At 38.4% G+C, this 72,089-nt stretch overlaps 2 long non-coding RNA genes across 2 annotated transcripts; one reads left to right on the forward strand and one right to left on the reverse strand.

Moving 5' to 3' along the window:
* Positions 1–9,552: 9,552 nt before the first annotated feature.
* LOC149128194 (uncharacterized) lies at positions 9,553–26,845 on the reverse strand. Its single transcript, XR_016230582.1, has 2 exons — positions 25,771–26,845; positions 9,553–12,635 (listed from the first exon to the last, which is right to left on the reverse strand). It is a non-coding gene; the product is annotated as an uncharacterized LOC149128194 (long non-coding RNA).
* Positions 26,846–26,904: 59 nt separating this feature from the next.
* LOC149128195 (uncharacterized) lies at positions 26,905–40,078 on the forward strand. Its single transcript, XR_016230581.1, has 3 exons — positions 26,905–27,514; positions 33,960–34,037; positions 38,380–40,078. It is a non-coding gene; the product is annotated as an uncharacterized LOC149128195 (long non-coding RNA).
* The last annotated feature ends 32,011 nt before the right edge of the window (positions 40,079–72,089 follow it).

The following is a 72,089-nucleotide window of genomic DNA, read 5'->3' on the forward strand; positions in this document are numbered from 1 at the left end:
CCAACAGAAGGAAGACCTTTCTCTCTGTCTCTCTCTCTCACACTGTCTAACTCTACCTGTCCAAAAACAAACAAACAAACAAAAAGGTTCACACTCATTGTCCTAGTCTGTGTTATGTCATGGGCTTATCCCATCTTTTATTGATTTTTTTTCTTTAAGAGTTCACTCTGCATGTTGTAAAGTTTTATGAATGGAGAGAATTCATGATGTCATATATTCACTCTTACATTATCACACAGAATGATTTCTCATCTCTAAAATTCCCTTGCATTTCACCAGTCTTCCTTTACTCCTTCTCCCAGGTATTTATACTTTTCCTGTGACTTAAAACAAGCTCAGATCTGCTCACCGCTAGGAAGCCAATAAGAGACACGAGTTGAGGTTTATTCAAGAAGTCATCTACCTGGGATGTAGCCAGTATAAATGTCACAAAGTCCCTCTCAATTTTTCATGTTGGAAGGAGAGCTTTCAAGGGTGCAGAAATGAAAGGTAAAGGCGAGGAATAGTCAGTAGCAAGGGGACAAGAAATAGGGCGAGCTGAGTGTTAGCCTAGCCCTGTAACCAGGAGCTGGCCATAGCCACCATGAAAATATTCAATTTGTAATAAATCTAATTCTCTCAACATGCAGAGCAGAGACAGATTACCTTCAAACGTCATAGATTCTGTCAAGGCCAGCTTCTGGAATTCTCAAATAAATGTTAATATGGTTGTAGGTTATAATTAGTGTAAGTATTTTTATATTTGTCAACAGCATCAGCAAATAAAACAACTACTTTTACATTCTAATCGCTGTCATTTTTCTACAAGTTTCCCTGTTCCACGTAATTATAATTGAAATTATGCAATATGCAATCTTTTTAAAACAACTTATTTCACTTAAATGAAATGGATTTCCTCCACATGTTTTCACTGCGAGTGAGCGCATTTATTTTTAAAGGTAAATAATATTCCATTGTCTGAACAAAGGGATCTATCAAACTATTTATCTATTCATCCTGGAGAACATTTCACTGGCTCCTAGTTTGGGAGACTAATGAGTAAAGCTGTGTGTGCAGGCTTTTAAGCAAAGATATGTATTCAAAAATTGTAGGGTAGATACCTGAGTGTGCACTTGCTGCATCAAATGGTAAGACTATGCCTATCTTGGTGAGAAACTACCAAACTACCTCCCAAGAGGGCTGCAAATTCTAGTTTTCCTTCCCTCCAGCAGTGACTGTGAATGCCTCTTCCTCTGCATCCTTGGGAGGAGGAGGGGGAGAGGGAGAAGGCGGAGGAGGGGGAGGAGGGGGAGGAGGGGGAGGAGGATTTGGTTACGTTTTTGGATATTAGCTATTATAATAAGTTTGCAACATCAGTTCTCTATTTTCCTTATGAAGATATGTGTCCAGACCTTTTCCGCACTGGGAGATTTGTCTTCTTGTGTTGAGGTTTAAGTGTTTGTATATTTTAGATATTTAAGTCCCTTGTTTGCTTCTTGTTTTATGAATAATTTTACCCAGCCCATGGATACATTATCAATGTTTTCTCTTGAAATACAGGTTTTTTTGGTTGTTATTTAGTAATAAAGTCCAACTTATTAGTCACAGATTGTACGTTTGGTGTTAAGCCTGAACGTGCTTTGCCAGTTGGATATGTTGACATTTCCTTCCAGTTCTATTAGTGGACAGATCTCAAGGATGGTAATCTCTTCTTATCCTTGGCCCCTCTATCATTATTTTATGAACATTTTTAACCTTGTTAATCTTCTCTGTTCTGAAGCCAGCTTTGTTGAAATGAGCATAGCTACTCCTCCATCTTTCTTTAGTTTCATATTAGCATGGTGAAAAATCCTTTTCCATCATTTGTATTTATTTTCAATGTATGTTTCTTTTAATGACACATAGTAGGCTCTTGTCTCTTTTTTGATTGCTATTTATTCCGACAATTTTTGTATTTTAATTGGTACATTTAGGTCATTCATATTAAGGGAATCATTGATAGAATTGGATGGATAGGTACTGTTTTTTTTTTTAGCATTTATCAGTTTATTGCATTTGTCCTTTCTTTTTCTGATATCTCTAGCTTTATCAGGGATTTCCTATGATTGTTTCCTCCTCTATCTTAGTGTATGAATTTTACCTCTTTAAAAATAGTAGTTTTCCAGTGCTGGTGCTGTGGCACAGTACTGTGGCACAGTAATCCTCCACCTGCAGTGCAGATATCCCATATGGGTGCTTGTTCTAGTCCCATCTGTTCCTCTTCTAATCCAGCTATCTGCTTGGGCCCCTGCACCCATGTGGAAGATCTGGAAGAAGCTACTGGCTTCTTCAGTTTGTAGAGTGAACCAGCAGATAGAAGATCTCTCTGTCTCTTCCTTTCACTGTGTGTAACTCCACCTCTCAAATAAAAATAATCTTTAAAAAATAAGAGTCTTCCTTATAATATACAATGGGGGAGTCATCGAAATAATATAATGAAAAAGCCACAGTACAAAAATCTATTTCCAAATTTTTTCACCATAAGAAAGAAAAAAATTTTCTGTGTTTATTTTTATTTTATTTGAAAAGCAGGGAGACCAGAGAGAAAGAGAGAGAGAGGGAGAGAGAGAGAGAGAATGAATGAATATTTCATCCACTGGTTCACTCCCCAAATGCCTGCAACAGCCAGGTCTGGGCCAGGCTGAAGCCAGGAGACTGAAACTCAATACAGATATTGCACATAGATGGCAGGGACCCAGGCACTTGAGCCATCACCTGCTTCCTCCCAGGGTGTGTATCAGCAGTGCAGATAGGATGTGGGTGTCCCAAGTGGTGTCTTAAACATGGCACAATGTCCACAAAATAAATGTTTTAATTCCCCTTTTCCACTAACTTTGTGAATTACTTTTGTACATTGTTTTAACTAATCTGAATTCACTTCCATATAAAGCTATATACTTTCATATATGGCGCAAGTATCTTCAAACAGACATTTTCATTTTTTTGTCATGACTCATTTCACATTGCTCATACTTGTTTTATTTATCATATTAGTACTGTTACTATATTAGGTCAATTAAAAGCAATCAAAATAAATAATTTTAGCTTTCCTTCACCCTATCTCTGAAACTCTTGTTTTCAATGTAATTGAAGTTTCTAACTTACCTCATTTTCTGTCTCTCTAAATAAGAAAAACATTTCAGGGCAGAGCTCCTGCTAACACATTCCCTCAGGCCTTGTTTGCCTGAAAAAAGGTTTATTTCTTTCACTGTAGAAGGATGGTTCCACAGACATACAATGTTGATTTTTTTTCTTTGGTTTTTTTTTTTTTTCCTGTCACAGTTTTAGCATCTCCATCCATTTTCTTCTTGCTTGAATGGATTCTGATGAGAAGTCCAATGCATTTCTCATTTTTGTTTTTCTGAAGGTAATGTGTTTCCCCTCTGGCGTCCTACAAGATTTTTTTTGTTACCTGTGATACTTTGCAGTTTGAATATAATATTCTGAGGTATAGATTCCCTGACTTTTCTGATACTTGCTATGCTCCTAGAAACATGCATATCTACCATTAATTATGAAAAATTTGCAACCATTATAATTTCAAATATTTCTTCTACTCCTGCTCTTTTTTATCATTTTGAATATGCTTGGATAATGAGGCTTTTTTTAATTTTTTCCCACTCTGTTGTCTCTTTATAGAAAATTTTGTTCACCTATTTTCACCTTCTTTGATTCTTCCCCCTGCCATGCATTGTCTACTCGTGAGCCATCAAAGGCGTTCTTTGTATTTGGTTCAGTGTTTTTGATTTTTACATTTTGCCCTAACTTATTGTTGCAGTTTCTTCTCTTTGGTTACATCCCCCATCTGTTGTTCTTACATGTTATCTACTTTTCTCATTAGAATCTTTCACATATTTGCAATCATTATTTATAAATTCTCAGTTAAATAATTCTGACATCTGTGTCACATCAGCGTCTGTTTTGGATTCTAGCTATGGCTCTACTGAATTTTTCCTTCCCTCTAAGCATGCTCTCCATTTTTTGCTGAGGAGAAGCTTCAATAAATCAGGAAACAGGAATTGAAATTAAAAAAAATCTTAATTTCTGCCCTAATATCTTCATCTGTAGAATATAATTAATAATTGGACTCATTATTATAGTTCCCGTGAGTACCAATTTAGCTGATATCAAATTTCAATAAATCTAAGAACCACTAATTGTAAGACAAATCATTAGTTTTGCACCATTAATAATGAGAAATAAATGTGTTTCCACATTTTATGAGCATAAAAATTCAATTTCAGGATTCGTGTCATTTCAGTGTTGTTCCTATGTGAAAAACACTGTCTTAAAATAGATGAAAAATAACAAGATAATTCCAGAATAATTTATTATTATTGAAGACAATGTTTTCACTTAGGTTTTACCTACACTTAAGAAACTTTCACAAAAGAAGGTTAAATAATTTGCTGAAAGCTAGAGAGTTCATCAGTTATATGGATATAATGCGGAGTCTTGCTTGCTGTAGTGGCATACTTTCTAGTTTACCATATTTCAGAATATGAATTATTTATAGTGCAACTCAAGAAGAAGTTGAAAACACTCTTCTTAATTGACATAGGATGTGCTCATTCTAATGGCAAAACTCCTTACTTTGTAGAATTTAGGTGTATTTTGTTTTCAAGTTATGATCTAGTTAATATGTGGAGATTAAAGCTTGTTTTAATGCAAGCTTTTTAAAGAGACTCCATAAAATGTATCCAGCTTGTCAACTTCAACACACAAAATGTATTTACACTCAGTTGAAATAAAATGGAAAGTGTAAGATTTGAAAGTAACAGACACACCAAATGATATATGTCTACTTACACAGTGGTGCTTTCCTCTGGAGGAAACACAGAAGCAGGGAGGTTATTACACTTATTGACGTGAAATGTCGCATTGACAAACATTAGTATGCATCTTGAAATGATTGTTGCCTTTGCCCCTTGACTGGTCTCCTTTGGTCTAGCTTTTAAGTTACATTTTACCTACCTTGCTTGAGTCAATTAATTTTACTAGGCATGCCAGTTTCTCCTCAAATTTAGATATATTCTTGCAGTCCTAAAAGTATTCAAATAAAATTTTCTCTGGTTTTTCATGACAATTCGATTTTATGAGTGCATAAGTTTATAAGAAATGCTGTCTCACTGATATAATGAGAAACCCAGCATGTCCTCATGTTGGGCCAGGCTCTCCTGAGCCCATTGACAGTCATTCCAGCTTTGCCTTGGTGTGTTAGCTTACTGAGTGTAATGATTATTTGGTGAGAAAAGTTATTCAAATGGATTCTGCCAAAGTTAAAGAATTGTTGAAGATTCTTATGTATTCTTTTTTTTTTTTTTTTTTTTTGACAGGCAGAGTGGACAGTGAGAGAGAGAGACAGAGAGAAAGGTCTTCCTTTTGCCGTTGGTTCACCCTCCAATGGCCGCCGCGACCGGCGCGCTGCGGCCGGCGCACCGCGCTGATCCGATGGCAGGAGCCAGGAGCCAGGTGCTTTTCCTGGTCTCCCATGGGGTGCAGGGCCCAAGCACCTGGGCCATCCTCCACTGCACTCCTGGGCCACAGCAGAGAGCTGGCCTGGAAGAGGGGCAACCGGGACAGAATCCAGCGCCCCAACCGGGACTAGAACCCGGTGTGCCGGCGCTGCTAGGTGGAGGATTAGCCTAGTGAGCCGCGGCGCCGGCGATTCTTATGTATTCTAATTCTTGTTCCCATCTCCAGTTGCTGAGACCAGCCTGTTATCACTTTGATCAGCCCATGTAAGAACAGATAGATGCCTGAGGATTTCACAGTTAAATGGAAAGAAAAAGAAGCAGAAGTAAAGACTTGTAGCTCCATACTAGGCCCCTCTTACTCCTTTTTAGTAAACCATCCTGTTTAGGACTCTAAAGGTTAAGGATTAAATTTTCAAATGATAACACTGATGACCTCAGAAGAAAAATCATTTGTTCAAGCTCACATAGTTTATTAGCAAATAGTAGAGGGGTTCCTCTACATACTCGGGTGGATTGGTTCCAGGATCTCCATGGATGCCAAAATCAGTCCATTATATACAATGACAAAGTATTTGCATATAAGCAACGTGCATCCACCTGTATACTATAAATTATTTCTAGATTAGTGATAATACCTAATACCATGTAAAAACTATATAAAGTGTTGTTACACCATATTGCTGTGGAATAATGACAAGAAGAAAAATGTCTGTGCACATTCATTACAAACGTAGCCTTTGTAAGTGTAACTACACAGAATACATCAGCAACAACACAACATTTTCTGGATTTTTGCAAAAACCATTTTTTGATTATCGCTTGAATTCATGCATGTAAAAACAACAGAAATCAGACCAAGGACATGGAAGGCTGATTGGATTGCACTTCCAAATCTAAATTTCTCTTTGTTATGTTTAAGATAGTGATTTTATTTCACTCAGCATGATGTGTTCCAGATTCCTCCATTTTGTTGCAAATGACTGGATTTCGTTGTTTCTTACTGCGGTATAGTATTCTAAAGAGTACATATCCCATAATTTCTTTATCCAGTCTACCGTTGATGGGCATTTAGGTTGGTTCCAGGTCTTAGCTATTGTGAATTGAGCTGCAATAAACATTAGGCTGCAGACCGCTTTTTTGTTTGCCAATTTAAATTCCTTTGGGTAAATTCCAAGGAATGGGATTGCTGGGCCGAACAGTAGGGTTATATTCAGGTTTCTGAGGAAACTCCAGACTGACTTCCATAGTGGCTTGACCAGTTTGCATTCCCACCAACAGTGGGTTAGTGTCCCTTTTTCCCCACATCCTCTCTAGCATCTGTTGTTGGTAGATTTCTACATGTGAGCCATTCTAAACGGGGTGAGGTGAAACCTCATTGTGGTTTTGATTTACATTTCCCTGATTGCTAATGACCTTGAACATTTTTTCATGTGCCTGTTGGCCATTCGGATTTCCTCTTTTGAAAAATGTCTATTGAGGTCCTTGGCCCATCTCTTAAGTGGGTAGTTTGTTTTGTTTTTGTGGAGTTTCTTGATCTATTTGTAGATTCTGGTTATTAACCCTTTATCTGTTGCATAGTTTGCAAATATTTTTTCCCATTCTGTCGGTTGTCTCTTCACTCTCCTGACTGTTTCTTTTGCAGTACAGAAACTTCTCAATTGGATGCAATCCCAATAGTTGATTTTGGCTTTGACTGCCTGTGCCTCCAGGGTCTTTTCCAGAAATTGTTTGCCTGTGCCAATATCTTGAAGGGTTTCTCCAATGTTCTCTAGTAACTTGATGGTGTCAGGTCGTAGATTTAGGTCTTTAATCCATTTTGAGTGGATTTTTGTGTAAGGCGTAAGGTAGGGGTCTTGCTTCATGCTTCTGCACGTGGAAATCCAGTTTTCCCAGCACCATTTATTGAATAGACTGTCCTTGCTCCAGGAATTGGTTTTAGATCCTTGATCAAATATAAGTTGGCTGTAGATGTTTGGGTTGATTTCTGGTGTTTCAATTCTGTTCCATTGGTCTATCCATCTGCTTCTGTACCAGTACCATGCTGTTTTGATTACAACTGCCCTGTAGTATGTCCTGAAATCTGGTATTGTGATGCCTCCGGCTTTGTTTTTGTTGTACAAGATTGCTTTAGCTATTCGAGGTCTCTTGTGCCTCCATATAAATTTCAGCACCATTTTTCCAGATCTGAGAAGAAGGTCTTCGGTATCTTAATTGGTATTGCATTGAATTTATAAATTGCTTTTGGGAGAATGGACATTTTGATGATATTGATTCTTCCAATCCATGAGCATGGAAGATTTTTCCATTTCTTGGTATCCTCTTCTATTTCTTTCTTTAAGGTTTTGTAATTTTCATCTTAGAGATCTTTAACGTCCTTGGTTAAGTTTATTCCAAGGTATTTGATTGTTTTCGTAGCTATTGTGAATGGGATTGATCTTAGAAGTTCTTCCTCAGCCATGGCATTGTCTGTGTATACAAAGGCTGTTGATTTTTGTGCATTGATTTTATATCCTGCTACTTTGCCAGACTCTTCTATGAGTTCCAATAGTCTCTTAGTAGAGTACTTTGGGTCCCCTAAATAAAGAACCATGTCATCTGCAAAGCCAGTCCCAAAGGGACAAATACCATATGTTCTCCCTGATCGGTGACAACTGACTGAACACCTAACAGGAAACCTGTTGAAGTGAAATGGACACTATGGGAAATGGTGACTTGATCAGCATAGCCCTGACTGTTAATGAACAACTTAATACATTATCCCTCTTAGTAGTTTTTTTGTCTGTTCTACTTAATATGACTGGTTTAATTCTGTAATTAATACACAGTTATACTTAAGTGTTGAAAATTAACTGAAATGTGATCCCTGTTAAACATAAGAGTGGGAATAAGAGAGGGAAGAGATGTACAATTTGGGACATGCTCAAGCTGACTTGCCCCAAATGGTAGAGTTAGAAACATACCAGGGGATTCCAAGTCAATCCCATCAAGGTGGCATGTACCAATGCCATCTCACTATTCCAAGTGATCAATTTCAGTTCACAATTGATCATAATGAAAGGACTAAGAGTCAAAGGGAGCACATAAACAAGTCTAGTACCTGCTAACACTAACCGATAGAATAAATAAAGGGGAGAGTGATCCAACATGGGAAGTGAGATACTCAGCAGACTCATAGAATGGCAGATGTCCTAAATAGCACTCTGGCCTTAGAATCAGCCCTAAAGGCATTCCGATCTGGCTGAAAAGCCCATGAGAGTATTTCAGGCATGGAAAGCCAAGACACTCTGGCAAAAGATCTCTGTGAGTGAGATCCCAGTGGAAAGAACAGGTCTTCAAAGAAGGAGGTACCTTTCTCTGAAGGGAGGAGAGAACCTCCACTTTGACTATGACCTTGTCTAAAGATAAGAGTCGGAGAACTCAGAGGGCTTCCATAGCCTTGGAAACTCATGACTGGAGCATAGGGAGATTACTGATGCCATAGACAGGAGTGTCAATTGGTAAAGTCAACAACAGGAGTCACTGTGCACTTACTCCTCATGTAGGATCTCTTTCCTTAATGTGCTGTGCATTGAGATTTAATGCTATAACGAGTACTCAAACAATATATTTCACTTTGTGTTTCTATGGGGGTGCAAACTGTTGAAATCTTTACTTAATGCATACTAAACTGATCCTCTGTAAAAAAAAAAAAAAAAAAAAAAAAAAAAAAAAGAAAGAAATTATCAACTCCCAACTTGACTCTCACTGGGATTAAACATGACAATAGGTCTGATCTGATTTCATCATCATTTAAAAAAAATCATCTATTATTTTTCACTTTATGTTTCTGTGTGGGAGCAAACTGTTGAAATCCTTACTTAATGTATACTAAGCTGATCTTCTGTATATTAAGATAATCGAAAATGAATCTTGATGTGAATGGAAGGGGAGAGGGAGTGGGAAAGGGGAGGGTTGTGGGTGGGAGGGACGGTATGGGGGGGAAGCCATTGTGATCCATAAATCGTACTTTGGAAATTTATATTCATTAAATAAAAGTTAAAAAAAAAAGATAGTGATTTTACTTAGGAAAAATTTTACTGCTGTCATCTGGAATTTTAGAATGGTCAGCATAATGTGATAATTAATATATATTTCTATTTATATATTTATACACACACACATATATATATATATATATTTAGATATTTCTTGCAGATATCCGTAGGATCATAAATACATAATAAGGTTGAGTTCAACTTGGAACTAAAGATTGCCAGAAAATTGAGATGAACACATAAGCAATATATCATCTGATTTATAATATAGCCACCAGAATAGACCACAGGTCAGAAAAGTTCTGAAAGCCTCAATCATTTGTTGCTCTAATTCAGGAGTTGAATTTCTAAGTACTCCAAATTATTCATTGGCTTGTGTACAATTTCTATAAGAGGCCCCAAAAAAGTTCATAAAAGATTTGTATTATGAAAACATTGCACATGGATTCCAAAGCTTTTTGAACACCAAAACAAACTTATCTATTAGTTTCATCATTCCGTAAACTTTTTGAAGTACCCTTGTATCCCCATCAACTTGCAGACGTGATCATGAATATATCAGCTAGCGAGTGTCTATGTGGCCACTTACGTTTAACATTATGCAGCCGTACAGTATCAACTTCCATCAGAATTGTCAGTTCCCCCTGTTTGAGCATAAGTTAATAAAAGACACTGCCTTAGGGCAGGATAATCACAACAGTACAGACGTGAGTGAACTTGTACAAAATATAAACACAACCTTTGCTTATGCCTATGTAGCTCAAAGGATTCAGGGTTATTACCAATTCATTTTACAATGCAGTAAACATTGAGAAGGGGCAGGAGTGAACTTTGTTCATTCACGGCAGGTATATTTTTAAAAATTATTATTTGTTTCCAATTCTTTTCAATACTTTCTTATAAATCAATGTCTATTTAGATGAAAGTAGTATCTCAGATCATAAAACACTAAAGCTATTTGAGGCACTTAAATTAATTATGTGATACTGAATATATAAGTGAATCTACCAAATAGCAAAATGAGTTAGTATAATTGTCTTTTCTTTCTTTTTAAAAAGCTGGTAATTATAAGTATTGCTTCTAAATGGAGCAAATAAGTAGAATTAGGTTTTTACTTATGGAAATTTGATAAATTTATGATAAATATAGGAAAGAGTTTTAATGCCATGACTTAGATTTAAAAATCTGTAGTCAAGTAATATATAAAGAAAACTGTAATTAATTTTAAGAAATCAAATGAGTGAAACAAAACAAGACATAATTGTCATCACCTAAATGGATAACTTACAAATAATTTGATTCAAGCTACATCTTTAAACAGTATTGTCAGGACTATAAGTCATTTTGGAATGCGATAAAAATGCCATGTTTGTAGTTTAAAGGACTTTAGAGAGACTATTTGAAGCTTGGTGCTTCCTGGACTCACTGACACACTTGCAGGTTACTCTGAAGCTTCTTGGGAAAAGATAAAAGTAAGATGGCACTTTGGAAGGGATCTTCAGTCCTGAACACTCCTTGTGAATCAGACAAGGAGAGGTACAGCCACATCCTTGCAGCAGAACCCAGGCCCTCTTGTCAAATTTCAAGGGAAGTTTTATTTCTAGATTTATTCTTTCTGCTTTTACTGGACTCACTATACATAAAGTGCATCCACAAAGTTGTCTCTAACAATGCATTGTGGGAATTTAATACAACACGAAGCCTGGAGGGTAGTAAAAAAGAAATTCTAACAGACGTCTTATGTATGGAAAAATGTTGCTAGATGAAACTTTTTTAAGAAAAATATTGATCTCTTTTTGTAGTGGAAGTATAATATCCTCTATATTTTGTTTGTTTACTCTATTTGGGCTGTAATGTTTTATCATCAAAATCCTGAAGATTTTGATGGCATAACCAGAGGATTCACTGAGTAGTATATCTCACTTAAAAATGTTTGTTTCTTTTAATTTTGATGTTAATCACATAACTGTCCTTTAATTTTCCTGTTGTTGCTTCTCTCCCCCTGTTTGACTTACAATACTCCAGAAGAAATCATCTTGTTGATAACATGAGATTAGCTATTTTAAAAGAGTGGTAGTTAAATTTACCAGCCACTGGCTAAACACAATAAAATAACAGAATTGGACAGAACCATAGATTTCTTAGTTAAATGCCTGCTTCTTCCCCTAATATCACTAAAGGAATTAAAAGGAACATTGCAAAGTACTAAAAATTAGAGAAGGTATGTAGGATGTTTTAAATCATAACATATTTGTATAGATATAACCATATATTCATAGAAATTTATAGAATTTCCCCTTGAAAATTAGAATGTATGAAACAAGTTGATTTGATCTTTTCTGATAGATTTAAATGGATTCTACTGAGTATCATAAGCATTTATATTTATCACTATAGATACCAAAAAGGTTGAAGTTGAATGAAAGGCCAATACAGTAATATGTACAATTTATGTTTTATTCTAAATAAGAATACTGTGTGTGATTGATCCTTTTCAATTTCATTTAATTTTAATGGAATATCACCTCTGTGTAAATTGTAGACAAAGTGTTTGTGTAAATGTGAAATTACCTTCATAGAGTTTATGGGAATAGAAATGACGCAATTATAAGCAAGATTTAAAAAAATAATTATTGATATCAGGAAAACATGGTTAAAAATAACTGGAGGAGACATGGCTTGGATAAAAAAGCTTGAAGCCATTTGTCTTTGCTTCCACTCCCATGCGCAACTGACAATAGTGCAAAAGGCAAATAACGGAGATGGTCCACAAGCAGGAGAGTTGTGTGGGAGCCCAGGCTTTGAGTGACAGCACCGAATCAACAAGTCTTGTGTTCTATCTCCCTACAGAGCAAGATTCTCCCTTACCTGAGGTTTCCCCACCCTGACATAGCATCTGATCCCTTTCAGATTGGCTCCTATTTCTCCAGAGCGAAGAGTAATCCCTGAAGATCCCACCAGGGTGTTTTCTCTCCTTGTCCACCTGGTCTGAGATTCTTGCTTTGGGCTGGGCTGGAGCAGAGTCAGCAGGCAAGATCCAGTTGCAGCAGGCCACCCAGGAGGTTGTGGAAGCCGCTTTGTCTTCAGCAGACTGAGATTATCCTTTCTGGGTCATAGAGAACATTCCATCAGCCAAATAGACTTGAAGAGGTCTTGAAGTGCACCCCTCCCTCTTGCAGAGGAACCCCCTCCGCTCACTCAAGGAGCTCCATCAAAGACCAGTAGGAGCTCCAGCCATTTCAGGTTAATCAAGGATACTAACATTGAAAATAACTCTAAAATTAACCATTAATTGTAATCAGAGCCCGTGGAACTAAAGCTTGGCTCTCCTATTAAATCAGGCACTGCGGGTGCCAGCTAAAATCAAAGATTTAAATCAAGTATTGTGTGATGATAAGTGGATCAGCCTGCATCCAGGTACAAGGTAATATAAAAACTTCAGGAGTTGTTTCTTGCCATAATCAAATGCAAGATGAAAAGTTCCCACAGTGTACAGATTTACTCTCATTGACTCTAGACAAATGATGTTTTTAGGCCACTTTTGAAAAGCACTGTGTTATATTATGCTTTAAAGCCAAATTGTTGCCATTCTGTTTTCACTCATACCCTGAGAATACTTTAATCCTTATGTCGACGTTCTTACAGGGAGCCAGAGCAGAGGACCCAAGTCCCAAGTTAAATAGGCTTAATCTCTCTACCTGCAGCCCTTCTCAAAGACTTAATATCTGGGGTTGGTGTTGTGGTGCAGTAGGTTAATCATCCACCTGTGGCAGCAGCATCCCATGTGGGCACCAGTTCTAGTCCCGGCTGCTCCATTTCCAGTCCAGCTCTCTGCTATGACCTGAGAAAGCAGTAGAAAATGGCCTAAGTCCTTGGGCCCCTGTACCCACGTGGGAGACCAGGAAGAAGCACCTGCTTCTGGCTTCAGATCGCTGCAGCTCTGGCCGGCGTGGCTATTTGGAGAGTGAACCAACAGAAGGAAGACCTCTCTCTCTCTCTCTCCCTCTCCCTATCCCTCTCCCTTTCCCTTTCACTGTCTGTAACACTAACTATCAAATGAAATAAATAAAATATTTTTAAAAAAAGACTGAGTATCAATTTTGTGGCAAGTTTGGTGGGGTCGACTGGTCAGGGCCCTTATCATCACAGTTATCCTAAAGATTCACTTTTCTTCCTGCTGTTTGTGAAGTCAGCCTCTTCTCTTCAGCTCCTTAAAATCCTCACTGGGTAGGATGGTAGTTCTGGAGCCCCGAAAGTCTACTAGCATTGACTCCTATTAAAAGATTAAATTTTCGCTTGACTCTCGCACCTTGTTCTCATTATTTTGATTCAGCACCTGGGACAGGACTGAACTTTCAACCATAAGTGAAACATCTAGACAAATTTCAGAATGTGTTCAAATAATATTTACAGTATACACGAAACAAAAAATTGAAATAAGCAATTGACAATAATAGCTGCAGAATTCAACACTGCATTTACAATAACTGATGAAACTATTAGAAAATTTGCAAGACACTAGAATATCTGAACAACCCCTTTATTTCATTTACTTATTTTTTTTTTTTTTTGACAGGCAGAGTGGATAGTGAGAGAGACAGAAAGGTCTTCCTTTTGCCATTGGTTCACCCTCCAATGGCCGCCGTGGCTGGCGCACTGCAGCCAGCGCACCGTGCTGAACCGAAGGCAGGAGCCAGGTGCTTCTCCTGGTCTCCCATGGGGTGCAGGGCCCAAGCACTTGGGCCATCCTCCACTGCACTCCCGGGCCATAGCACAGGGTTGGCCTGGAAGAGGGGCAATGGGGACAGAATCTGGCGCCCAGACTGGGACTAGAACCCGGTGTTCCGGCGCCACAGGCGGAGGATTAGCCTATTGAGCCGTGGAGCCAGCCTGAGCATCCCCTTTAACTAAAGGGACTAACTCACACACAGAGAACACCCAATTTGTGATAGTAGAATACACATTTGCCTATCAAGGAGCACTCACCAAAATAGGCTATATACACACAAAATTTCAAAAAAATAAATATGAAGTGTGTTGCCTAATCTTAATGATATCAAAGAAGAAAACAAGAACAAAAAAGCAAGAGGAATGTCTGAACATGTAATAAATACTACACGTCCAAATAATCCAAGATTCAGGCTGAAGATTTTGCCTAGTTAGTAAGACATGTGTTAGGATGACAACAACACATCGTGAAGTTCCTGGGTTAAGTTCCTGGCTCCTACTCTTCTTTCCATATTTGAACTGGGGCAGAACTCTGGAGGCCGAGGTGTTGGCTCGAATAGCTGAGTTTCTTGCATTTGTATGGAGGATTTAAGATGAATTTGCAGCTCCTAATTTTCTATCTCTCCACCTGGTCATTAATGGAACTTGTAGTGTGAGCTGATGTATGGGAACTCTTCTCTCTCAGTCTCTTTGTCTTATCTCTGCCTTTCAAATAAATTAACAAATTAAATAATTCAGGCATCAAGCAAGTATCTCAGTATATTTAAAGATACATATATCAAAGTGGATGATCACAAAAGTATAACATATCAAAATATGTGTGATACAGCTAAAGGCACGATTGGAGAGAACATGATAACAATGCATGCTCTGGGCTGGCGTTGTGGAGTGGCAACATGAACAACCCATATAGGCATTGCTTCATGTCCCAGCTGTTCCCCATCCAATCCAACTCATTGCTAAGTGCCTGGCAAAATAGGGTAAGATGTCCCAAGTTCTTGGGCCCCTACCACTCACATGGGAGACCTGGCAGAAACTCCTGGCTCCAGTCTTTAGCCCTGGTCATTTTGGTCATTTGGAGAGTGAACTAGTGGATGGAAAATCAATATCTCTCTATCTCTCCACACCCCTCTGTCTCTCCCTCAATCTTTATAACTCTTCCTTCCAAATAAACAAATACGTATTTTAAAAAACACATGCTTATGTTAGGAATTATCAAAAATACCTAATTAGTAACATAAGCTTCTAGTTAATGAAGCTAGACACAAAAGAGCAAAATATGATCAATGCGAGAGTAAATAATAAAATGAATAATAAATATCTGAATAGAAATTGATTAAACTGAAAGCAGAAAAAGCCAAAGAAAATTGTTAAAGTCTGTTTCACTGAAAAGCATCAACAAAGTTGATAAGCTTGTAGCGAGACTAAACCAAAACAACCAAAGAGGATATATACATATATATATATATATATATATATACACACACATATATATATCCATATATATCCATATATCCATATCCATATTAGGAATGAAGGTCTGGATATCATTCTAGATACTGTGGTCACCAAAAATATATAGGGCGATATGAATTAATTCATGGCAACAAATTAAACATCTTTAAATAAATGGACCAATCCTTTGAAAATATAATTCCATGAAAAATTTACCATGAAGGGTCAGAATTTGTAGCACATCATGTTCAGCCGCTGCCTGTGGTTCTAGAATCTCATTTTAAAACAGTAGCTCAAGACCGGTTGCTCAACTTCTGATCCAGCTCCCTGCTAATCTCACTAGGAAAGCCTAAAAATGGCCTAAGCATTTGGACCCCTGCCACAAACGTGTGAGCTGGATAGATTTCCTGGCTCCTGGCTTCAGGCTTAGGCCTGGCCCTGACTTGAAAATCTGGCCATTTAGGGAGTGAACCAGCAGATGGAAGCTCTCTTTCTCTTTGTTCCTCCCTCTCTCTTTGTCACTCTATTTTTCAAATAAATAAAATATATCTTTATTTTAAAAACTCACCAAGATAAAATAGGTTATCTACATAGTGATATAGTAATCACAGCAATTGAACTTTTCATTAAAATTTCCTGAAAAATAGATTTCCATGTCTGTATAATTTCACTAGACTTCAGGACATTAACACTACCCAACATTTCCAGAAGAATTGGCATCAATTCTATGTAGATTCTACCAGAAAACAGAAAAGGAGTGACTACTTCACAACTCTTTCTATGAAATATTTAACTAATACCCAAGCCAGAGTGTACCAAAAAAATGAAACCTGCAGGTAGGTATCCTATATAAATATTAAAATAAATATCTTAGCAAAATATGAAATGGAACTCTGTAGTATGTGCATAAGCAGAATAAAACATATGACCAAATGTATTTATTACAGGCTAACATTATAAAATCAAGCATTTAAGTAAACTGTATGAATTGGGTAAGGAATACAGTTCACATGATCATATCAGTTGAGCCACACAATAATTGATAAAAATAAGAACTCACTTATGGTAAATACTCAGAAAGTTAGGCTCACAGGGGGATTTACTCAAATTGATTGAGCATCTCAGCTGACACCAAATGATGAAATATAATTTTGAACTCCTTCCTCAAATTGAGAACAAGATAAGGATGGCCACCCTTACTACCGTTTTTCAACAAAGGCCCAGAAATCCCAACCAGGCCGTAATGAAGGCAAAGGAAATAAAAAACACCCAAGTGGTAAAGGAAAAAGTAAATGTTGCCTGTTTGTTGGTACCATGCTTATCTATTTAGAAAACCCCTAGGCAATCCAAAGGGGAGGAGGTTGGAAACAAACAACATATAAGTGATCCCAGGAAGGTGACAGGGTGCAAGGCAAGCACTCAACAGTCAATTTGTCTGTCTTTATATTAGAGTGAACCAGTGGACTTTGAATTTAAAGCACAATACTAAAACTAAATATTTATTTATAAATCCAACAACGTTGAACAGGACTCTTATGCTAGAAACAATAAAGTGCTAATGAATGAAATGAAAAAGAATGCATAAGTTAGTTGAGAGACATTGTGTTTATGGATTGGAAAACTCAAGATAGCATTGATCTCAGTGTTCTCTAAATCAATATGCATGCTTAATATAATTCCAGTCTAAAATGCATATGAAAAATCTATGGAACTAGATTAATTTCAAAGGAAGAATATAATGACTTGGATTAGTGCACCTCTTCTCAAGATTTAGAATCTGTGTACATTAATCTAGAGACTCTGTGATTTTTGGAGTTGGAGTAGACATGTAAACCAGTGATAGAGATTAGACAACACAGAGTAAGATGCACGCAAACACATTTATCTGATTTGTTTGACAAAGATGGAAAAACAGCTAAATTGAAGAATAGCATAACAAAATAAAATGCTATGGAAATTAGAAATAATGAACAAAAGAGAATTTAAGCTAAATTTCATATATTATACAAAAACTAAACCAAATAGATCACAGCCTTAAATTTAAAATCATAAACCTTATTAAATATAATAGGAAACATCTTCATGCTCTGAAGTGAGACAACAATTTTTTAGACTTGACATAAAAATGTAATGTATTAAAAGAAAAAGAAAAATTTTTGGTTAGTGAAAATTCATAATGGATATATTGAAAAGCTGCACATTGGAGAAATTTTTTAATTACATATTTAGTAAAGGACTAGAATCCAGAACACTTCCTGACCTCAACATATGTTTGAACATGGGCCAAAATGCGCGACATCATGATCCACCAAGAAAATCCAAATTCAAGCAACAGAATACATTACTACACTATTTTTAGAGCAAATAATTTTTTTTAAAATCCAAGGTAGGAGCAATACCAAACTTTACTATATGTGTGGAGAAACTGGATCTCCTGTATATTTCTTTTTTTTTTAATGATTTATTTATTTATTTGCAAGACAGAGTTACAGAGTGGCAGAGGCAGAGAGAGAGAGGTCTTCCATCTGATGGTTCACTCCCCAAATATTCATAACCATTGAAGCAGGGCCAATCAGAAACCAGGAGCCAGGAGCTTCTTCAAATCTCCCACACGGGTTTAGGGGCCCAAGGATGTTGGACCATCTTTTACTGCTTTCCCAGACCATAGAAGAGAGCTGGATCAGAAGTGGAGCAACTGGGACTCAAACTAGTGACTATATGGGATGCTGGCACTGCAGACTACGGCTTTACCTGCTACACCACAGTATCTCCCATATATTTCTTGTAGGAATATAAAATGGGCACTGTGGAAAATACTTTGGAGCTTTCTGATAAAAATACCTATGCAGCCATCATTTAACCTAGCATTTGCATTCTTCTGATGTTTTCCCAAAAAGGGGGAAAAGTTTTTGTACCAAAGCCTAAACAAAAAATATTAGTAGTGATAATTCACAATGTTCTAATCCTACAATCAAACCAGATGTCTTTCAACAGATGGATAGTTAAATAAATGGCAGTGCATGTCAAGGTACTTCACAAGGTCTGTAGAAAAATGGATTTAAAACATGCTTAATCTGTTACGAAAAATCTGAAATCTATGCAAAGATTTTCATAATGGACAAATTTCTTTTCAATTTTTTGAAGAGTCCTCATACACTCTATGGAACACTACTCAACAACAACTACAAAAAGAACTAATTGATAAACCTCCAGAGAACTGACTAAGTGAAAAACAACTAGCCCAAAGGGTAGGATGCATGCAACCTTTAAAATGCTCTTTTATAAATACAATTAAAAGATAATATTTTCCATGATTCCTTTGAAGTCCCCTCTTACTTGCATGCTTCATTTATGATGAAAGTTCAGAAATGCAGGATAAATTTGTGGGAAGCATTAATGATGGTAAATGAAGAACTGGTGATATGTGAACATGTTTATCATAGATCAACAAGAAGTTTCTGTAGTATCGGTACTGTTTGTTATTTATACTATAATAGAGAACAGTGAAATATTTAATTTAATGCCCATATGCACACACATATATATTATGAGAAAAATTTTTTAAATTTGAATTATCTCAATGGTTTTTTAACAATGTCAAGATCATGGTGATAATGCACTATTGTTTTGCAAATTGCCACCTTTCTATAATTAGAGAAAATTAGACAATATAAATAATCTTCCTATATTTCTTCTTAAACTGCATACAAATTTATAATTAATGAAAAGTATGATATTCAGAATTAAGAAAGGCCTATTATACCAAATAATCCCAGAAAATATGGGATAATAGGCATAAAATTAAATCATTTGGAAATACAGAGGAAAGATGATTTCTGAAAAATTAAAACTTAAGAAGAGTCTGGTGTTTACATAAGGGAAGAGAAGTAAAAATACCTGCACAGAGTATGAATTCAGGTGTAGGACATGGCTATCATATCTGCATCATCATGTATTTGCAAAGCCAATAGTAGAAAAACATTTGTCTGTGACCTAATATGAGAGACCCAAGGATCAGGTATACAGTAGATCAATTAGGCAGATGTTCTGGCAAGTGAGTGGTCTGAAATATAATAAAGTAATGCCATGTTTCCTGGTGATTATATCAAACTGATTGCAATATGCTGAGATGCAACATCCCAGCTATCTGGGAACAGCAATATGTTTCACTGCCCCACAGCAATATTGCAAATTTAATGAACATTTGGGGAGAAGAAGATCAGCTCAACTCACTCAATTGATAGTCTTTTGAACAGCAGGCTACTTGGACTACTGCTTACCGCCTGTGGAATTTCTTTGTATGGCTACCTATTAAATCTTATGTGTAACCATCATGGAGCCAAATACAGATGGACTCTGTTTAGAAATGCGCTTCAAGAAATGACTTTGAACAATAAAAGTGTAATGCTTTGTAAAGGAAAGAATGGAGCGATTTTTTCTTATTATGTTTATCTTTCAAATGGAAAATTTAGAAAATAATCTACTTTTTTCTACTGATTTCATGTTTAAATGAATATAGAAGTACATTTCTTAGATGTTAGTATCAATATCTAATATAAAAGCGATTTTACAAAGTATTTCATGGATGTTTTTAGACATATGATGGACACTGTTAGTTGTCTGTTTAGCATCAGTCCCATCTTTCCTGTTCCAAACAAAATTCCAAAGTTCCTTGGATATCCGTCAGTCTAACTTTGTGCATCTTACTCAGGTGATACTGAGCCATGTAATAGTTTGAGAGTATTAGAATTCCATCCACCTTTCCTACAAGGTTTGGACACGTGATCTAAAGATGACCTGAATAGCTAACTTTTTATACTATAGCTATCTGTTTCATGATGTTTTATAATCTAGTGGAAAAGTACTTCATACATATAAATGTGGCCATTTGTATGAAATGTGAATGGCAGGTCAAATGAGATGTAGGTGCTAGGTAATTATTCTATTTTACTAAATGGCAACTGTGAGCCTTTTGGAAACATCAGCTTCCTTGGGCTGTTGGAAACAACAGCTTGACTGGAGACGGTTAAGAACAATATTCAGAGGAAAAGCATGCAGACAATTTGAAACAATCTGGATGTCCATCAGCAGATTATTGGATAAGCATGATAGATTGTGTACATGGTAAGAAACATTCACATGTAGAAAGGAAGAATTCATGCTACTATATGGATGAACTATGGATATGTTTTGCTAAGAGAAAGGACTCTGACATAAAAGGATAACTACTGTCTGATTCTGACTATGTGAACTAGTTATAACCAGCAAAATATTTGAGAATAGTGGGCATTGGGAAGAAGAGTTATTGCTAACAGGGAGCAGTCTCTGTTAGAGGCAATGAGAAAGTTTTGAAATAGATGGAGAGGATGTTTGCACGACATTGTGAACTCAACATGCCACTGAGCATGCCACTGAGCTGTGTCCTCACAATGCTTAAAAAGAAAAAGGTTATGATATATATACATATATATACACATAACAAAAACAATTAAAACACACAGATAATGAGTATAGGCAAATTGTCTAAAAATATTTTTCTATAAATAAGTAGAGACTTAAGTGCTAGTGGATTAGTAAGTACATGGAAAAGTAGAAACTATAAAAATTATTTATTATAATTAATGATACTTATGGGAAGAGATAAACCATATTTGATGACATTTTATAACTATGACAGAAGAGAAATTTTAAAGATCAACTGAAAGAATAATGGGGAGAGAAGATGTATTTAAAACAAGTTTACTTGTTAAAATCAAGATCAGGAAGACATTTTTAGACAGGATGCAGTTGGCTCCTGGGAAGTAATGAGGAGGTGGGCCCAACTGTATTCCACAAATCAGTGCAAAGGGCAAGAGGCGTGCATGGCCTGTTACTCACTCTGTGAACTCTACTGACAAGTGTTCTGTGTATAGTGAATACATTATCAGCTTGCAGTTATTAATCTAAAAATGCTAGGAAAGGTTATTCTAATTAAAATCCCTACCAGAGGCGAGATAGAAGTCTCCAATGAAGCATTTTCTCAAATCAGCAGTTTAATTCAGATTAATGAATCTACAAAGTGGCCACAAATAAAACTGAAGATACAAAACTCCTACTGCATACTTGAGATTCAAAAACCAAAGTTTCAAAAACGTGATAGGCCAACAAATGTGCTCTTGCAGTTTTAACAAATTTACAAAACTGCAGAACATTTAAAAATAATATAAACTCAGAATAGTAATATTTTATGAGCCACCAATTAATTTTAATATTTGGAATATTTATGCTTTTTCACATGAAATAAAAAATAGTTTAACATAGTCTTTTTAATTTTGCCTACCCCACGTTGCTCTCACTAAAATTAGAGCTGTGTACTTAATTGCAATACAGCAGATTAATGACTAAAGTGGAAATAAGCTCAGGAGAGAGACACTTCAGAAACTGAGATTTCCTGGGTTGGGTTATATTTGTTGAGCATCACAAAAGATGAATAAAACAATTCAAGTGTAACAAGCATCAAAGAAGAATAGATGTAGCTGTATTCATGTGTTTTCTGCTGCTAATAACACTGTACCACAGACCAGATAAGTTTTAAAGAAAAGAGATTTATTTTGGTTCACAGTTCTCTAGGTTCAAGGTGCGTCATGTGATGGCTTTTTGCTGGCAGTGTCCTCAGGGGTCAGAGTGATATGGATGGAGATGAGAGGCACAGCTGTTTATCAACTGTGCTCTCCTGCCTGCTGCTACCATTGCCACTCACCTCTCCTCTCTCTTCTTACACAGCCACTAGTTTTCAACCATGCAGCTCCACTCCAATGACTTCATCTAATCATAATCACCTCCCAAAGGCTTCGTCTCTAAACAGTTGGAAATTTCTACTCTGTTAATATTTTCCAATGGGAACTAAAGCATGAGTTTTAGCAGGGTGAAATCAAATTTAAACCAAAGCAGTAGCCAAATCTTAATATCGGAAAATGAAAATTAGAAGGATATCAATGAGTAGTAAGTGTTGTGTCATTCAAATTACAACAGGAAAAAAGATCCAACCCAGATGGTGTCACTATCCCTCCCATTTACTCCTTTTAAATTATGTTACTGTATCCTACTTCCTAATGTGATGGGATGTGGACAAGCTCAAATGAGGACATGGACATTAGCAAAACTATTCACCTTTCTTGAAGGTGCCATTGGGTGTTCCACCAGTCATTGATGAAAGAACCATTCACCAGGCACCTGCTGTGTACAAGGCCTGTTCTATGATCTGTTCTATGGATGTTTTTGCAGCTACAATCACATTTTCTTTCTCACAAATTTCATTTTCCTAAAACTAAGACATAACTGTTTTTTAAGCAGGAACTATGAATTAGTCCAGGCAAACAGGCATTTTTATATTTTGATGATAATGCTATTAGTGATTCTCAGAGATTACTGAATGCTGACTGATTTTCAGTCCAGGAGCACTTAAACACTGTGCATGTACACTTTTCTTTAATCCTCCCAAGTCTCTGTTACATATTACTATTTTCTTTCCTCATTTTCCAAATCAACAGAAGTACAAAGTAGCAAAACTTAGATTTGAATTCAGGCAGCTTGCAATACTTGCAGTTTTTCTTTAGCCTCTTAAACTTACTTTATTTTAATGAATTTTCCCTAATTCTGAAATTGATATTCAGCATGGTCAAGAAAAATTTTCTTTTATACTGAGCTATGGGGCTTCAGATCAATGAAGTAAGGAAAATAATGTACCAATGCATCATAAAGATTGTTCTATTGAGGATGAAATGAATAGTGGTAAGTAGATTGCGATAACATTTTCAAGGGTAGGTTAAATAGAATGAGAGATTGAAAATAACTTTATTTACTTAAAAATATGTTTAGAAATAATTAACTACAAATATATACACTTAAATAAACAACATAACATAAATATGAGACAGCATATCTATGAAAATAATGTTCATTTCAATAAATAATATGACTGATATTTAAAATACCATATTCTTTAAATAATTAATTAATTAATTTATTTATTCATTTTAATTTTATTTGAAAGGCACAGAGGCAGAGAAATGAACGAAGACAGAGATCTGAAATTCAACATCCCAAATAAGCCCATAATATTCCAGTCTGTGCTAGGGTGAAACCAGGAGCACAAAACTGAACCTGGATCCCCCATGTGGGTGGTGAGGACCCACATACTACAGTCAAGTACCTGCTGCCTTTCTGGTAAGATGATTTATGTAATTTCAGACAGCTGGCATATGCTGGGTAGAATTGGAACCCAGATCCTGTGAATTTTAACACAGTTTCCTTTAACTTGGTGATTCTCTCTACCCAAAGCCTCCCCTATATACATGACTAATGTTCATAAAACATAGACAATCTGGTTTATTTTTAGTGTTATTTATTTATTTATTTATTTTCATTCCTTTGAAAGTCAGAGAGGAGAGATAGAGGTAAAGAGAGTTGTTGTGGATACCACGGAAGTGAATCAGTGACAGGAAGATATGTTTCTGTCTCTCTGTCTCTGCCTCTGCCTCTTTTATCTCTCCCTCTACCTTTGTCTTGCTCTGTGTTACTCTGTCTGTGAATAATAAATAAATCTTTAAAAATAAATTAATAAGAGGGACGTCATAATTTTAATAAGTAATTGAAATTTTTACATTCTTTGAAAATTGACATATTTCCAAATCCATTCAAAGAATTATGTGGATGAAAGATATTTTAGTGTTACTTTTCTTTTACCTTTATTTATTTGACAGATCTAAAGAGGGAAAGAGAGAGAGAGAGAGATGGAGAGAGAGAGATTATTCAGGATTTCATTCCTTAAATTCCTGCAAAAGCCAGATTGGGCCAGGCTGAAGCCAGGAGCTGATAATTCATGTATACCATTTAGGTGGCAGAATCCTAACTATTTAAGCCATGGCTTGCTGCCTTATAGGGTGTGCATTAGCAGGAAACTAGAAGGGAGAGCTGAGACAAGAATCAAACCCAGGCACTCCATTATGGGATGTGGGCATCCCTAAAGGCATTTTAACTTCTAGGCTAAACGACTGCTCTCAGATTTAATTTTCAACTGAGTATTTGAGATGATCATGCAGCTAACATTGCCACTAAGAAAGGCACATTTTTTAGATCCAGATTGACATTTTTTAAAAGAATTCCATTTTGATCAATAAACATAGATGTACTTGTCCTTTTCAACTATAAATGATTGCCATTATGTATTGGGGATCAATGTGGGGAGCAATCCGGACTAGACTGAGTTACTCGAATTAAGACTTATTCTATGCATCTGCTCTCCCACAATATGGCGCTGGGAGAGAAGTAAACAGCTTCCGCACAGCTGCCTCCAGTTCAACCAATTAACTGTAGGACTTGCTCCTGATTGGAGAGCAGCGTACTCGGCGTGTGGGCAGCCGAGTTGGGATTGGCGGAGGAGGACTATAAAGGAGGAGAGAGACGGCATGCACCAGGAACATCTATGGGGAACATCTAAGGGAACCCGTGCAGCCCCCGAGAAAGCCGGCCGGCGGTGTGCCGCTCCCCTGCGGAAGTGGGGAATGCGGCCAGGGGGAACTGCCCTTCCATGGAGGTGGAAGGGATAGTAGCCAACCCGGGAAGAACCAGCAGAAAACCCGGGGAGGGCCGAGCAGACGAAAGAACAGCGCAGGGTCCTGTGTCGTTCCTCCACGAAGAGGGGGAGCGACATAATGGTGCCGTGACTCGGATAGGAAACTTAGGACGGATATGAAACTTAGGAGGGAAGAAATGACTCGGATTAGGAAACCTAGGTCGGATAGCAAACTTAAGAGGGAAGAAACGGGAAGAACTGGGAAAATACCGGAGAGAGAGACTAGCAAACAGCCTAGGGAAAAGCCGGACGAAAAGGGTGCCGGAAGAAGCTATTGAAAGCCTAGGCATAGATTCAGATACGGACTACAGGGGGAAGCTGGGAGAAATCTCTAAGGTCGAAAGCAAAAGTGAAAGCTAGAACAAACAGACTCGGACGCGGACTGTGGGGAGAGGCCAGGAGAAATGAGAAGAATATTGTTGGAAGAAAACTTAAGGAAACATACCGGTTAGAGAAAAACGTTAGGGAGGATGAAGCCGCGAGTGCAGGCCGAGGCGGAGATATAAGCCACCTTGGAATTCTTCAAGTCACCCCGGGGAGCAAGAGGCGAAGATCTGGAACCAGAGGCAGAGACGTGGGCCGCCAGGTTGAAATTCGCCAGGTTAGTCCGGGGAACTTGGACTGAATGCCGGTGGTGGCGGAAACATTCGCGGAAGCCGCCGCGTGCAGAGAGAGCACGGGGCGTGGCTGGTGCGAGGCCGTGGTGCGGGCGCGAAGTGCGTGGAGACCGCGGAGCGTGCGCGCAGAGCCGGGAACCCGCCGGCGGGGCGAGGCGCCGGGAAGCCGCGCAGAGCCGTGAAGCTGCCGAGGGGCGAGGCGCCGGGAAGCCGTGCAAAGCCGGGAAGCCGCGCAGATCGGAGAAGCGCGGGCTGAAGCGGCTCAGAGCCGGGAAGCCGCCGAGAAGCAGTCTCGGGGCGGGCGCCGGAAAGCCGCAGGGATAAGAGAAACAGAAGTTTAGAAGTAAAAGAGAAATAGGAATGCTGAAGATAGAAGTAAAATGGGAGAAATAGGAATGCCCGGAGATAGAGAAATAGAGAAATAAAAAGGCCTCCCTACAACACTAATAAGTCTCCCCCACAATAAGGCAATGAGAAGGCTTGGATTCGGTTTGCCTGATAGGTCTTGTAAGTCCCCTGCAGGCAGAGCAGAGCATGCGCTGCAGGGCACCGAACACAGGCACGCATCAGCGCCTAAAAACCTCCTCACAACATGGCGAAGAGAGGACCCGGATTCGGTTTTCCTGATTGATAGGACTTGTAAGAGCCTGTGGCAACTCTAGCAAGTAGAGCAGAGTGTGTGCCGCGGGACACCGAAGACAGGCGCGTATCAACGCCAAAAATAAAAAGAAAGGGGGATCTGTGGGGAGCAATCCGGACTAGACTGAGTTACTCGAATTAAGACTTATTCTATGCATCTGCTCTCCCACAATATGGCGCTGGGAGAGAAGTAAACAGCTTCCGCACAGCTGCCTCCAGTTCAACCAATTAACTGTAGGACTTGCTCCTGATTGGAGAGCAGCGTACTCGGCGTGTGGGCAGCCGAGTTGGGATTGGTGGAGGAGGACTATAAAGGAGGAGAGAGACGGCATGCACCAGGAACATCTATGGGGAACATCTAAGGGAACCCGTGCAGCCCCCGAGAAAGCCGGCCAGCGGTGTGCCGCTCCCCTGCGGAAGTGGGGAATGCGGCCAGGGGGAACTGCCCTTCCACGGAGGTGGAAGGGATAGTAGCCAACCCGGGAAGAACCAGCAGAAAACCCGGGGAGGGCCGAGCAGACGAAAGAACAGCGCAGGGTCCTGTGTCGTTCCTCCACGAAGAGGGGGAGCGACAGATCAATACTTGCTCTTGTCATGATTATGCTTCTTGAAATGCCACTGACAATGAAACTTTTTTTCCCCTTGCCTGCATATAAAGGAGAAAGTGGGCTTGGCAATGCAGTGAATCACATTCTCCAAGTATTCCTGAACATCAAATGTGAGACCCCAATTTCTGTAATCAAGATGTCTGAAAGCTGATGTGCCCAAGGTCTTCTCTTTAATCAGCTGTTGTGCTCTGCACTCTGTACTCAAATTATCCTTGCAGTAGGAGTAATCAAAGCAGAATAAAACCCAGTTTATTCTCCCTGGCCCGGTTTATCTCTCCATAGCCTTTGGAAGACTGGCACATCAATCAAGACTCCAAATAAAAAGGTAATTATTTCTTGATTTCTCTGGAGCAGATGCAATGAGAGCAAGGTTGCCTCTACTGGGAGTCCCTACTGTGCTGCCAAACAGCAGTGGTTATCTTATAAGACAGAACCAATTATTTGCAAGATGTTCTTGTCTTTTTAGGTAGGGCTAAGTTCTGGTCATTAAGATTCACCTGGCATTTGAATACTGTAATAATGCAAGATATTCTTACTTGCATTAACTGATTTAAGCTCACATAAAATTTAGCATTACGTGAGTTGATGCATATGCCTTTGAATGTCAACACAGTAACGTCTGTATCATCTTCAGATTACAGTGAGGAAATGTGGTCAGTGACTGAATGATATTTTTGAGGTCATCAACCTGTTCAGCAGCCCTGTAGCATTTCTCATGTGTGTTCCTACATCCTGTATTCTTTCCATTATCTTTTGATTATGAGACTGGGATAGTTAGTTCTCCATGTGCACTTTTGACACGTAAGACTTGCATTGCTGTATACACCAGAACAACTCATGTTGCCACTTTAAATGCTGATGCCACCAGTTCCTTGTCCTAACATCAACATATTTGGATTGCTCTTCACAGTTTGGAAGTGAGAGTAACCTGAATTTTACACAAAATAGGTATTGAGAGATACTTGTGCAGAGAATTAAAGGATGCTTGTCTTGTTCTTTCAATAAATTTTAATTCTGAATCTCCTATAACCAGCTGCTATGAAATATTATGGGAAATCTAGCCATTAACTTATCCAGCATTCTTTTCCTTTTTCATGTTACATGGGTGGGGGAAATATGCGTTATATACTTGGCTTAACTATTGAATTAATGGTTTGATTAAAATTGCAAAATGGTGTCTGTTATTGCAAAATTTAAAGGATAAAACAGAAAGGAAGGAGATGAGGGCAGGAGGAGGGTGAGGGACGGAGGGAAGGAAGTATGTTATCTTCTTAGAATTGTATCTATGAAATATATGAAATCTATTATCTTCACTCAACAAAAATTTAAGAATAAAAATTTTTAAAAATAACAACAGAAAATTATGTTTATTAAACATAATTTATGTTTAATAAACATAATTTCCTGTTTGAAATAAAATTGGCTGGTATTGTTATTTTTAATGTCAATAAATTAATAAACAAAAATGAGCATTGACAGTGTCCAGGCCAGTTTATCAACCGTGGCACTGCTGACATGTTATACATCATAATTCTTTGCTGCACTGCTCTATGTGTTATAGACATTTAGGAGCTCCCTGGCTTTGATCCACTGGATGTCAGTAGCACCCTACCCTGTTTATCAATAGACATTACTCTGGATATTATCAAATGTCCTTGGTAGTGCAAATGAGCCCTAGGTTGACAGCCATGTGTGTAATGTCCTGTTATTGGGTCCAGATCCAAACTGACAATGTGCACCACTCACTCCTTTAAACTCAGAGCAGATAAGATTTTGGTGTGAGTGTTGCCATGGCTTTCACTTTAAGCTTCATTGGACCCTTTTCAGGACTGTGGGATTTATTACCTGCTGTGCGGGGGATGTGGCCCACACAGAGTTTTCAGCTCTTCCCTACCCCAGGAATTCCCCAGGAGAAGAGAATCCCCTTGCCCAATGCCATTTTCCATTTTCAGGGGAAGCAAGGATCCACATAGGTAATAAATGTGCAGTTTCTTTCCTTGATTAAAGACATATCTGAAGGGCCCTCCAGATCCAGACTTCTCCATCAGTTGAAGAAGTCTTTGTTAAGGTGAAGAACTTCTCCTCTGTCCAATTTTATTTCCTTTCCTCCCTATTCACAAATGACACATCCAAAATAATCTCCAATTGAACTTTTGCATGCTCATTATTGAACCTGGCCCTTCAACCTGGGAAACCTGACCAAGATGGTTGGTATCTAAGCTGCTCTGAGGCCGGCGCCGCAGCTCACTAGACTAATCCTCCGCCTAGCGGCGCTGGCACACCAGGTTCTAGTCCCGGTTGGGGCGCCAGATTCTGTACTGGTTGCCCCTCTTCCAGGCCAGCTCTCTGCTGTGGCCCGGGAGTGCAGTGGAGGATGGCCCAGGTGCTTGGGCCCTGCAGCCCGTGGGAGACCAGGAAAAGCACCTGGCTCCTGGCTCCTGGCTCCTGCCATTGGATCAGCGCGGTGCGCCGGCCGCAGCGCGCCGGCCGCGGCGGCCATTGGAGGGTGAACCAACGGCAAAGGAAGACCTTTCTCTCTCTCTCTCTCTCTCTCTCACTGTCCACTCTGCCTGTCAAAAAATAAAAATAAAAAATAAGCTGCTCTGAGAAAGCAGATATGAAAATGGAATTAGTGATCCTACTTGGAAGTGAGGCCACCATCCCTGGTGACAACTGGAGTATAGACAGTCCTTGGGACAAGGTGACAGTGTAATTCCCAAAACTCTCATAGTGTTGTGGAACATGCAGTAAGGTAGTAAACAGAAATATACTTGGTGTTTCATGGGTCACACATCTGAGAAATATTGAGGACATGGTAGTTATAAGGAGAGTGCAATTGCGTAGATTTGCTGGCTGCTATATGCTTTGGATAAAAAGATAACACTATGACTGATAATCTGGAATTACAAACTAAGCATGAATGCAAGTGGATCCATTGGTAGCTTGTAAAGGCAGTCTCATTTGCCACAATTGGAGAAAAAATATTGCTGAGGTATCAGACCACAATTCCAATCATAAGAACAGCTGGACTACCAAGAAATTTAAATATTCAATCCAAGCAATTCTGCTAGGAAAACATTGGAACCCAAACTGTGAAGGAATTAGACTTCATCTCATGCAATGAGAATATCTGGGTTAATGCATATAAAAACATAGTAAACTCAAATTTCTGTAGACTCTCAGAGTGGTTGCAGGCATGTCCTACAAATTCCTGCTGTGGGCTAACACTTCCATGCACCTGTGCATCAAGCAGACATAGAGAACTTTCTGCCACACTACAAAAGACTCCAGGCTTAGGATCTTTCTCCTCACCTCATCTTGACCATAATTGACCTTATGGTCAATACCCAGAGTTAAACCACAGCATAAGCCATCTGGCGTCTGTTGGCCTGATAGAAGATTAAAGAAATCATATGTCAAAGTAAGGAAATGCTGTAGCCAATGCTGATGAGAGGTGTTGAGTAAGCACACGACTGGATTATGAGTTGCTCATCTAGGACTACGAGTAAGGAGGAGCATAGGAAGTTACATGGGAAGTACCAATCAGTGCTGGAGTGTTGCCTCAGGGTACAGGCCTCAAGGATATAATGCAAACATAAAACAAGAGCATCACACAGAAGCACAAAAAACGTATATCACACCTCATGCAAGGTAAAAATGTTAGGTTTACAAATTATACAAGACATGATTAAAAGCACGTAAGCTAGAGTGCATAGATCATGCTGTATCAACCATACTTTGTGAGTGGTCGCTATCTAATGACTAGTAAATACCAAGATAAAAAGGCCTCCACTTCTCTGCGGCTTGGGATAGGTCTGAAGTACTTTCCAGATCATGGTCGGAGTTTGCAAAAGCACTAGTTGAGACTAGATATTGCTATGCCTAAATCCTATTTCTTCCCTTCCACAGTGTTGTTCCTAAATGAGCACTCCACAATAAATCATTTCCATGCTAATCTTTTTCTATGGAACAACTTCGTGGGGAACTTAATATACAGCAAATACCTTATCTTTAATGTTCTATAAAAGCTAACTAAAGTATTTTATGAAATTCATCTTTTTGTTTCTGAGACTTCTTATCCTAATATATTATATACATTGAATATTTATTGAATGAATCTAGCTTTGCTTAATATAATTTATTTTTTTATTTTTTTAATTTTTTGAAAGGCAGACAGTAAGAGAGAGAGAGAGAGAGAGAGGAATAGACAGTGAGAAAGAGACAGAGGTAAAGGTCTGCCTTCTGTTGATTCACTTCACTAATGGCCACTAAGGCAGGCGCACTGCGCTGATCTGAAGCCAGAAGCTGGGTACTTCCTTCTGGTCTCCCATGCGGGTGCAAGGACCCAAGCACTTGGGCCATCTTCCGTTGCCCTCCCAGGCACAGCAGAGAGCTGGACTGGAAGAGGAGCAACCGGGGCTAGTACCCGGCACCCCAACCGGGACTAGAACTCAGGGTGCCGGTGCCGCAGGTGGAGGATTAGCCAAGCGATCATGGCGCCGGCCAATATAATTTCAATTTAAGTAAAATTAAATACAGAAACTTGTTGAAGACAATGTGGCTTCAAAACAGGCTGTTTCCACTATATTATTTTATATTAATACAATATAAAGACATCACATTGGTTTTGCATGCATTATTTTTCAGAACAAAACATTGCAGTGTTTGTTAATTTATTAAAACAATTCCAGGAGGCATTAAAATTGAGACTGCAAAAAAAAAAAAAAATGACAGGGCATTGCTGCTGTCCTAAGGATGTTCATAATGTAGCTTAAGGAAGAACACTAAAATAAGCATAAAATGGAAGCATAATACACAGTAATTAAGGTTAATAATGGGGCATTAGCAAAGTGTTAAGAAACAAATTAGGAACAATTAATTCTGTTTCTATAGTGCTCTAATGTGAAATTTTCAAAGATAAAGTGGTGGTTAAGCTAGATGTTAAAGGGTGTACAATTTTTAGATAAAAGGGGGATTGGAGAAAAAAACACAAAGAAATGTACTGGAAATTGGCATGTTTAAATAATTGTGATGAATTGACTTCGATAAACTGCCTGAGATTAGAAGAGCAGAATTAGATGTGAGGGAGAGGAGGACCATCTAATGATGCAGCACTTGCTTATATTGGTTGTAACTTGAATTACATTTTCACACATGATTTTATTAAATTATTCAGCTAATAATCTGGAGGATATACAAGAGTTTCAAAAAACTTGATCATGAAAACTAATTAAAAGTCAACCTTGGCAGGCGCCGCGGCTCACTAGGCTAATCCTCTGCCTTGCGGCGCCGGCACCCTGGGTTCTAGTCCCAATCAGGGCGCCGGATTCTGTCCCGGTTGCCCCTCTTCCAGGCCAGCTCTCTGCTGTGGCCAGGGAGTGCAGTGGAGGATGGCCCAAGTGCTTGGGCCCTGCACCCGCATGGGAGACCAGGAGACAAACCTGGTTCCTGGCTTTGGATCAGCGCAGTATGCCGGCCGCAGCGCCCATTGGAGGGTGAGCAAACGGCAAAGGAAGACCTTTCTCTCTCTGTCTCTCTCTCTCTCACTGTCCACTCTGCAGAAAAAAAAAAAAAAGTCAGCCTTGATAGTTGAAGAGACAGGTAGTATATATCAGGATTTCTAAAGTGGGAAAATATCTGTAGTTGTTACTTTGTGTGGACTGTGGATTATTTAAACATTGTAAGAATTTGCAGATATTGGGAAACAAAATAGAAAATGGCAAAAACAGAGCTATGAAAAATTCAGTCTGATAGGCTTTAAATTTCAGTAGTCCAATGATATGGAGGGCTAATGTCTACAGTAAATGTCTAGAACTAAAATTAAGGTACACACACACACCATTCCTTTTACATAATAAATAAATGTTTTGGTTGACTGAAAACATACTGGGAAGTATGAAAATAAAAGACAATGAAACTGGCATTGTGGAATAAAAACCACACACCATATAGATACAAAGGAAGTTGGAGGTAGGTGAGACCAATGGAACTAAGTGAATATTTCTGTCACTTTTCTGGGAAGGGTAAAAATACTGAAAATTAAAGAAATCAATAATTGTAAATAAACATGAATGTGATTTATATTAGGAGGAATACTTTGGGGCTGGCGCCATGGTTCACTTGGTGAATCCTCTGCCTGGGGCACCGGAATCCCATATGGGTGCCGGTTCTAGTCCCGGGTGGTCCTCTTCCAATCCAGCTCTCTGCTTTGGCCCCGGGAAGGCAATGGATGATGGCCCGAGTGCTTGGGCCCTGCACCCACATGGGAGACCAGGAGGAAGCACCTGGCTCCTGGTTTCAGATAGGTGCAGTGTGCCGGCCATAGCGGCCATTAGTGGAGTGAATCAACGGAGGGAAGACCTTTCTGTCTGTCTCTCTCACTGTCCATAACTTTACCTGTCAAATAATATTTTTAAAAAAGGAGGAATACTTAAAAATAAATTGGTAAATGCAAAGCTTTAGAATTAGTGAAGACAAATTGATCTAGCTAGTGGAAAGTGAAAAGGAAATAAGATATAAGGCTCTAAGTGGAAAGAATGAAAAAAAAAGTATGATAGAATTAAGTACTTATATTGCTCTACTTGCAATAGCAAGAAATGACTTAAACAATTACTACTCTCAAACTTGTGAGAAATAATAATGTTAATTGGTCTGGTGCAAGTTGACTTCTATTTTCTCTGTCAATTAAATCATGAGAAATATGTGTATTCATTGTAGAGATTCATTAAAACCAGTAAAATAATATTTCTTTCATTATTTCTCATTGGCAGAGTGCTTATGTGAGTATCCATTTTTTCCTGAATGCATTCTGTTGCGGAATACAACTGAGCAGATGCAGACACCAAGAGGTAAATCCATTCCTCAGATGGATAGTATTTCTAGCTAAAGCAATGAATGGGTGACACTAAAATATTAATGAGATGGTTTATTTTTTTGATGAGTATGTGATTTTTATCAAAAGTTAGACCCATTTCAAGAACTGAGGTCTTAGTTAATTTTATTGGAATAACATGAGAAGAGGAGTATATATGAAAAACCATGCCCTTAAAAGACAAACTATTAGAAAATGAGTGGTGGTTATAGTCCCTGCTATCAGAATGATCAAAGTATATCTGTAATCTTCTTGCTTTTCTAGATTCTAACTTTTCTAGATTCCATGCCATACTCCATATTCCATTACAACATCCTCCACCCCCTTTTCTAGAATTCATTATCTTCCTTTTTAATTTTTTTTCTTGGCTTAGTTTTATTTAAATTGACTTTTGACTAACATATAAAAATTATACCTATTCCTTGAATACCTTACGAAAATTCAATCCATGGATACAAAATGTAATGAAATTAGAGTAAATACTGTATGTATCACCTTAAACATTTATCTTTTCGTTGTAATGAAGACATTAAGAAAACCTCTCTTCTAATTATTTTGAAAAATATAACTAGCCATAGTCACCCCATTTTTAACAGAACTCTAGGAATTATTCCTATGTAACTGTAATTGTGTAGCCACGGGCAAATCCTTTCCAATCACCTCTGCTCTAGCCCTTCCAAGCTTCTGGAATCCATTCTTCTACCCTTTGCTTCAATGAGATAAACATTGCAGTCATTCTGTGCCTTTTTATTTTTTAACTAATATATGTCCTCCAGTCTCTGCCATATCACTACAATTGATAAGATTTCATCTTTTAATGATAAATAGTATCCTATTGTATAAACTTACCATATTTTCTTTATTCATTCATGAATAAAGATTGATTTTTTATCTCAACTATTGTGTACAGTATTGTAATAAATGTTCAAGTGCAGCTATGAATTAATTTCACTTTATATCCTCATGTGTCCAGTAGCAGAATTGCTAGATCATATGATAGTTTGTTTTAAATATTTTAAAAATTTTATTTATTTATTTATTTATTTGAAAGGCAGAGAAACAGGGAGAGAAGAAAAAACAGGGATGGAGAGATCTTCCATGCACTGGTTCACTCCCCAAATGGCTACACAGTCAGATCTGGGCAAGACTAAAACCAGGATCCAGGACTCCAACTAAATCTCTCATACTGGTGGGAGGCATGCACATACCTGTGCCATCTTCTGCTCCATTCCCAGGTTTATTAGCATAAATCTAGACTGTAAAGAAAGCAGCCAGGCCTTTAACCAGCACTCCAACAGGGATGCCAGATTTACAATCGGTGGCCTAACCTGCTAAGCTATAGACCCCTGTTTTAATTTTCTATATTAACCATACACATTTACATTTCTACAAACAGTCTTTTAGTTCTTCTTTATTCTCACCTTCACCAGAATTTGTTATTTTTTAAATTATTTTAATAACAACAACTCTAATTAGACTGAAAGGATATCTCATTGAAGTTTTAATTTACATTTCCCTGACAATTAGTGATGTTGAGTATTTTTTCAGATACCTGCTGATCATCAGTTCATCTTATTTACAGAAATTTCTATTCAGATCTACATGGAGACACAAAAAAAAGCTCAAATTGACAAAGCAGTCTAGAGCCAAAAGTGTAAGTCTCTTTATGACTGCATGACTTCAAGTATACTTACGAAGTTATAGTAACCAGGTTAATACAATACTGGCATAAAAGCAGACCTATAGAACAATTGAACAGAATAAAGAACACAGAAATAAGTACATATATTTACAGTTGACTAATTTCAGAAATAGCCATCAAGAACACACACTCAGCAAAGGATAGGATATTCAAGAAATAGTGTTGAGAAAACTGAAGACTCCAAATTATGAAACAACTAGAAGAAAACATAGGAGAAATACTCCTTGACACCAGCCTGGGAAAGGACTTTTTTGATAAGATCTCATAATCTCTGACAATGAAAGCAAAAACCCCAGATTGATGGGGTTATATCAATCTGCAAAGCTTCTGGACAGTAAAAGAAACAGAGAGAAAAGACAACCTACACAATGTTGCAGGATATACAACTGATAGGAACAAATATCCAGAACATATAAGGAACTCAGCAATTCAATAGCAAAAAATAATAATGATAAAAAACTAATAAAATGACCATGACCATGACATCGGTTTCAAACTTTTATCCCTGGTCAGCAATCTCTTCTCTACCCCTCTCTACCAAAGCATATTCTGCCAGGGAAATTCAACAGTTTTCCAAGTCCTATTCTCACACTTTCCTTCTTCCACATTCAACCAATCCGTCAACAAACTTAAGCACTTATGATCCTATCCATCTTTGGAATCCATTCATTTTCTCCATTATTGAAAAGTTGTCCTCTTTATATTACTACAAATGCACACTAATCGATCAACATGAACTTATATTGATTCCCTTTGATGATGTAAATGAGAAGGAAGAATGAAGAGTAGCAGTACACTGAGGATACAAAATTATAAAGTACAAAAGGGTAGAAATAACGTAGATACACTAGGGAAATAAAAGAAGCAGGACAATCTGGGACACATGGATAAAATCACCTTGTACTGGGGGTGCAAAATAAATATAGAGTTTTTGCATTTATACCAATAATTTTCACGGCACAAAATAAATCCGTGGCTTTCAAATGTAAATAATAAAAATTTTACAATTAATCTGTAATGACAAAGTAATTAGGAATAAACTGAATTGCAATGTGTTTGGATATAAGCTTCTAATATGCAGATTATAAACGAAGGGCTGCTGTTTTGTTCCTTTGGTTGTTATAGTATCCCCTTACCTGCAATTTCACAAACTTCATTCTCCATCAATTATAGCAATAGGAAGTGCTCTGCTGGTGACTTGAGTGCCCTGACCTTTTGTCTATGTCTAGCAAATGCTCTTGCTCTGCCCTGACTCCAGCACAGCAAGCCAACCCCGTTTAGTAGCCCACTGTGGTGTATTTGATGGCTCTGAGATGTCTGATCCTATGGTAAAAGTCACAGCCTTGAGAGTTCTTTCACCCTACCTCTGGTGTTTGATATCCCAGGTAACATTAAACAAGTTTTTCAATTATCTGTATCTGAAGCTTACTGTATTCACATATCTGGAAAAATACGTATTACTCCCAAATGTAAATTAAATGATTTTTTGAACTAGCAAGTGAATATTTTGTAAGTCACACAATGCTAAAAAAAATTATAAGGGTTACTTGTTTATTCTTAAACATTATTTCAACTATAGAGTCCAGAAAATGCTGAGTCATAGTTTCTTACCTCAAGAAAACATATAGAGATAGGATTTTGTGGACATCTTATCACACCATTTATATCATCTATTCAGCACACAACCTTGTTAAATGCCTGCTTCTAATTATTAAAATCACAATGTGTGTATATATATATATATATTAATATTGAACTACAGTTGGCAGCACTGTATACCCAAATACAGTTTATAAATTTTTTAAAATTATTTATTTATATGAAAGGCAGAGTTACAGAGAGGCAGAGGCAGAGAAATAGAAATAGAAAGAGAGAGAGAGAGAGAGAGAGAGAGAGAGAGAATCTTTCACCCACTGGTTTACTCCCCAAAAGCCCACAACAGCCGGAGTTGAGCTGGGATCCAGGAGCTTCCTCCTAATCTTCCACGTGGGTGCAGGGGCCCAAGTACTTGAGCCATCTGCTGCTGCTTTCCCAGGCTCATTAGCAGAGAGATGAATAGGAAGCAGAGTAGCCACGTCTTGCACTGGCACCCATATGGGATGCCAGCACTGTAGGCAGTGGCCTTACTTGCCACGTCTCAGTGGAGGCCCCAGTTTAAACATTTTCAGCAAAAGTCAAATAATAGCTTCCAGTGTACTGAAACATTATATAGCATTATAGCACTCTGCCTGGTGCCTCTTTAAAAGTGAAATCTCCAAAAAAAAAAAAAAATCACAAGAATGTTAAAAATTTGAGACCAAAGAAACTACAACATGGGCGCTTGTTTAAATGAGAAACTCAAACAAGAAAGGGCTGCCACCTTGCTTGACTTTGGCTGGGAACTTGCATGCAAGATGACTCAAATGTTCAGTGTTCTACACATTTCTACAAACAAGCATGAAAGTGTAATGTGCACTGACCATTAACTCCGTGGTGAATATGCTTTAGCTAGGAAACAATTTGCAAATATGAAATCTACAAATAAAATAGGTTGGACTTTAAATATGCTAAAGACAGGTAAATTCTCACATGTGGGAACAAGCACAGGCTGATTTATTCTTATTTCTCTTGGTTTCAGATTCCTTTTTGGAAGCCAATATCAGTGTTATTTCCTTAGTGTACGAGTCAAGATACTCAAGAAAAATAGCAACTCAGGAATCCCTAGAGCATATGCAAACACATGGAGATTGAACAACATGCTCCTGAATGAACAATGGGTCATAAAATAATCAAAAGATAAATCAAAAACTTTCTGGAAGTAAATGAGGATAACAACGCAACATATCAAAACTTATGGGATACAGCAAAAGCAGTGTTGAGAAGAAATGCATAGTTCCTGGACACATGCAATCTACCAGAATTGAACCATGAAGACATAGAAAACCTAAATAGACCCATAACTGAAACAGAAATTGATACCGTAATAAAGGCCCTCCCAACAAAGAAAAGTCCAGGACCAGATGGATTCACTGCTGAATTCTACCAGATATTTAAAGAAGAACTAATTCCAATTCTTCTCAAACTATTCAGAACAACTGAAAAAGATGGAATCCTCCCAAATTCTTTCTATGAAGCCAGCATCACCTTAATCACTAAGCCAGAGAAAGATGCAGCACTGAAAGAAAATTACAGACCAATATCCCTGATGAACATAGATGCAAAAATCCTCAATAAAATTCTCACCAATAGAATACAAAAAACACATCAGAAAAAATCATCCACCCAGACCAAGTGGGATTTATCCCTGGAATGCAGGGATGGTTCAATGTTCACAAATCAATCAATGTGATACACCACATTAACAAACTGCAGAAGAAAAACCATATGATTATCTCAATAGATGCAGAGAAAGCATTCGATAAAATTCAATACCCTTTCATGATGAAAACTCTAAGCAAATTGTGTATAGAAGGAACATTCCTCAATATAATCAAAGCAATTGATGAAAAACCCATGGCCAGCATCCTATTGATCCTACTGAATGGGGAAAAGTTGGAAGCATTTCCACTGAGATCTGGCACCAGACAGGGATGCCCACTCTCACCACTGCTATTCAACATAATTCTGGAAGTGTTAACCAGAGCCATCAGGCAAGAAAAAGAAATTAAAGATATACAAATTGGAAAGGAAGAAGTCAAACTATTTGTAGACGATATGATTCTTTATTTAGAGGATCCAAAGAACTCTACTAAGAGACTATTGGAACTCATAGAAGAGTTTGGCAAAGTAGCAGGATATAAAATCAATGCACAAAAATCAATAGCTTTTGTATACACAGGCAATGCCACAGCTGAGAAAGAACTGCTAAGATCAATCCCACTCACAATAGCTACAAAAAGAATCAAATACCTTGGAATAAACTTAACCAAGGATGTTAAAAAACTCTACGATGGCAATTGCAAAATCTTAAAGAAGGAAATAGAAGAGGATACCAAAAAATCTTCCATGCTCATGGATTGGAAGAATCAACATCATCAAAATGTCTATTCTCCCAAAAGCAATTTACAGATTCAATGTGATACCAAGAGATACCAAAGACATTCTTCTCAGATCTAGAAAAAATGATGCTGGAATTGGTATGGAGGCACAAGAGACCTCGAATAGCTAAAGCAATCTTGTACAACAAAAACAAAGCCGGAGGCATCACAATACCAGATTTCAGGACATACTACAGGGCAGTTGTAATCAATCAGCATGGTACTGGTACAGAAGCAGATGGATAGACCAATGGAACAGAATAGAAACACCAGAAATCAATCCAAACATCTGCAGCCAACTTATATTTGATTAAGGATCTAAAACCAATTCCTGGAGCAAGGACAGTCTATTCAATAAATGGTGCTGAGAAAACTGGATTTCCACGTGCAGAAGCATGAAGCAAGACCCCTACCTTACACCTTACACAAAAATCCACTCAACGTGTGTCGCTCCCCCTCTTCGTGTAGGAACGACACAGGACCCTGTGCTGTTCTTTTGTCTGCTCGGCCCTCCCCGGGTCTGCTGCCGGTTCTTCCCGGGTTGGCTACCGTCCCTTCCACCTCCGTGGAAGGGTGGTTCCCCCTGCCACATTCCCCACTTCCGCGGGGGAGCGGCACACCGCCGACCGGCTCTCTCGGGGGCTGCACAGGTGTTCCCTCAGATGTTCCTGGTGCATGTTGTCTCTCTCCTCCTTTATAGTCCTCTTCCGCCAATCCCAACTCTGCTACCCACGCGCCGAGTACGCTGCTCTTCTCCAATCAGGAGCAGGTCCTGCTGCATATTGGTTGAACTGGAGGCAGCTGTGTAGAAGCTGTTTCTCCCTTCTCAGCACCATATTGTGGGAGAGCAGATGCATAGAATAAGTCTTAATTCCAGTAACTTAGTCTAGTCAGAGTTGCTCCCCACAAACGTGGATTAAAGACCTAAATCTACGACCCGACACCATCAAATTATTAGAGAACATTGGAGAAACCCTGAAAGATATAGATACTGGCAAAGACTTCCTAGAAAAGACCCTGGACGTGCAGGCAGTCAAAGCCAAAATTAACTATTGGGATTGCATCAAATTGAGAAGTTTCTGTACTGCAAAAGAAACAGTCAGGAGAGTGAAGAGGCAACCGACAGAATGGGAAAAAATATTTGCAAACTATGCTACAGATAAAGGATTAATAACCAGAATCTACAAATAGATCAAGAAACTCCACAAAAACAAAACAAACTACCCACTTAAGAGATAGGCCAAGGACCTAAATAGACACTTTTCAAAAGAGGAAATCCAAAGGGCCAATAGACACATGAAAAATGTTCAAGATCACTAGCAATCAGGGAAATGCAAATCAAAACCACAATGACGTTCCACCTCACCCCGGTAAGAATGGCTTACATTCAGAAATCTACCGACAACAGATGCTGGTGAGGATGTGGGGAAAAAGGGACACTAACCCACTGTTGGTGGGAATGCAAACTGGTTAAGCCACTGTGAAAGTCAGTCTGGAGATTCCTCAGAAACCTGAAGATAACCCTACTATTCAACCCAGCCATCCCACTCCTTGGAATTTACCCAAAGAAAATTAAATTGGGAAACAAAAAAAAAATGTTCTGCACCTTAATGTTTATTGCAGTTCAATTCACAATAGCTAAGACCTGGAACCAACTTAAACGCCCATCAACTGTAGACTGGATAAAGAAATTATGGGATATGTGCTCTATAGAATACTATACAGCAGTCAAAAACAATGAAATCCGGTCATTTGCAACAAAATGGAGGAATCTGGAAAACGTTATGCTCAGTGAAATAAGCCAGTCCCAAATGGACAAATATCATATGTTCTCCCTGATCGGTGACAACTAACCGAGCACCAAAAAGGAAACCTGTTAAAATGAAATGAACACTATGAGAAACCGTGACTTGATCAGCCCTTGCCCTGACTGTTGATGTACAACTTAATATGTTATCCCTCTTAGCATTTTTGTTTGTTCTACTTAATACTATTGATTGAATTCTGCAATTAATACACATTCTTAAGTGTTGAAACTTAACTGAACAGTGATCCCTGTTAAATTTAAGAGTGGGAATAAGAGAGGGAAGAGATGTACAATTTGGGACATGCTCAATCTGACTTGCCCCAAACGGTAGACTTAGAAACATACCAGGGGATTCCAATTCAATCCCATCAAGGTGGCATGTACCAATGCCATTTCACTAGTCCCAGTGATCAATTTCTGTTCAGAGTTGATCATAATGATCGGACTAAGAGCCAAAGGGATCGCATAAACAAGACTAGTGTCTGCAAATACTAACCGATAGAATAATAAAGGGAGAGAATGATCCAACATGGGATGGGAGATACACAGCAGACTCAGAATGGTGGATGTCCTAATCAGCACTCTGGCATCAGAATCAGCCCTTAAGGCATGCGGATCCAGCTGAAAAGCCCATGAGAGTATTTCAGGCATGGAAAGCCAAGACACTCTGGGGAAAAAAAAAAAAAAAAAAAAAAAAAAAAAAAAAAAAAAAAAACACCTAAATGAAAGATCTCTGCGAGTGAGATCCCAGTGGAAAGAACAGGTCATCAAAAAGGAGGTACCTTTCCCTGAAGGGAGGAGAGAACTTCCACTTTGACTACGACCTTGTCAAAATATGATCAGAGTCGATGAACTCAAAAGGTTTCCATAGCCTTGGCAACTCCTGACAAGAGTCTAGGTTGATTACTGATGCCATAAACAAGAATGTCAATTTGTTAAGTCAACAACAGGAGTCACTGTGCACTTACTCCTCATGTAGGAGCTCTGTCCTTAATGTGCTGTACATTGTGATTTAATGCTATAAATAGTACTCAAACATTATTTTTCACTTTGTGTTTCTATGTGGGTGCAAACTGTTGAAATCTTTACTTAATATATGCTAAACTGATCTTCTGTATATAAAGAGAATTGAAAATGAATCTTGATATGAATGGAATGGGAGAGGGAGCGGGAAAGGGGAGGGTTGCGGGTAGAAGGGAAGTTATCGGCGGGGAGCCATTGTAATCCATAAGCTGTACTTTGGAAATTTTTATTCATTAAATCAAAGTTTAAAAAAAGTGAATGTTAATGTCTTTTATGTTCCTAATTTTGATAGCTTCAGGCAAGCAAAGCCAATATAAAATGTTAGCATTAATGTAATTACTGAGGAAAGGTGAGTAAAAAGGGGGCCAGTTTGCAAACGTTTGCTGATATTTAAATTCTTAGAAGTTGATTGCGACATGTTTTTAAGGATAATTTAAATATTTTGAAAAGTTAAAACATAAGCCTTTAAGTTGTAAGGAGCAACTTCATGGTTATTGCCAATTGGTTTGCCTTAGGATTTGGTTTTAAAAGTCAGGCATGCTAGACATTGTTTCTCAGAGTGTCCATTTCACTTCCACAGGTTTCCTTTTAGGTGCTCAGTTAGTTGTCACGGATCAAGACATAAGATATTTGTCTCTTTGGGACTGGCTCATTTCACTCAGCATGTTGTTTTCCAGATTCTTCCATTTTGTTACAAGTGACCGATTTTCATTTTTTACTGCTGTATAGTATTCTATAGAGTATATATCCCATAATTTTTCTATCCAGTCTTCTGTTGATGGGCATTTAGGTTGATTCTATGTTAGCTATTGTGAATTGAGCTGCAATAAACATTGAGGTGCAGACAGCCCTTTTATTTGCCAATTTAATTTCCTTTGGGTAAATTCCAAAGAGTGGGATGGCTGGGTTGTATAACAGGGATGTATTCAGGTTTCTGAGGAATCTCCAAACTGACTTCCATAATGGCTTTACCAGTTTGCATTCTCACCAACAGTGGACTAGTGTCCCTTTTTCCCCACATTCTCGCCAGCATCTGTTGTTAGTTGATTTCTGTATGTGAGCTATTCTAACCGGGTGAGGTGAAACCTCATTGTGGTTTTGATTTGCATTTCCCTGATGGCTAGTGATCTGAACTTTTTTCATGTGCCTGTGGGCCGTTTAGAATTCCTCTTTTGAAAAGTGTCTATTTAGGTCCTTGGCCCATCATTTAAGTGTTTTGTTGATATAGAATTTCTTGATCTCTTTGTAGATTCTGGTCATTATTAATGTCTTGATCAGCCCTTGCCCTGACTGTTGAAGAACAACTTACTATTTTATTCTTTTTAATATTTTTTGTTCTACTTAATGCAATTGGTTGAACTCTTTAATTAACACACAACTATTCTTAGGCATTTAAATTTAACTGAAAAGTGATCCCTGTTAAATATAAGAGTGGGAATAAGAGAGGGAAGAGATGTACAGTTTAGCACATGCTTACTCGGACTTACCCCTAATGGTAGAGTTAGAAATGAGCCAGGGGATTCCAATTCAATCCCATCAAGATGGCTTGTACCAATGCCATCTAACTTGTTGAAGTGATCAGTTTAAGTTCATAATTGATCAAAAAGATAGGATTAAGTGTCAAAGGGATTACATAAATAAGACAAGTGTTCACAAATAATATAATTGATAGAATTAAAAAGGACAGAATAATCCTACAGGGGAAGCAGGATACACAGCATCCTGTGAGAATGGCAAATGCCTTAAACATCACTCTGGCCTCAGGATCAGCCCTTAAGGCATTTGGATCTGGCTAAAAAGCCCATGAAAATTTCTCAGGCATGGAAAGTCAAGACACTGTGGCAAAAAAAAAATGACCTAAATGAAAGATCACTGTGAGTTCCCAGCAGAAAGAACAGACCATCAAAAAGGCAGTACCTTTCTCTGAAGGGAGGAGAGAACTTCCACTTTGCATAGGGCTTTGTCTAAATAAGATCAAAGGTGATGAACTCAAGAGGTTTTCATAGCCTTGGCAGCTCATGAGAAGAGCCTCGGGTGATTACTGAAGTCAAAAGTAAGAGTGTCAATTGTTAAATAAACAATGGGAGTCACTGTGCACCTGCTCCCCATGTAGGACCTCTGCCCTTAATGTGTTGTACTATATGAATTAATGGTAAAACTACTACCCAAACAGTACTCTATACTTTGTGTCTCTTTGTAGGTACAGTCTGTTGAAATATTTACTTAGTATATACTAAGTTGATCTGTATATAATGATAATTGAAAATGAATCGTGGGGCCAGCACTGTGGCTCATTTGGTTAATCCTCTGCCTGAGGCACCGGCATCCCATATGGGCACCGGGTTCTAGTCCCAGTTGCACCTCTTCTAGTCCAGCTCTCTGCTGTGGCCCGGGAGGTCAGTGGATGGTAGCCCAAGTCCTTGGGCCCTGCACCCGCATGGGAGACCAGGAAGAAGCATCTGGCTCCTGGCTTCAATAGTGGCCATTTGCGGGGTGAACCAACAGAAGGAAGAACTTGCTTTCTGTCTCTCTCTTTCTCACTATCTATATCTCTGCCTGTCAAATAAAAAAAAAAGAGCCCAGGCTCTGTCCATTAAAAAAAAAGAAAAGAAAATGAATTGTGATGAAGAATGGCATGGGTGAGGGAGTGGGAGATGGGATGTTTGCGGGTGGGAGGGAGGTTATTTGGGGAAAAGCCTCTGTACTTCAAAAGTTGTACTTTGGAAATTTATATTTATTAAATAAAAATTAATAGAAAAACTCAGGCATGCTAGAGCAACTTTTCATTTGTTGGTTTTGGGTGGTATAAACTGGGGGAAAAAAAAACCAGTTCTGTTACCTAGTAGCCATTTAGTTTCAGGAATTGGGAGCCCAAACATGGTGGATGATCCATTTACTATGATAAAGTGTGGGACTCCCACCCCAAAATTATGATTTCAGGTAATAACACGTGATTGCCAAATTGGAAGATACCATAGGACTTTCGTCTTTACTGGAAGATGGGCGTTGTACTCCACCCCCAAGATGGCAATCCCTGTGACCGGTGACACACTGCACACCTGGTCAGCAGAGTGACTTTTTATTTTTTTAATTTTATGTTTTTAAGTCTGTTATTTGCTTGGCTACATGCCAGATGGTGGAATTCATGTAATTGGTTTCCAGATCTCTTTTTATTTTTATTTTATCTTTTTATTATTTTTTTTTTTTGTTCCATGGCTCCATGCCAGTCACCTCTTAGATTCCCTGTTTATTTGTTGTTGTTGCTGCTGGTTTTCTTATTTTTGTTTTGTTTTTTCCTTTGTCTTTTTGATGTGTCATCAATTTTTAATTTTTTTGTTACCTTTTTGGCTATGTGCCAGAATATGTGGGCCCCGTGGGGTTTGGTACACCACCACCCCCTACCCAGGAGTGGTATGGCAGCCTGCAATGGCATTTCTCAGACTGAGTTTTTTTCCTTTTTATTATTTTTTATTATTATTTTAGCTTTATACTGGTTCTCTTTGGTCTCCTGGGGTTCCATTCCCCAGGTGCAGAGGTGGCCTCTTGGGAATCAGTATCTCAGGCATGGTGGGCCTTCCTAATTTCATCTAAGACCAGGCAGTTTTCTCGTTGGCCTTCTGCGATGATGTTTCCCAGCAAGGCAGCATTTCTTTTAATTTTGGTATGGCATTTTGGTTTTATGTGGGTTAAAAAAAAGGAAAAGATTTGAAGCCTCTTCAGTGGGCTGGGTAGAACAATGAACACCATTTTGTGTCAAATGGAAACTCTCAGATGTCAAAATTATAGATAATGCAATGCATCCAAGTCCCGTGCCTAAAGATGATAAGGCTCATGGAGAACTTTCCTATTTTGATCTTTTCAGCCCTCCGAAGGCACTGCTCAGCTTTATAATTCTGCATATATTTCTATGGACTTACTTCTAAGGGTACAGTTTGAAAACTTGCAATGGGATCTCAAATTTCCATGCACTAGATAATAAAAGTAGCATTTTAAGTGTTTACTGATAATATAGATAGGGTTATATGTTTAGTGATAACATAGGTAGGCTTAAAGGGCAGGAATGCTCCAACATTGGAAGCAGTCCATACAGTAGACTCATATAATGCCAGTCTCTGTAAGTAGCACTCAGTGGCCTCAGAGTCAGCCCATAAGGCATGCGGGTCTCCCTGAAAAGCCCACAAGAGGATTTCAGGTGTGAAAAGCAAGGGCACTCATGCAAAAATTGTCCCTACATGAAGGACTTCCATGGTGAAGACCCCAGTGGAAACAAGTGTTCATCGAAGAAGGATGTACTCTTCCCTGAAAGGAGAGAGATCTTCCACTTTGCTCATGGTTTTGTCTGAAAACTGATGGGGTTTGTGGATTCAAGAGGCTTCCACGGTATAGGCATCTCATGTCAAGGGCCTCAGGTGAGCAATGATGTCATACATAAGAGTATTAACTGTTAAATTCACAGGAGTCATTGTGTATTAACTTCCCATGCAGCCCCTTTGTCCTCAAAGTGTTGTGTTACTAGAGTTAATGGTAAAATTTGCTCTCAAAGATTTACTTTGTTTTTGTGTGTTAAGTAGAGGATATTCTTCTGTCTCATAAGTTTTAGCTATGTCTAAGTGCCCAATTCCATTGCTTATAAGAGGTTTGTTATATTCCTTAAGTGCTTCTCTAAAGTTAATTAAGTTTCTCAGACATGGAGTCTTAGATCCCTGTCTCCCTATAATACGCCTATCTTGTATGTTTTAAGGTCAAATAGAGAATACAGAATGGTTCAAGGCCTCAGAGCTATTAATGAGAATCCAGATGTTGAGTGGTTTAACTATGGGAGTAGTTATATGAAGAAAGGAATTAGAAAGCCAGGTTATGATATAGTGGATCTTACCCAGCTAATAGAAGCTCCAGTATTGACAAGTAATACTTCAGCTCAAAAAACTAAGCTTATTGTATTAACTAGAGCTTTGCAATTAGGCAAAGGCTAGCGAGTTAAAATATATACAGATTCCAAATATGTTTTCCTTGTGTTACATGTACTTGCAGCAATTTGGAAAGAGGGTTATTGATTTTGAAGAATTCCACTATGAAATATGGAAAGGCGATATTAGCTCTACTTCAGGCAGTACTAGAATCTTTGGAAGTAGCTATCATTCATTGTAAGGGAAATCAGAAGGAAGACAACTACGTTTGTAAGGGAAACGGGCTTACAGATAAGGCAGCTAAAAGAGCTGCACAGGAAGTCCTGGAAATGGCTCTAAAATCTCAGCCTGCAGTAATGACTACAGAGACTTGCTGTACTGATTCTGAGACTGAATGGGCCCAAAAACGAGGCTATACTAGACATGCTAGTAGTTGGTTGATTTAGATCATAAGCTTATGATTCCAATGGACTCTCAATGGAAAATTATTAAGGAAATGCATGACTCCACCCATTTCGGAAGATGAGCTTTAATGCAAATAGTCTCTTGAGTGTTTGGAGGGAAAGGGCTACATGCTGTCACAAGGGAAGTAACTTGATCTTGTCCCCGTTGTTTACAAAATAACTCTGATGGTCATGCAAAGCCACATTCTTTATCAAATCCTGTGCAAAGAACAGAAAATATCCAGGTGACGAATGTAGATTGACTTTGCTAACATGCCCCCGGAAAACAATTGTAAATATCTTCTAGTTTTTATTGCTACTTTCACAGAATGGATATAAGTTTTTCCAACTCAAACAGAAAAGGCACAAGAGGTATCCAAAGCTGACGAGGCCAAGGCAACTTCAGCTGGCTGACAAGGTCACAGCAGAAGGTCTGTCTCAGCAAGGCATGAGAAGGACAGCTGCGGTCCTCTTGGTGGTTTCAGGTTTGATGGGAACTGCAAGCTGGAGCTTCCCGGTGGTCCTGATAATGATCGCTGTACTCCTAATTTTACGGAAGAGCACTTAGTCTCATAACCTCCAAAATGTCCCTTGCCTTGTAGAATTTTAATCAAGCAGAATGTTAGTGTAGAAGAAAGGGTTAATGCCTTATGCAAGGTTGAGCTGTTTGTAGAAAAGAATTAAAAGGCAACAGGCTCTCTGGAATATACTTCCCATTAGAATAAAGATAGATGTTAATAAAGCTTTAATTCACTATATGCTACAAATACTACAACGGTTAGGATGTCAAGACTGTAGAATAGAGCTAAGTAAACCTTTAAATAAGTGCAATAAAAATTTAAAAATTACAAAAAAAATTGCAAAGAGGGGATACATTTTAAAAAGGGCCTGCTTTGAACTCGGAGCTTCTAGTAAAGATTAGATTAGGAAGGTACTATTCTAGCCTATGTAGCCAATTTCTGCATAGTTCAGCAGCACTCGAGGCCTTGGCTTGTGTGGGCAGCCTGTTATCTCGCACCTGTCTGTGATTGTTACCCATGCTCTAAATATGCCCTTGAAAATCAAAAACATATAATTAGAAAAAGTGGACAACAGGCTTTTCATTGTAGGAAGAAAACATCATTATGTGGCTTATGATATAAAAATAAAGTCTGGTGCTCCAGAGCCAGAGCCCTGCCATCAGCCTTGCTGTGAGTGTCTCTCATTTCTTCCAGCGCCGACACCTCTCACACCTTGGCGCCCCTGAACTGGCTGGAGCTGGTCTCCGGCACAAAGCCTTGCTTAAAGACATTGGGTCATGCTTTGACCCCCACGATCACTCCAAAGTGACAAAGGACACTCATTTGTACCTAAAATAACTTCACAGGCAGCTGCTGCCCTAGGAGTCTCTTACCATCCCCATGACTCTTGGAGGCCTCCCTCACTGGGTAAAGTTGAAAAGGCTAATCAGAGCCTGAAGAAAATTCTCGCCAAGCTTTGCCAGGAGACCTCAGAAACGTGGCTGAAACTTGCCTATTGACCTTCTAAGGATGAGAGTCATCTGCCTTGAAGCTATGTCCATGTGAGATGCTATATGGAAGGCCTGTCCTCACCTCTGACGTCCTCTTTGATTTAGAGTTTCAAGATCAGATAAAATATGTCATCACTTCGGGCCAGGTACAGAAGGCTCTGATGGAGTATGGTAATGGTGTTCTCCAAGTACCGGATCCTAAGATTCAGGAGCAGCCTATTTCCCCAGGAGATTTAGTTTTATTACAAACTTGGAAGGAAGGATCCCCTTCACACCAGTTATAGCCTAAACGGGAGGGTCCTACCTGGTGCTACTGAGCATACCTAGCTCAGTGAAATTACAAGGAATCACATTCTGTGTACATTTGTCAAGGATTAAACCTCTATTTCTTGAGTCTTCACAGGTGCACGTGAAAGATAAGTTGGCCTATTCCTGTGAGTCAAGCAAGAATCCTAAATACCTCTTCAAAAAGCCAAAAGGTAAATAAAGCTTTTGATTTCGTCATATCAAGACTGCTGCACTCTAAGACAAACTTGTACCTACCTCTGCTTTTGATTCTTTCTGGGAGCTATTATTGTCAGAAAAACTCCTTAATGGGTCCTTCGATTATAATACTAGAAGATCCTGGGGAGCCACATTAAGCTAATTTTAAAAATCTGACCATTGTTTTACACAATCTGGCTTACACTTCAGGTCAGCTTTTACAGCAAGTATTTGTGTCTGTGTATACTCTGTCCAAGGTAGTTATGGACAATTGGCAGGCCTTGAAATATATATTAATAGAACAAGGAGGAACATGTGCAGTGATTGATGGAATCTGCCACCTTTAGTTGAACAGTAGTATGTTCACTGAAAGAGACATTAAAAATCTCTGTGCTCAGGATAAGTGATTTTATAATCTGAATAAGGGTAGCCTAGCACCATCCACTGTTTGAGAGTCTATAAATTATGTTTTTTCCATCTTAAAGGGCATTCCACTTGCAATTGGTTTTGTTCCAGTTTTGCTCATGCTGATTGATAAACTTGTATTTCAGAATCCAATAACTTGTGAGAGTAATGATGACTATGCAGGGGACACAGCCAAGGGCAGTGACTGAAAAATACTCCAGCTCATGAAACAAATCCGTTAGATGAGATAGGAAGAGATTTCTGGACGCAGGACCTCCAGGGTCTGCATCCATGACCAGCAGAAAGTAGATACAGAAGATATGATGGGTCTATACCCTTCAGCATCCCTTTAATACTGAGGTCAGATATCTCTGAGTGGGGAAGGATATAGGACTGGTCAAGGAGTTAGATTAGGTTCATGAGCTGGAGGCCACACCCCCCCCCTGCCTCATGTACTCTCAACTGTCAATCCACCCACCTGTCAATCAGACTATGTAACTACTTCCCTTTTGGAAGTGAGTAAGAGGCCTGGGGAGCTCTGAGCTCTATTTCTCTCTCTTGCCTGCCTGCTGTTGCCCATGTACACTCTCACCTGCACTCTCTGTCTAAAGCTATGGAGCCCCTCATTTCTCCTTCTTGGCCCATTCTCTCTCAAATAAGCCCTCATATTCATGTGTATTCTCACTCTCTAAATAAATTGTGAACCTTATCATGCTGCATGTCTTGTATGAGCCATGTGTAGAATTCTCTAGGTTAATGGCAAGAACCTGAAATATTAAATTTTGGCTTAATTTAGCCCAGAACATATGAACAATGTCTTAGTTCAGCAGTGGACAGGCGGTCTTCTTTCCTGTTCACAGAAAGGTGTGTCTTTGCTTTCTGTTAACACTTGTAACTGACTGAATGAGGCCCACATTAGGAAGGACAATTTGCTTTACTCAGTCTACTGATTCAAATGTTAGTCTTTTCTTAAAATGCACTCACTGGGACAGAATCATGTTTGACCTAATATCTGGGCACATTGTGACCTAGCAAATGGACAGATGAAATGAACTACAACTGTCATTATAAACATTTTATCTATTTTATATCAATTATGAATAAGTATATATGACATATATACAATTATAAACTTGCAAGTCTCCATGAAACCCCATCAATGTTAAGAATCTCATTTGGGAGTCCTTGTCTGTCTTAGTTTTGAACTTTCTTACATCTAAAATACATCTTGTTGATTGACAACTATGATTTCATAGTTCTAAAAGGCCCTGTCTTTTCATGCCTCATGTGACCTAAGCTTAAAAAATGCTAAAATGAGCTAATATTATTTTGAGGCTTACTATAGGGAAGGTGCTTTTACAGGTTAATTCATCCAGTCCTTTTAGACACACTTTGAGATAGGTTTGGTAAGTAGCATTACTTGAATGATGAAAAGCCTGAAATTTAGACGTATTTATTAATTGTCATAAAGTTCCTCTCATGTACAAAAAGATAGGTGTCTCACTTCCAATCCTGTATTCCTGTCTTCCTGTCTGCTTTACTGTCCCAACTATCTCATTCTACCTACTACTTCTCTTTTCTATGAGAAGATGAAATAAAACAAACTAGAAATATTTGGATTATAACAATGGATGGGCTCATGTATTTATGGAGCCACTGAGATCTTCCATTTTCTAGGGCACAGCACAAATGCCTTACTTTCACCTAGCTTGTCTGGACAATCCCAAGACTAGCTGAAGAAATAAAAATGAGTTCGCAGTCCACAAAAATATTTGTTCCCTATCTAACGCTGTCTGGTATTTTTTCTGTGTCTTTAAAATACATGACAAACATAGTCCATAACTACCACAACAATTTAAGCTAAATTACCTTTGTTTTTTGTAGCTTCTCTGTGAGACACTAATCTAGTTCACAAAATCAACTTGTTTTAACAGTGACGCTTGGTTTGTTTCTTGATTTTTTTAAAAGAAAATTTTATATAGGTTAGTTTGTATTAAATATACATGCTGGATTAATATATTATTCTATTTTAAATCATAAATTACTAAAATCTGAACTCTGAAATCATACAGAGGCATCGTCACCCAAGGAGAAAATCATGCAGAAGATAGTGGAGTGAGAAATGTAAAATACAAATAATATATCTAATATGCCTGCCATTCAAAGGCAGGAGAGGCAAGATCTGGAAAATAGGTCAAGTGGGCAGAAAATTGAGAACAAACCAGAGTGACTGGAAGTTAAGAATCAATGAGGGGAGCGGCAGGAAGCTGCGTGGCTTCACTGCAGACTGCCTGTGTATGAAGACTGAGCATTCCTATTCAATGATGTTCAGACCTCAGTGCTGTGGTCTTTACCAAGATGTCTAGCTTCATCACAGGTTAAGCACTCACATAACTCGTGCACCAATCATACTGACTATTGTCTGGATCTCTAAATGCTTCTGGAAAACCTCATGTTGCATTTTGTCTTCCCACGAGGCTGTTCCCAACCTGACTCACCAGTTCGTTTATTTTTGTGATGCCATTAGTGTTTAGCCGAAATGCTCCATTGGTGAGGCATAACGGATTGGCCCAGATCCTTACTTTTTCTTTTGAGAGTCCATATAATCTCATATTTGCTCTTTTTATTTTAGAGTCTACATACTTTTCCTTTCTTATTCGCATCATGCTCTAACCGCAGCTCCTCCAGAAGAAGGGTAATGTGCTCTGAGACTTCATGCAGATTTGTGTGGTTCCTGCTCTGGCCCCAGTCTTCTGTGAAAAACATGAGTCTTCCTAAGTGATGCATGTGTGGGTGCGGTAACATTTTGTGGTTTAGTGATAAAATGAGACAGATAGAATTTAAAGGAATTTGTGACAGTTATAAAATGTTCTCCACAATGAAAGTGCATGAATTAGCAGTCCAGGACCAGAAAATGACAAGATGCTCTGTTGAGTGCTGTGGGAGGTAGCTGTGGGAGAACTGAGATGGCTGCACACTGCAGAAATTTTTTTCTCAGGAATAAATGGAGCATTGACTGTGTGCTTGTGTGTGTGTTTGTGATCATGTATATGTGTGTGTGATACGTGTGTGATGGGGTATACTTGTGGATGTGAGCAACCGAGCAATGAATCTCTAATTAATGCTGTAACAAACATTTATAAAATGAAAAGCATAATTTCTCAGTGCAATTGTTTCCCTTGCAAAGGTTATTGAAGGAGATGAGCTTGGCATAAAAGCAAAAATAAGAGGGACTGGTATTGTGGTGTGGTGGGTAGAGCCAACGCCTGCAACACTGGCTTCCCATATGGGTACCAGTTGGAGTTCCAGCTGCTCTACTTCTAATCCAACTCCTTGCTCATGGCCTGGGAAAATTTGCAGAAGATGGCCCATGGACTTGGGCCCCTACCACCTACATGGGAGACTCAGATGAAGGCCCTGGCTCCTGGCTTCTGCCTGGCTCAGCTGTAGCCATTCCATTGTGACCATCTGGGATAGTGAACCAGCAAATAGAAGATTTCTCTCACTCTCTCTGTCTCTGTCTCTGTCTCTCTGTCTCTCTCCCTCTTTTCCATGTCTATCTCTAACTCTGACTTTCAAATAAGCAAATAAACCTTAAAAGGAATTGACATAAAGAAGATAGAAACCAAACTATATGAATGAGAAAGAGAGCCAATAGGTAAGACAATATTTTATGTGCATGAAAATTACAGGTTCTGAAACACAGTACTGCTTAATGAGATTCTCAAGAAATAATGAATAATGAAAACATTACAAATTGTTTTATTAAAGAAAAGTTTACATTAAATATTTGGTCTTAAACACTTCACAGAAGATGAGATAAAGGAATAGTTTTAGTACGGAGCTGATCTAGGAGTTGGGAGACTTGGCACCTCAGGGAGCATCTTGAAGTTAATTAAAGATTTTGGATTGAGGCTTGCTTGCTTTCCCTGTCTGATCAGAAAAGTTGCACTTTGGGTGTTGATGATCCAAAAATAATCTGTCACCACCACTGATCCAGGAGGGTGATATGCAGCATACGAGTAATTAAAAATAGAATTAAAAATAGAATTAAGATCATCCAAGATGGCTGAATGGGGAAAAGATGTACTGCTTTAGGCAAGGGGATAATAGCAGGAAACAATTGGAGGAAGTGTATTGCCAGAGAAGAGTTGGAGAGAAATCTACGGTGGAAATGTCACAGAAGGAAGGGGAAGGCTGTCGTTCAGCATGGGATACGCAGATACCCAGCAATGAGCATGGACAGAACACAAAATCACTGCAAAGGACAAGCCTGCTCTGGAGAGTGAGGTGAGTGCCGAGAGCATCAGCCTGTGCCACTGAAGAGAGTGCTGAAGGTAGTGCCTTCCAGATCTCCACACTGTTTTTGAGTCAGGCCTGGAGCTCTAATGAAGGGCAGGGTATCTGCCTAATCCAGAAAAAAGTATTTCTTTCTCCCCAATCCCACGCACAGGTACCCAACACCTGGTGGGGAGAAGGTGCCATTTCACATCAGTAGCAGCTCCGGCAGCTCTTAGGCATGTGTGTGATCTGGACATTACCAGGGGAATAAATCTGCATTCCCTACTGACTGAGTCTGGCTGGGAGCTTTGACAGGCAGCTGTGTACCCAAGTAGGACTGTGAGCTGTCATAGCCTCTCAACATATCACATACTGTGGGGCTCTAACCACTAAGGTAGAGCACCTACGGGCAGTTTTCTCTGCTTTCTCTGCAGACAAGAGAACGGGCTTGACAGAGAGGATCCTCTGCACCATGTGACTGTGGGAGCCTTGGGCACTGTGACTGTGGGGACTCTGACTGCATGACAGGGTGCAGGGTACAGTTGGGTATCTGGGCAATCAATCACTGTTTCCCAAGCCAGAGGGTCAAATCTCTCTGATTGCCTAGGAGTGGTCACTATAGTGGGATCCATGCTCATACCGATGATTGTACAGATCCTTATAAGGATTCATGCAGCAGCACTTGTGAGTGTTGCAGGGTAAACTGTAGCATTGATCACCTTAGAAGAGAGGAGGTAAGGGTATGATTATGCAAACACAGGTGATCAGAAACCCCCACCCCCATCTTGTTAACTGTAGAGGAGATCTACCATGCTGAACTTGGGTATCTTTTTGGATAATAGCCTCACCCTGGAGCACTGACCAAAGCTCCCGGGCCACACCCAGCACATACCTCTGAGTATTCAATAAATGAACAGACAGACCACTAAGCCACAGAGGTATAGTTCAAAGATAAAATCCATCAAAGGAGAAAAAACAATACATCCACAAATGCCTAAAAACAAACACATAAATTCAAGAAACAACAATAATGACTACAACATTAACCCTCCTCCAATGGAACACAAGAATACTTCAATATTACAATGTGAGGATAAAGAGATTGATGAAATGCCTGAAAAAGAATTCAAAAGATGGATCATAAGATTACTCAGAAGCAATGAGAAGCAAAACCAGTAGTTACAGAAATGCATACATGAATATGAGGAAAAGTTTTCCAATGAAATTGAAATGTTGAAGAGAAATCAAACTGAAATATTAGAAATAAAGAATTCAATATGTAAAATAAAAATACAATTCAAAGCCATAACAACAGACTTGGTCAGGCAGAAGAAAGAATATCTGAGCTAGAAAACAAATCTTTAGAAATATCTTAGACAAAAAAATCAAATTAGAAAAATTAAAAACAATGTTCAAAATTTATGGGATACTATCAAATTTAACATACAGGTATTAGGAAGATATGCAAAGAAAAGAATGGATTAGATGGGTTATTCAATGAAATTATTACAGAAAACATTCCTAATTTGAAGAATGAAAGGGACTTCCAAGTATACAAGGTACATAGAACATCTAATACTAGAAAAGATTTTCACCACAATACATTGTAGTCAAATGTTAACAGTAAAACATAAAGAAAATATTCTTAAATGTGGATAAGAGTTACCAGAGTACCTTCAGAAGATCTCCTATTAGACTCACAACTGATTTCTCATCAGAAACCCTACACACTAGGAGATAATGGAGAGACATAGTCCGAGTCTTTAAAAAAAAAAAAAATTGTCAACCTAGATAACTATATCCTGCAAAGATTTCATTTATTAAAGAAGGTGAAATAAGGACCACCATCACAAAGAGAAATGGAAAGAATTTTTCACTGCTCCTCTGGCCACACAAATGATGCTTGATGATGTGCTACACAAAGAAATATAGAAAGGTGGTCATCATTATGAGAAAAAGTGAAGGCAGAAACTCTCCCTGTAAAAGTATAAGAAATCCAAAGCAAATAGTAGGAATATTTATGGAAAAATGCAGGACAAAGTTCTTATTTATAAAGAGTAACCTTGAATATTTAGGTCCTAAATTTTCCAGTTGAAAGATACAGACTAGCTGAATGGATTAAAAAATAAGACCATTTTGTTTGCTGCCTACAAGAAACATATCTTTCCATAAAGATACATGCAGACTGAAAGTGAAAAAACAGAAAAAGGTATTCCATTATAACAGCAAAAACAAGCAGGTGTAGCCAATCTAATATCAGACAAAAGAAATTTTAACACAAAAGCTGTTAAAAGAGACAAAGAAGGGCATTTTTAATGATTAAGGAATTGATTCAAGAGCAGAATGTAACTATAATAAATGTATATGCACCCAATGTGAGGGTACCTGGCTAATTAAAGCAAAGTAATGGATCTAAAGGGAGACATTGGCTCCAATACAATAGTAATGGGGTATTTCAACACTCCACTTTTATCAATGGACAGATCAACTTGAAAGGAATCGATAAAGCAAAAACAGAGCTAATCTAAACTATTGACCAAAGAACATTACTGATATCTATAAAACCTATCATCCATGGTTGCAGAAAACACATTGCACAAGAAATCAAAGCCACAAGTGACAATTGGGATTACATCAAGCCAAGAAGCTTCTGAACTGCAAAGGAAACATTCAGCAAATTGAAGAAGCAACCAACGGAATGTAAGAAAATATTTGCAAAAAATTCAACTGGTAAAGGGTTAATAATCAGAATTTATAAACAGCTTAATAAACTCAAAAATGACAAAACAAACAATCCAGTTAAGAAAGGGGAAAGCACTTGAACAGCCATTTCCAAAAGAGGAAATCTGAATAGCCAACCGACACATGAGAAAATCCTCAGGATCACTAGCCACCAGGGAAAGGCAAATCAAAGCCACAATGATGTTTCACGTCACACCAGGCTGAACGGTTCTCATACAGAAATTGACAAACAATAAAGGCTGGTGAGGATGTGGGGAAAAAGATACCCTAATCTACTGTTGGTGGGAATGTAAAATGGTGCAGCCATTGTGGAAGAGAGTATGGAGATACCTCAGAAAGCTGAAAACAGATGGAACATATGACCCAGCAATCCTATTCTTAGGAATTTACCCAAAGGGAATAAAGTCAGCATATGAAAGGAATCAGCATATAAACATGCACCCTCATGTTTATTGTGGCTCAATTCAGGAAGCTGAGATAGGGAACCAACCCAGATGTTCATCAACTGATGAATGAAAATAAATTGTGGTGTGTGTGTGTATTCATACACACACATACACAAATAAATATATATATAGATAGATAGATAGATAGATACACATACATACACACACACACACATACACACACAGAATGGAATACTACCTCACCATAAAAAAGACTGAAATCCTATCCTTTGCAACAAAATGGATACAACTAGTAATCATTATACTTAGTAAAATAAACTAGTCCCAAAAAGACAAATACCATGATTTCCCTGAGCTGTGGTAACTGAGTATCAAAAATATAATGTATAGGAGTGAAACTCACATTTTGAGATTTGATGATTGTGCACACCCCTTGTCTCTACTGTTGAGGAACAGTGTTTTCTTCTTCTGACTAATTGTTGAATTATTTACTTAGTGTAGGGTTAATCTTATAAGATAAATGAAATACAGATCATTGTAAAAATGAAGATAGAGCTTAAGAGAATAAAGGGGAGGAGGAAGGGTGGGAGAATGGGAGGGAGTATAGGGAGGAAATAACACTATTTTTCTAAATTTACATATATAAATTACTGGAAATTTGTTTACTTTAAATTAAAACATAGATGTGACAAAGCAAACTACTAATGTAGTTATATAAAATTAAAGTCCTACTCAAGTACAGATGTCATTGATTTTTTGAAAAAATAATTATGATTATTACAAAGGCACATTGTCCCAGTATATCAAACTAGGTAATTTACTTTTTCCCAGGGTGTTTGGATATTGTTGATGTTAGCAAACCGACAAATGGAAACCACAGTGAATTTGCCATGCATGTAACTCCTAATTTTTGCTTTATTTAATTAACATTATTTATTCCAATTCATTCATTCATTCATTTATCCATTTGTTCAATAATATTTTATTGATAGATTTCCATGTATAATAGACTATTTTGGGATTACAGGGCATCACAGTTTACCCAAACCAGTAAAATTTCATCTGTAATGGTTTTCATATTCAAGGGGATGGAAATATAAGGAGTAAACATAAGAAAGTACTGAGACTAATTAGGGGGTCCAAACAAGGGGTGATGGCTAAACACAGCAGAGTACAGCTTGGTCTGAAGAAGATTAGCCAAGATTCTGCTCTCCTTTCTTCTAATTGCACTAGCATGATCAGCTTCTGAGTCTAGCTTGTGGACTGTGACCGGGGCCAGAGATAGATGAAATTGTGCAGAGATGGTGCCGCAAACATAAACTAACAAGTGGATGAAGATTAAAACAGAAGGAAAACGTGATCAGGCTGCAGAGAATGCTCAGATCTCTTGATGGGAACTCCCAGCGACCCTCCGAGTACTGTTCTCCTGGGTTTCTTTTTGGGTGGTGCAGTGTGTGTGTGTGTGTGTGTGCTTTGTTTGCTTGTTTTTCTCCCTCTGTACCTGGTCACCAGATAAAAAATATTCTTTCTCGGGATATTAACTTCTGGGTGTAATCACTTGCCTATTTATTTATGTATTTATTTATACAAATTGAAGGTAATCTAGATGATTGTTTTTGGTTAGGGAGTGAGCCAGTAATATGTCAAGTAATAATAAGATGTGCGTGATTCTAACTACAATGATATACAGACTATATCAAATGTAGCTAAATAAGGAATAAAATAAAATAGATAAAAGTGTCTCTATGACAGAGAATATCTATTCATTTTAAGCTTCCAATTTTATATCTATAAAATATTCACTATGCAATCTACATTTAGTTGATTATTTCTAGGTGTAATTGACAGCTTATGAGGAAAAAAAATTCCGTTCCTTTGATAGTGTCTTTGTGAGGATCAGAAAATACACAATAGCATAAAATGATTAAAGTAATTTATAAAATCCTTAAAAATGGAAGTGATTACTATTAAACTAGGTAATGCTTTAAAAGTGTTTCAAATTCTGTGTTTGTATTTGCAATGTATTTGCCAGATTTCTGGGAGATGCCTCAGAAAATCTGAGGTAGTTTTGTCTAGCCTTCTTCTGAATCCTAAGGGAATTAGACAATAAATTCAGCTTTTCCTGCTGCTTTTGTTTAGTGCACCGGGACTTTATTATGCATAATCTATAATATGCTTTGTATCCACAGACTCACTGGCCGTCACTACAGTGTCAGTGCCCTCAGGCCACCATCAAATGATTCCTTAGTGAAACCTGAAGAAGGGGCCAGTGCTGTGATGCAGCCAATAAAGCCACTGCCTGCAGGGTTCAAGTCTCAGCTGCTCCACTTCTGATCCAGCTCTCTGCTATGGCCTAGGAAAGCAGAAGATAGCCCAAGTCCTTGGGCCCCTGCATCCATGTGGGTGAACCAGAAGCTCCTGACTCCTGGCTTCTGATTCACACTGCTCCGGCCATTGTGGCCAACTGGGGAGTGAACCAGTGGATAGAAGATCTCTCTCTCTCTCTCTCTCTGTGCCTCTCCTTCTCTCTGTGTGTAACTCTGACTTTCAAATAACTAAATAAAAAAGAAAGAAATCCTGAATAACAATAGCTCAAGCTCTGAGAGTTTGCCCCCAACTGCTATAATGAATTTCTGGTGCCTACTATGTATCCACCTCTAACTTGAGGTTACAGCATTTGTATTATTTTGCTTACCTGCTGAGTTCATTCTTGCCATAAATAAGAAGAATACTTGCTCTAACTTTGTAAGTTTTATTCTCAAGAAAGGAAAATCTGTACATTTTGATAGGAGCAATGCATGGCATTATCGAGCTGATGGTATTCCCTTCATCTAAGAATCTAACTTAATCTAATCAAGCGAGATTAATCTGCTGGATTCCATATCATAGCTTGATCTCTTACACTGTAAATCCTAGGCAAGTGCTCTAAATCTCAGTGCTAGAGTTGATTTTTCATGATGTATTGTGAACAGTAATTAAAATATAAATAAATCAATAATAGACATTAAATGAAAATGTTCTCTTTAGTCCACCCTTTATCCATTCTATCTTCTATCTCCACTACTCTATTTCATACTCATTGTTGTTTCTTGTTTTAGACTGGAGCCAAAGGGCCTGGCCTACAAGAACCTTTCTATCACTCTCTCTGTTAAATCTTCCATTTGTCACCTCATAATCTATAGCACCCAGCTCAGTTCTTGGCACATATTAAGCAGTTTAGAAATTCAGATAAATACATTAATTGGGCTTACCAACTTGTGGTAGCCAGAATAATTTTCCTCCCCAATTAGTCTGAATCCTGATTCCCAGAACTGATATCTTTATTGAGTTGCCTGGCAAAGTGGAAAGGGTGCCGCAGATAGAATCAAGGTGTCTCCTGAGGTGATCATGAGACAGGGAGATTTCCTTAGTTTATACATAGGCTCATTTATGACTGCTTTATCAGTGAAGGCCTAGACAAGGTGGCTCTGTTACAAAAGGATACAGCAGGAAAAGACTTGACTCTGTTACTAGATTGGGAAGTGGGAAAGGGGTCAGAAGCCAAGGAAAGCAGGCACCCTCTGCCGGCTGCAAATGCCAAGCAAAGGCCCATCCCCGGAGTCTGCAGAAGGAGCTTTGCCCTTTCAACTCAGGGTTTTTGTGTGGAGACACCAGTTTCAGGCTTCTGCCCTCCAGCACTGCTAAGGTAATCAATTTGCATTGTTCTAAGCACTGCATTTGTGAAATTTGCTATAACAGCAATAAGAAATTAAAACACATGATGTAATTAAAACTTTTCTTGCTTTCTCCCTTCTATATAAATAGATAGGTCATCTGTTTTGCTCAATACTCATGGGCAAGGTCTTTCAGTATTAGAAGAACATGATATAGCAAAACTACACAGAGTTGAATAAATTAAATGATTCTTAATTCTAGCCCAACAAAGGTCAGTGTTTTTCTTGGGAAAATCATTAAGCTGTATTAATTTTTGTTTTTGAATGAAGATACACTTCATAGGAGTGCTGTGAAGGGTAAATTAATAATGTGAATCATCTTTTAGATGATACAGTACATAGTGAGTAAAAAAATGCAGTAAGTCTAAAGTACCGAACGAAAGGTGTTAGTTCTGGCAAGGCTTCTGGTTGATGTGGGTCTTGCACAGGGGAGAGGTTTGCACATTTAAGCCCAGTGTGAGAGAACACACCCAGCCTGTATCATGGTTGTTCAGTTTAAGAAGTGGCCATTAATCTAGCCATGCTTAAGATAGTACTATCTTGTGGTTTCAAAGGCAACATGGGAGCTTGACAGATTTGTATTGTGTTCTGGTTCTACAATTTTCAGAAATTGGCCCTTTTTAAAAGGAAAATTTTTTTAAAGGCAGAGTGACAAAGGGAGAGGAATGGAAAAGGAGACAGACACACACACACACAAACTCAGAGAGAGAGAAATCTTCCATCCACTGGTTTACTCCCCAAATCCCTGCAACAGCCAGATCTGAGCCAAGCCATGGGTGGCAGGGAACCAAGAACTTGTGCCGTCTTCCACTGCTTTCCTTAGCTTAGCAACAGGAAGGTGGATGGGGCAGCATAACCCGGGCTAGAACAAGCACTTGGTTGTGGGGTACTGGCATCACATGTGCAGTTACTCCACTGCACCACAATGCCAGCCCTGACATTGACCATTTAGAGTCATTACTCACACCCTCATACTCACACCCAGATGAGGCCATTTACTCAAGTATAAAGCAACGGGATGTTATTTGCAAAGACATCTAAGCATGTAGTACAAAGTATTTATATGTTGCTCATAACATATTAGCTACCACAGCCGTCACTGACAGCCTGGATGTGGAGTTGTGAGAGCGGAGGAAAAATTCTAGAATGCCTTTCAGATCTCTGGATAGAACATGAGCCTCTTTAAATTTGCACATAAGTGCCTCCACTGGAGGATTTCCATGTAATTTAAAGAAAAGATTAAGAAAGTTCAACTACAGTTTTACTTCAATAAGGATAAAAATTGTATTTTGCTGTTACAGGAATCATCAATTTATCTCCAACACCTTGCATGATCTCTCATTCATAAAGACAGTCTTTAAATTTCTCCTGAGTGTGTGAACTCTTTGATTTGCAGATTATAACAAGCAATAGTTCACCAATCCTATTTTAAATGAGCTAGAATGCAACAAGCCTGGTTTAGACATCTATGGTCCATCACATCTATCAGGAGATGTGATAACTTAACTCATTCAGATGTAGGGGTCTATACAACTCCTGCTTCCTTGGTACTTTTGTGTATATCTTTGGAAGACAAGAGTTAAGACATTCCTTGAGCACGCTGCATCCCCTATTGCAGTCTTGGGTCCCAGTTGTGGCTCTGGGTGGATTTCAGCTTACTCCAGTATGCATTCGGGAAAGCAACAAATTACAGATCATGTTCTTGGGTTCCTACCATTCTCATGGGACAGCCAGTTAGCTCTCCCACTGCTGACTTTGGCCTGAAAAAGACCTGGGTCTACCTTTAGGAAAAAAGTTATTAGTTCAGTTCTATTCTTTCCTGTTCTGTTACTTTGCTTGATTTCGTAAGATGGTGAAGATAATACTAATAATATGATAGTGATTATATAGGCTCAGTGGAGATCTTATCTTTGTATCTTAGAATCAATAAAAGTTACCCATAATATTTGGTGGGAGTGTAAGCAAACATTGTATTGCATAAGCAAAATGCATGAGCCGGGAGCTGATCCCTAGTCAATGTTCAATGAACTCCTTCCTCACTTCTCAGCCATACAAGGCCCAGAAGCTTCCTTTCAGATAGTAATAGACACTAGGTATTATATGTAGTATTGAGCAGAAAAGTGAGATCTTTCTCAGACTGTAACCCATCACTTACCTCTTCAGTTCTATTCTTCAATTTAAGTGGAATTATCCTATTTCCCACATTGGCATTCTACAGTCTCTGTCATTTTAATCTCACACAGAGCATTTTATAAGCATTAAGATTTTATTTTTTTCTGACAAAATAATATCACTATCCAGGTGTATGGTAAGAAAATATAAATCTTTCTTCAAATCGGCTGAGTAAGAATTAAAAAAAAAAAAAGAGTAATGGTTTTGTAAGATTGTAACACAAGAAAAATGAGCCTGGATATTTAAGTAGTGTTGATTAGAAAGTAGAAAGCAATCATTGCTGCAGTTACTGATTTATGGTTCCCTCTTAATGCATACATTGAGATTATTTGCTCCAGAAGGAAACTGTAGACAAATTCATAATTCATAATGTTTAGAAATAAGCATATGACAAATTGACTAGTGTTAACAAAGAAAAGAAGAACAGATATTTCAAGGTTTACTATACTGTTTTCAGGATGGTGGTAGTACTGTTTTTATTATCATTTGAAAATTTAATGTTTTTCAATAAATCTTTTATTCATAATAGTTATGTGAATCATCATAGTTACAGCAAAAAAATAGACAAAGTGGATTTGAGGCTTGTTCCTTCACTCTCTGACAGTGGAATCCATTCCTTTTATTTCATGAAGTTCACTTGTCAAATCAAAAAAATATTTTTAACATACATATTATAGTATTGGGAAGCATTTTAAAGGTGATAAGGTATCATATGGTAATTATTACTATATAAACATTGGCTCAATATTACTCTAGTGCAGTCCTTCTCAAAGTTGTGAAAAAAAATATATATGTATATGTTTTGATCCCCAAACAGTGAGAACTCTTCAAGCAACAGGAATAGGAGTGACATTGGTTGGCTGACTTGTTTGCTTCTTGGCAAGTTTCTTGATAACTCCATCATCACATGCTCTCTGGTTTAGTAACTTTCAGGTATTTATAAATTACTAGATGTCTTATAGTTCTTGTTCAAATTTTTCAAAGCATGTGATTTAAAGGAGTTTAATAAATAACAAATACATATTAAGAAAACTTAAGTTATCATTGCATAAATAACAGACATTAGTTTGAAAACAAGGTCTCTCACATAATCGATGAATGATTGTGAAATACCTAATCATTGGGGAGGTCACAAATTTATAATATGGTGTTTCTTCTAAATTTAGTTATTTAGATTTTCTTTTCTATTTAGGAAGTCTTGGTTTTAGATATTTGCCATAAAAAGCCCATAGAACTTAAACCTGAATCTGCTCTGTCTTGCCAAACCAGTAACTGTTACGTATTCCTGTTTATCTCTACCATTTCATTACCAAAAAGATACAGGAAAGTATCACTGAAACTGGAATTTCCTGATGATGTTAGTTGCCATCAACGTATTTTTTTCTGAAACACATTTCTGAATTATAAAGCTATACAGAGCATTAACCACATTAAGTCTTACAATGACAAGTTTAAGGAGGGTTTATTGTTTATCTGAACCTCAAATTGGGTAAATCAAGGAAGAACTGATTTTATGTGCATCTATTTCTGAGTATTTTCCTTAAAGTAAAAATTTCATTCACATAATTAAATATTGTTTTATAATTATTGTAGTTTTTCTGATTTGTTGCATGTGTGTGACAGAAGCCCCCAGCAAATCCTGAATTCTTAAAATACAAGTCTACATGATATTCTTCACCCCAAAGTAGACTTTTATTGCTAACTTCTCTGGGTAATAACATGCAGATTAGGACTGTGCATTTGTATATGTGTGTTTATGTAGGTGTTTGTCTACCCAAATAGGCTTGTGCTTGCGTTGATGGCATATTTGGTTGACAAATATAATCTACTTTAAGGAACTATTTAGATCTATGCTAGTTTATCACTGATACCTCAGAAGAGTACAAGTAGCACACATTACTGATTACAAATGTGTGTCTATGGATTCATGCGTGCTTGTGTGTATAACTAAAAAATTTGACTGTAACATGTTGCTAATAAAATCTTGCTTGAAGTCTACTTGTGAGACTAAGTGATGATGTGATGATTTTCCTCTGTCAACACTCACTCATAACAAGCATTGAGGATGAAGCAGTAATCACGGGTTTTGCATCAAGGAAAAGTCTGTGATCTGTTGGCTCTACTACTGAATTCCGCAGGGCATCCAAAGAGGAAGTAGCTCCAGTACTCTTCAAACTATTCCAAATATTGAACAGGATGGAATCCTGCCCAATTCTTTTCATGAGGTCAACATTACTTTGATACCAAAGCCAAAGAAATGACATGAAACTACAGACCTATATCCTTAAGTAAGATGTATGCAAAAACTCAACAAAATGCTAGCAAATTTAATCCAAAACCACATCAAAAAGATCATAAATCATGATCAAATGGGATGTATCCCAGAAATGCAAGTGTAGTTCAACAGTTGTAATTCAACAAAAGTCATAAATCACATCAATGAAATGAAGAAAAAAACCACATGTTCATATAAATGAGTGCAGAGAAAACATTTGATAAGATTCAGCACCAGTTCATGCGGATACCAAGGGTTGTCTGCTGTTAGGTCATTACCACATTCTCTTGATTATTGCAGATTCAATTCACAGTGCATTTTAATATCTGTAGAATAAATTATCCAGCTTTGTTCTTTTCAAAAAATGTTGGCTATTTAAATGCCTTGGTTTTTTTAATGGAATTTTAGATGAGTTCATCAATTTCAACAAAAATATCTGTTGGGCTTTTGGGCCATATCAAAGAAATCATTGTCCAAAGTCAATGAGATCTTTTTCTATTTTCTTCTTTGGTTTTATAGTTCTAGGTCTTAAATTTATATCTTTGATCCATCTGGGATCACTTTTGGTATATGCAAATAATAGGTATCAATTTCATACTTTTTATAAGTACATAGCCAGTTTTCCCAACACCATTTATTGAGAAGATAGATTATCCTTTCTCCTTTGTGTATGCTTCCATGTTTTTTTTTTAAATCATTTACTGTAAATGTATGGGTTTATTTACCTTGTTTTGTATCCTATTCCATCGGTTGATATATCTCATTCTATACCAGTGCAGTGTATTTGATTACTTTTTTTTTTGACAGGCAGAGTGGACAGTGAGAGAGAGAGAGACAGAGAGAAAGGTCTTCCTTTGCCGCTGGTTCACCCTCCAATGACTGCCTCGGCTGGCGTGCTGCGGCCGGCACATTGAGCTGATCCAATGGCACATGGCAGGAGCCAGGTACTTATCCTTGTCTCCCATGGGGTGCAGGGCCAAGAACTTGGGCCATCCTCTGCTGCACTCCCTGGCTACAGCAGAGGGCTGGCCTGGAATAGGGGCAACCAGGACTAGAACCCGGTGTGCTGGCGCCGCAAGGCGGAGGATTAGCCTAGTGAGCCGTGGCGCCGACCTTGTGTATTTGATTACAATACCTTTGTGGTATGTTTTGAAATCAAGTAATGTGATGTCTTCAGTCTTATTCATTTTGCCCAAGATTGCTTTTGTTATCCAGGACGTTTTTGGTCCTTACACTATCTCCATGAAGAATGAAATTCTAATTTTGATAAGGATCACATTGAATCTACAGATCACCTGGGGTAGAGTGATTGTTTTATATTACTTCATTTTTAAAGTTATTTATTTATGGCCTGCACCACGGCTCACTTGGCTAATCCTCTGCCTGTGGCTCCGGAACATCAGGTTCTAGTCCTGGTCAGGACTCCGGTTCTGTCCTGGCTGCTCTTATTCCAGTCCAGCTCTCTGTTGTGGCCCAGGAAGGCAGTGCAGGATGGCCTGAGTACTTGGGCCCTGTACCCATATGGGAGACCAGGAGGAAGCACCTGGCTCCTGGCTTTGGATCGGCGCAGCGCGCCAGCTGTAGCAACCATTTGGGGGGTGAAACAATGGAAGGAAGACCTTTCTCTCTGTCTCTCTCTTTCACTGTCTAACTCTGTCTGTAAAAAAAAACTTATTTATTTTAATTGTGAAGGAGAAAGAGCAGATAATGGGAAGAAAGAGGGGAGAGAGAGGGAGAGACAGAGAGAGAGACAGAGGCAAAAACAGATAGAGACCTCCCATTCTAGGTTTCACTCTCCAGATGCCCAAAATGCCAAATGCAGAACCGGTGATGGTAGAAGTCAAGACTTCAATCCAGATCTCACACATGAGTGGCAGGGACTCACTACCTGAGTGTTGCTTTGCAAAGTGCGCAATGATAGGAAGCTATATCAAGAGTGGAGCCAGTAATTGAACCTAGGCACTTCATTCTCAAGCAGCATCCCACTGCTGCACCAGATTCTGCCTCGTGAATATTTGAACAATAGTAATTTAACTTCATCGTGTGACTGAGTGTATTAGGGCATTTCTTAATATTGAAGAACATTCGTTTACATATTAGAAGAAAAACAGTTTTGATTTAAATATTCAATCTACTTTGCATTCTATCATTACTAATGTATACATTTATGTATGTATATATGCATTTAATATTTACTTATTTATTTGAAGGTTAACATCAGAAGGAGATAGATAGATAGATAGATAGATGATAGAAAGTAGATAGATAGATCTTCCACCCACTGGTTCAATCCTCAAATGATGACAACAGTCAGGATTGGGCTAGATGAAGCCAGGAGCCAGAAACTTAATCTGGATCTCCAACAAGGATGGCAGGGACCCTGGAATCAGGACATCTTCCACTGCCTTCTCAGGGACATTATCTGAAAGCTGGATAAGAAGCAGAGTAGCCAGAACTGGAAACAGCACTTGATTGGAGATGCCGGCACTGGAAGCAGCAGTGTACCTCATTGCTAACCACGCTGGCCCACCATTTCTCTTTGATACCCATACTTACTTTTCATAGTAAGTTGGAAAGGATGTTTCACTGTGGGCACTTTCAGTGCTTCCTCTGGCTCTCTTTCACTCTTTTTTTTTTTTTTTTTTGACTGGCAGAGTGGACAGTGAGAGAGAGACAGAGAGAAAGGTCTTCCTTTACCTTTGGTTCACCCTCCAATGGCCGCTGCGGCCAGCGCCCTGTGGCTGGTGCACCACGCTGATCCGAAGCCAGGAGTCAGGTGCTTCCTCCTGGTCTCCACTGTGGGCGCAGGGCCCAAGCACTTGGGCCATCCTCCACTGCACTCCCGGGCCACAGCAGAGAGCTGGCCTGGAAGACGAGCAACCAGGACAGAATCCGGCGCCCCGAACAGGACTAGAACCTGGTGTGCCTGAGCCACAGGTGGAGGATTAGCCTACTGAGCCACGGCGCCGGCCTCTTTCACTCTTTTTAACCCTGATTCTCTTTGTAGCACTTTTGTTTAGCTTAGTCTTGTGGATCCTTACATATATTTGTAAGCAACCGCCCTTTGTAGATTTCTGCAGGGGAGCCTCTCTGTTCCCCTGTCTCCATCAAAGGTCAGTTGTCCCTATTGTGAGTCCATTGAGGAAGACGCAATAAGAATCCTAACTTCTGCATCCTCAGCAGCAAGTCCAACTTCAACTGATGACACAAGCTTGCTTCATAGTGAGTATTGGCTATATCTATTCTGTGGTTAACTAATGCATCTCAGGAATAACACTTATACTATTGACTATTAAAAATTGCAAGTGGCAGGGGCAGCACTGTGACATAGTAGGCTAAGCTTCTACCTACAGTGCCAGCATCCCATATGGGCACTGCTTCGAATCCCGATTGCTCCCCTTTCAATATAGCTGTTGGACTTAGCAGTGAAAGATGGCCCAAGGGCTTGGACTGCAGTCCCCACATTGGAGACCCTGAAGAAGCTCCTGGCTCCTGGGTTTGGGTTGGTCCAGCTCCTGCTGTTATGGCCATTTTGGGAGTGAAACAGCAGATTGAAGATCTTTATCTCTGTCTCTTCCTCTCTCTGTCTGTAACTCTGCCTTCCAAATAAATAAATCAGTAATCCAACTTATCATTTTCAGTCCAGGAATTCCATTTTCATATTTCTCTCTGACAGAAAAAAAAAGAATGTTTATTGTTTTAATATATTTAAAATGCTTTTAAAATATTCCTGCCATTAATGAAGAAAATTATTTATTTATCATGAAGATGATTCTATCTTAATACAGGACAGGAGAAACATGAATACTTTTGAGATATTAGCATAAGGATATTAATATGTCTCCTATTTTAGTTACATTATGCTGTGAACAAATCAGCCATGAATGATAGTCAAATAAGACAAAGAAGTCAACAATGATTTTGAGACTAGAACATGGGAAGCTAGCATTCAAACAGATCAACTAAATAATAAATTAACTTAAGCTCAGTTTCATAATAACTCAATACTCTATTAAACTAAAATATATCTTAATCATAATGAAGTTTAATTAAAATTGAAAACTTCATGCAAATAGTAACAATAAATCATTTCTGACTTCCTGAGATAGAGAATTATATTTTGGGTATCTGTAGATGAGCACAATATATCGCAATCCAATTACCTTAGAAACACAAATTTAAATTAAATAGGAAGAAGGAGGGGTTTATGGAGGGAGGGAGGGAAAAAGGGAAGTATCGTTATCTTAGAACTCTACAAAATACATTAATTCTGATTTCATTATATTAATAAGCATTTTAAAAAAGAAAAAAATATAAATAAACTGGATTAATTGTGATTTAAATTAATCTCTGGAGTTCACTAATAATTGAGAATCGCCTTTACAAGCAGATTTTGGATAGAAATCTTTAATGTAATTTATATAATTTTAAATGTAGGTTAAAACGTCTGTCAAATTTTGCCCGGAAAATGAGGTAAATTCATCAGAATTTCTAAGATTTCAAAAAAATATATTTCCCATTTCTCACACTAATAGATATCATGAATTTCCCAACTGGCCATTAATTTTGCCAGTTTAAGTATTATACATGCACAATACCATCTATATAACATATTTATAATCTCTACTTCATGCGAAAGAAAACTCTGAAGAAGATATTAATAGCCTCATTTTACAGATGAGAAAATTGGCTCATGAAGGTTGTTTTCCAAGAATAAAGAGCACATATGCCGCATCAATACCAAATGTATTCTGATGCTGCCTTCCTCTGATGTGGGTCTGCATTGACTACCTTAGTAAAAATAAGGTTAGCAGTTATATTTATGCAGGTATTTGCAGTGCATGAAGGAGGTAAACAAATATTTAAATTGATTTAGAATGATCCAATGGACTAGCATGTTTTTATGTTATTTATTTGAAAGACAGTTACAGAGAGAGGTAGAAACAGAGAGAAAGGTCTTCCATCCGCTGGTTCACTCCCTAAATGGGCGCAATGGCTAGAGCTGTGCCGATCTGAAGCCAGGAGCCAGGAGCTTCTTCCGGATCTCCCACATAGGTGCAGGGGCCCAAGGACTTGGGCCATCCTCTACTGCCATCCCAGGGCATTGCAGAGAGCTGGTTGGGAAGAGGAGCAGCTGGGACTAGAACTGGCCCTATATGGGATGCCGGCATTTCAGGCCAGGGCTTTAACCCACTGCGCCACTGTGCCAGCCCCATGGACTAGCATTTTGCAAAATAAGCTGTTTCTAGGAAGTTCTCATGAAGTTAGTTTGTGTCAACCCATTATTTCCTTACAGTGAAGATAATGTTCGGTCATTTTTCCAATTATAAACTTCCTAATTTCTCAGAAACACTGAATAATAAATATATCCACTTTTATAAAACTAATAAGCAATATTGAGGTATTTCTGTAAGACTAGCAATAACAAACCTGAGATATGTTAAATTTAATGTAGTAATTTCATAAATTTGTCTCTATGGATGAATAAAAAATACAAAGAAAACAATAGTAGATGTACAATAGATATCTTTAGACTCTTGTTTCAAAGCTCAGACCTTTTTGAGTAGTAAATAACAAAAAATTATCTCCCTGGAAAATAAGTAATAGTTAACAGGCTCATTATTTAAATTGGTTCAGACTATTCCACAAATTCCAGTATACCTGCTGTGATGTTCACTTTCCTTTTTGCCTGTTATACTATCTCTCCATATAAATGTGTCTTCATATGCAACTTACCGTCTCTAATTTCTTCAGCACTTACCTCTGACAAGAACCATCTGTCTTCCTAATTTTCATCTTGCTCTTCACTCATTCACTGATGAACCAATGATGATTTGGAATCTATAATCATGACTGCTTTGTTGAAGCTACCAGCAAAATATACCAGTTCATTTCATCTTACAATCCTTTTTACAGCCCTCAAAGCCTTCTCCACTACTTTTTTTATTGCCACAGTCAAATACTTTCAACTCTACTAGTTGTTTTATAGACCAAGGAACTGAGTTCAACCATCAACTGGTCATTTGATGTGTCATCTGAGAAAACAAAAGATTATCAAATACCAAGGAGTTATCTGCTTCGCAGCATTCATTGTTCATGGTCCAAAGACACTGAGTCATAATTTGTTTGCTTTTGCGGTCTTC

Source organism: Oryctolagus cuniculus, chromosome 2 (assembly GCF_051225735.1).
Source record: "Oryctolagus cuniculus isolate XC-2025 breed Fujian yellow rabbit chromosome 2, ASM5122573v1, whole genome shotgun sequence".
Lineage (NCBI taxonomy): Eukaryota > Metazoa > Chordata > Mammalia > Lagomorpha > Leporidae > Oryctolagus > Oryctolagus cuniculus.